General features: G+C 28.3%; 2 protein-coding genes across 2 annotated transcripts; both read right to left on the bottom strand.

Annotated features, from left to right (window-relative positions):
* Positions 1-9,561: 9,561 nt before the first annotated feature.
* Positions 9,562-40,955, bottom strand: LOC135931623 (geranylgeranyl transferase type-2 subunit beta-like). The gene is made up of 9 exons (XM_065468859.1): positions 40,935-40,955; positions 40,683-40,892; positions 38,382-38,487; positions 34,368-34,537; positions 26,331-26,442; positions 26,185-26,282; positions 21,324-21,328; positions 20,163-20,223; positions 9,562-9,720 (listed from the first exon to the last, which is right to left on the bottom strand). Exons 2-9 carry the CDS (start codon positions 40,881-40,883, stop codon positions 9,571-9,573), a joined length of 903 nt encoding a protein of 300 aa, XP_065324931.1. The 5' UTR covers positions 40,884-40,892; positions 40,935-40,955; the 3' UTR covers positions 9,562-9,570.
* A 12,896-nt stretch (positions 40,956-53,851) lies between these two features.
* On the bottom strand, positions 53,852-55,219 carry LOC135924938 (uncharacterized). Its single transcript, XM_065460080.1, has 6 exons — positions 55,117-55,219; positions 54,746-54,863; positions 54,601-54,700; positions 54,443-54,541; positions 54,164-54,268; positions 53,852-53,884 (listed from the first exon to the last, which is right to left on the bottom strand). Exons 1-6 carry the CDS (start codon positions 55,217-55,219, stop codon positions 53,852-53,854), a joined length of 558 nt encoding a protein of 185 aa, XP_065316152.1.
* Between the last annotated feature and the right edge of the window lie 16,870 nt (positions 55,220-72,089).

The raw sequence follows: 72,089 nt of genomic DNA on the forward strand, positions 1-72,089 counted from the left end.
AAAGAGTTGAAGTTAAACAGAATATAGAAGTGGGTTGAAAAATTATATTGTAATTTTATTAACGGATTTGATTTAATAGAAATTGTTGTTATTGGTGTTAAATAAAATTACAGGAGAAATTCGAAACGAATTTAACGAAGAAAAAGTTTGAGTTGAATATATGTATAAGTGTATATTTGGAGTATTTACGTTATTAATACTGTCTTATTTATTAACACTACAAATTATTAAAATATTTATTCTAAAGGTGATTGTCAATTTTTTGTGAGATGAAAAGTTTTAAATTTATAAAATACTGGGAAGTTCAATATAATATTATTGGAGCGTTGCTGGTGTTGGGTATATGGATGTGTAGTTTAATCCTAGGAAGGAGGACTAGGCGCAATCGAAGTGTTAGAATCAAAGGGCAGACTTTAACGATAGAAGGAAATAATGGAGAGGAGGATGTGATGGGAAAGGTAACATGGTTGCCAGTGCAAGAATTAATAAAGGGTTGGACTGATAGTGAGGTATTAGGTTTGTCAGAAAATAATTTAATAAATAGACGTGCTGAAGGTGATGTATTTGGAAAATATGGGTATAAAAGTCAAGTGTTGAGACCATATGGAGACAGAGAAAATCTGGTGAAAAATAGAACGGAGATGAGACCGAGATTTAATTCTCGAGGGAGAGGAGACATAACTTGTTATAATTGTGGTGGACAAGGACATATGGTTAGGGATTGTCAAGAAACAAAGTGTTTTGGATGCGGCAAACGTGGTCATATAGCACCCTTTTGTCCGCAGAAACAAGAAAGATTGAGATGCGCCGGGTGCGGGAGATTTGGTCATAATAAAGAGGATTGTAATGTAGATAGATATAATACAAGGGGTGGTTTCCCACAAAGGGGAATGGATCAACAAAATACTCCCATGGTACGAACTATAGAAAATAAGAGGAGCGAAGGAATAATGGTGTCGAAACATACTGAGGAAGGAAAGGCGTTGAATGCGATGTGTTTAAATGTCGGAAGGAAGGACATGTGGCTAGAGATTGTTTAAATTTTTGACTATATGATAGTGTGGATAATATAATTAAAAGAGGGCAGGAAAAAGAGGTGAGAAATATAAAATCCAAGGATGTAAGAAAAAAGGAAAGAAAAAGGGTTGAAAAATATGTATTACAATAGTAAAATAGAAGAAAAAAAAGATATAAATATGTTACAAGAAGGGAGGGCGTATGATATTTGTCCCAGAGTGTTGTTAAATTTTAATGGAAATTTTGTGCCAATGTTATTTGATACAGGGGCGGCGATTACAGTGATGGGATATGATACATATCAAAGTGTGTGGCCAGATGGTAGAATTAAAAGAGAGGAAATAAAGGTTCGACAATTCGATGGATCAGAGATGGCAATAATGGGAAGAGTCGAGATTGAGTTGATGATAGAGAGCAGAATAGTAGTGTTGGATTTATGGATCATTGATAAAAGAGTTGAAACGGTTTTGGGATGGGAATGGATTGTACGCATTGGTCCATGGTATAGTTTTTGGGGTGTATTTGCATGGTGTGGTATATTTTTGCCCATTGTAGGTGATGATGAAAATGAAAGTATAATATATTCGGGTAATCAAAGGTTGCCAGGGGTTGAGACTATATTTAATAAAAAGGAGATAGGAGAAAGGGAGGGAAGGTTTGAAATAAGGGAAAATTTTAAAGGGGAAATAGGTGAGAATTTTAGGGGGGAAATAAGAGAAAATTTTAAGGGGGAAATAAGGGAGACTTTTAGGGGGGAAATAGGTGATAATTTTAAGGGGGAAATAAGGGAAAATTTTAGGGAGGAAATAGGGGAGACTTTTAAGGGGGAAATAGGGGAGAATTTTAAAAGGGGGACTTGGGGAGAGGATCGCGAAATGTCATGCGATGGGTTGCAAAAAAGAGAAATTGAGTTGCGAGGAGAAGAGCTGGAGACGGAAAAATTGAGAAGTGGAAAAGATATGGAGTTAGGAATGGCGCGAGTGCGGGAAGGAGTTGAGAAATTAATTAACAAATATAAGGAGATTTTTGACGAAGGGTTGGGATGCTTAAGGGATTACGAAGTAGATATCAAATTAAAGGAAAATTGTGTACCAAAATTTTGTGCGTTGCGAAGAATACCGTTTGAATGGCGAAAGGAGGTGGAAATAGAGTTGAATCAATGGGTGAGAAGGGGCATCGTATGTCCAGTGGAATATAGTGAGTGGGCAACGCCCTTAGTGCCTGTGAAGAAAGCAAATGGGAAGCTTCGATTGTGCGCAGATTTCCGGGTAACTTTAAACCCGTGGGTTGTAGAAGTAAAATATCCGTTGCCACGGATTGAGGAGATATTGGCCAATTTAAAGGGGAGTTTATATTTTTCCAAAGTGGATTTTTCCAATGCGTATTTACAACTGCGAGTGAGGCCAGAGGTGAGAAATTTGTTAACAATTACTACTCCGCAAGGGTTGTATGCATTTTGTAGATTGCCGTTTGGACTTAGCGTATCGGCTCCAATTTTTCAGCGGACCATGGCGGCTATTTTTCAGGGGTTGGAGGGGGTTTACTATTATATGGATGATGTGCTGGTGACAGGAGTAACGCCTGAACAACATGAACAGAGGTTGGAAGAGGTGTTTAGGAGAATTCAGGAAAAGGGTTTGCGAGCAAGTGCTGGAAAAAGTGTGTTGGTGGTCACAGAAGTCGTGTATTTGGGACACAGAATTACAGGAAAGGAGGTGAGACCAATAGATAAAAATATGGTTGAAATAACAAATATGTGTAGGCCAAGTAATAAAGTGGAGATACAGTCATTTTTAGGGATGGTCAACTATTATCATCGATTTGTGGAGGATTTTGCGCAAATAGCGGCACCATTATATGAATTGTTGAAAAAAGGAGCACGTTTTGAGTGGAAGAACGAGCAGGAGGAGGCGTTTAAAGCGTTGAAATGTAAGATTGGAAAGGAACCAGTGCTTGTGTGTTATAACAATGATTTGGAGGTTGTGTTGGCAGTGGATGCATCCAATAAAGGGATTGGTGGAGCCTTATTACATTATATAGATGGGTTGGAAAGACCGGTGATATTTTTCTCCCGGATCTTTAAGTCAGCGGAGTCGAGGTACTCGGTTATTGAAAAAGAGGCGTTAGCGGTAATATTTGGGTTGACCAAGTGTAGGGAATATTTAATTGGGCGGAAGTTTGTTATATATACAGATCACAAACCTTTAGTGCATCTTTTTAAGAAGGATAATAAAGAGTTGATGTTATCGCCAAGATTACAGAGATGGTTATTATTGGTGGGTAGTTTTGATGTTCAAGTCAAATATCGGCGTGGGAGAGAGAATTATTTACCGGATATTTTATCCAGATGTGGAGCAGGAGAAATTTGTGATGAAAAAAAAAGGATGAGGAAGAGAATGAACAAGGGTTGATTCGAACGGTAGCGGCAATATCTAGAGGAGAACCTGTAACATGGGAAGGGCTGAAAAGTGCTACATTGAAGGATCGAGAGTTGACACGAATTAAGGCGTGTATAGCGGGTAGAAAACCATGCAGAATTGAGGACAAGAGGTTCAAAAATGTAGAAAAAGAGTTGACAATAATGGATGAATGTGTGGTGCGAGGAAATCGTGGAGTAGTTCCGAGGAAATTAAGGGAAGCCGTGTTGAACATGATTCATGCTGGGCATCAAGGGGTTGAACGAATGAAACAATGGGGAAGAGAATATGTGTGGTGGCCCGGAATGAATGAGGAGATTATAAATATAAGCCGGGGTTGCGTGATATGTAACTCTTGGGCCAGTATGCCTCGTAGAGATAAAGAAAGTGTTTGGCCGAAAGCTACTCAGGCGTGGGACAGGGTTCACATCGACTTTTTTGATTTTGAGAACAAGATTTATATACTGGTGGTGGATGCTTATTCAAAGTGGGTAGAATATGAGGAGGTGAGAGGTTTAACGACGCAAGTGGTGATAAAAACTTTAAAAAATCTGTGGGCCAGGTTTGGGGTTGCAAAAATGATTGTTTCGGATGGAGGGCCAGCGTTTGTAAGTAGGAATTTTGAAACCTTTTGTGCTGAAACGGGTGCGAAGCATATATTAGCTCCACCTTACCATCCGAGTTCCAATGGTCAGGCGGAACGAATGGTGGCGGTAGTAAAGAGTTGGTTAAGAAAATCTAAATATGGAGGGGGCGAGATTTGGATAGCGGTAGCGTATTACAATAATAACAAAAAAGGGGAGGAAAGGTCTCCAGCGGAAAAATTTTTGGGGCGTCGGACTCGTATGCTATTGGATTTATTGAAGCCCATGCCAGATGAGTTGCAAATGACAACGGTCAATGATGAGCAAGTGGTGAATAAGACCTGCGGATTTGTGATAGGTCAAAATGTGTGGATCAGAAATTATGGAGGTTCAAGGAAATGGGAGTTGAGAATAATAATGGAGAAATTGGGGAGCAGATTATATAAAGTCAAGTTTGGGGATGGAAGAGATGGTATAAGACATTTCGATCAAATACGGAGGGGAGTTGAACCGGGGCAGTTGAGATCGGGAGGTAAAGTGTTGAGAGAGAAGTGAAATATCAGGAATAAAGAGTTGTAATATATAAAAGAAAAAGGGTGAAACCAAGAGTTATGTCTTGGTGAATTTGTAATATATAAGGACAAGGAGATGCAAAACCTGATTGACCAAGTGAAATATCGGGACTAAAGAGTTGTAATATAAAGAAAGGGGGTGAAACAAGAGTTCTATCTTTGTGAATTTGTAATATCTAGGAACAAAGAGTTGCAAGCCTGGCTAAAAGGGGTAATATATTTTTTTTAAAAAAAAGGGGAGGTAAAACAAGTTATCTCTTGGGAAATTGTTAATGTCCAAACAAAGAGTTGGATAATCGTATTCGATATAGACATATATATCTTAATGCGTAAGGCTTTCTCATTTAGGAAAAAATATCAGGACTAAAGAGTTGTAATATATAAAAAGAGGGGGTGAAACTAGAGTTCTATCTTTGTGAATTTGTAATATCTAAGGACAAGGAGTTGCAAGCCTAGCTAAAAGGTGGTAGTATATATAAAAAAAAGGGAGGTGAAACAAGAGTTATCTCTTGGGAAATTTTTAATGTCCAAGGACAAAGAGTTAGATAATCTTATTCGATATAGATATATATATCTTAATGCGTAGGGTTTTCTTCTTAAGGGAGTTGACCAAAATATATTGCGTGGGTTGACAACAGTATTTATATATTATTACGGGGTGTCTAATTACCGGAGTTGATTTAAATATATCATTTGGATTAAATATAGAAGGGGTTAATTAAGATATATCACTGTGGTCAGTAACAGTATCTATATCTTATTAAGGGATGTTTTCTTATTACGAGTTGTCTAATTTATTTAATTATGGGATGTTTTCTTATTACGAGTTGTCTAATTTATTTAATTATGGGATGTTTTCTTATTACGGGTTGTTTAATTTATTTAAAATTTTTTTTTTAGGAAATTAATTTTTATAATTAATTAATCAATTTGTGGAGTAAAAAGAGTTGTGAACAAGGTCGTTGTAAAAAAAAAGGGGTTGTTTGTAATTGAACACAAGGAAAAAAATGTAAAATTTGGGATGTTTGTGGAGAAAAAATTACAAGAGATGTTAAAATTTACGAGCGTGGCAAGTGTTGGCAGAATAATTATGGGGTGTCACGATGTTTTGAATAGAAGAAATTGGCGTTTATATCATAATTTTTTTTATATAATTAAAGTATTTTTGAAAATTATTTTCTTTATAATTAAAATATTTTTTTTGAAAATTAACATTTTTTTTTTAAGAAGAATTTTTAAAATTTAAAAATGCTAGTACATAAGTTTATATATTTACCCGGAATGATCATCAGAATAAGTGTATTCACGCAAAATACTGAGGAGCGATTATCCGAATTCCCTACGCCGGCGGTTCAATCCAGCCCGATACGAAGAGGACGGAATCCTCCACGGACTTGTTATCTCTGCCAATCCCGAGACCACCTACAAGATCGGTGTCCACGGAAACCGAGGCGACAACTAGAAAGACGGCCAACTCGGGATATCCAGACGGGACCAGTAATACAGGAGGTACCTGTGTCAAGGGTGGCGCCTACGGTAGCGGAAGCAGTTGATAATACAAGCAATGGGGTGGAAGCACCCGATATAGTGGATTTAGAGATGACAGATTTAGAATTGGACGCCTTCCTGAGGGGGGAGTGAAGAGATGGTCTTCTGTTGATGGCGGCGTATTATAATTATCTTATATTACATTTTACATTTTATTGATTGCGTAAATGACATTTTATTGATTTTATTTAAAAAAAAATTATAATATTGAAATTATTATTATTATTATTATTGTTGTTGAAAAAAGAAAATTTTTGTTTTATTTTATTATATTTTTTTGATAAAATTTTTAGAAAATAAAATTAATTAAAGATAAAAAAAAAGGAAGTTGTAAAAAAAAAAGGAGTTAACGTAAGTTTTTTTTTTTAAATAAGAAAATTGCGTTGAAAGAGTTGATCGTTTCTTTTTATTATTAAAAAGTGTTAATAAGGGAGAGAAACACTACAAATATATCAATAACTAAATATTAATTTAGCATTAACAGTTGAAGCTTAATTGACTTTTATTATTTAAATTATTATATAACCTTAAATAAATATAATCATTTATTAATTGAAAATTAACAAATTTAATATTGTAATTAGCCGAGTTCAAAACACTAATCAACTACATTTAGATTTTTAATTATAATTTTCATTTCTCTTCCTAAAATTATTTTCAAGGTCTAAATCCAAATGAGTATAAGATATTTATTTATAAAAAGTAAGTAGATAAATAGTTTATAATCCTTTATAATATATAATTATTTATAAAATATTATGTAAAATGCCAATTTTTACAGACATTTTTGACAGTTATATAATATATTACAGTTAATAATTTTAAAATTTTAAAAATAATGCTTTTGATAATAAATATAAGTAACAATTTGCATTTAATTATTTAACATCTATTTATTAAATATATTATTAAAATTAAATTTCTTATTATTCATCCCACAATGGATGTAATAAATTCGATTTCTTTTCTTTTTTTTACGTGTTTTTAGGAAAGCTATTTTCTTCTTCTTTGAAAAACAGTTTTGAGCTAAATTTATATGAATATATTTTTGATATTATTACAATCTCATTTCTAATATGGCTTCCTTGCCGTGTAAATAACTCAAAACTTCAATATATTTGCATAATTTCTTCTAAAGATTTTTACTGTTTTTGTTTTATCAATTTATCTAACATAATAAATTCTGATATGGGTTACCATCGTGAGTGTCATGACCTTTTGTCAATGTAACTTGCTAGAATTATATAGCCTTATGTGGTTTTTAAAAACCATTATCAATTGAGGCATATGTATGAATTAATTAACCTTTTTTATCACTTGTAATTATTTACGCAAAATTTTTTTATATCAGCAATCAAAAATATTTTATACTGTAATAAATAGATTTTGTATTAAAAAATATTACTTTTAGAAATTTATTGTATTGTTTTAATTATTTATATGCTAGTTTATTTTGTATGCAAAATATCATAAATGACAAAATAATTCAGAATAATTGTCTAGAGTTAGCATATTTTAAAAATGTATAATATATTAATATAAAACCCGGCCGAAGGCCGGCAAAAGCGGGCCAAAGGCCAACAAATTTAGGGGGTAGGGGGCGAAGCCCCCATAAATTTTTTTTTAGCTGAGCACCCTGAGATTGTAAAGGCTAGCGACGCCCCTGATTAGTTTATTTTGTATGCATAATAAATAAATGACAAAATATGAAATTCAGAATAATTGTTTAGTTAGCAAATTTTAAAAAGTATAATATATTAATATAAAATCCGGCCGAAGGCCCGCAAATTAGGGGGGTGGGCGGGAAGGTATGGGAAGTGAAGTCTCATAAAAAATTTTTAGTTGAGCGCCCTAAGATTGTAAAGGCTAGCGACGCCCCTGATATAAAGCTCATGAGAAAATTATTTTTTTGATATTAACAGATTTTATTTTAAGCTTAATTGTTAAAATAAAGAAATATTCGCTTGATAAATTATATCCTTATTTTTAAATTGGGCTAAATCCCTACTAATTCCTCTCAATATCGATGTCTAATATTCTATTTTAGACAAGACTTTTCCCCGTGTCTTTACAAATAAATATAAGTTAAGATTATTTTTTATTCAAGGATGGCACAGGTGTGTAAATTTATCCAGAGTGCTCTTTAACAAAAGAATTCCACACACTAATTAGGAAAATATACAGGTACATAGTATCTTCGGAAACAAAGCCCAGCAAGGAAACAGACGAAAGAAGTTTACAGACAATAGAGATGAGAATGTTAATAACGATAACTAGGGTTTAAATAAGGATAGAACACGAAATACAAATATGATAGGAAGTTTAAAGGGAGTATCCAATAAAACAAAGATTTGTGAACAGAGTTAGGATATACGATAAAAACTATATAGGAAACAAGGTTACTTTTAGAAGTGATTGGTAAACGAAAAAGAAGATCAAAATTCCAATGGGCCCACAAGGTTTAAGCCAATATAGTAAAATTAAATAAAATGGATTCTATGAACATATAAAGTGGAAGGAGATATATTGAAGGGAATTACCATCCAAAAAAGTGAGAAGTTTTTATCTTAAAAATAAACAAGAGCAAATTTTTGATTAAAAGCTTTATATAACATGAGTCGTTTTAAAGTGGCTCTAAGCTGAGCCAATTAAAACGGCCACGGTTAATTACCCATTTTATCGACTAATTAGTAGACTAAGTAAGCCAATAAAAAATAAGCTAAATCTAGCCGATTCCCATTATATATTTCACCGAATATTTCCGGATATTATTCTGAACATAATAACGGGGAAAAATTTAATATTAATGAGGAAAGAAACTTTTAATTAATTAAATTTATCAATTTAAAATATATAATTGTGTATAAAAAAAAGTGAAATAATTTTCTTTAAATAATCAAGGGGAGGGGGGGGGTGGGTATACAAATTTTTATTCTAAAAAAGCACATGAGAAGAGAGGGAGGAGGCTAAATGGTCATACTATTGAGCCATAAATCTAACCCCATATGATTAGAATGACGTTCTTGGGTAAAAGACTCTGATGAATGATTAAATTTTTTTTAATAAGTAATAGTTTATTAAGCAATTTTGTCAATGACAATTAATAAATATACGGTTATTTGATAGAGGGTAACAATACTTAAAATCATAAGTATTATAGCGAACATATTATTTACAAATTTTAAAATGGAAAAAAGAAAAGAATTACATTTAAAAAACGAATTAAATTACAATTTCTAATTTTAACTTTTCATTTAGGTTTGATAAAAATATAATAGTTTAATTATTATCGTTTCTAAATTCGTGTTTAAAATATAAAAGAACAAGATTTTTAAAAAATAAACTATAAGGAGAAAATATTATACATGGTTAATTGTATTCCAAAAAGGAACCATAATTATATCGAAAATTTTTTATTTTTATAACGAGAATTTAAGTAGGCGGTAATATTTGATATTGAAGGTGAGAAGGCAATATATGCTGTGGCAAGCAAAATATCGGATTTATTGGTAATATATTGCGGGGATACGTGCCTAACAAAGATAATCCGGATATACCAAAAACGGTGTGGAAAGGGTCGGGCTGCAAATAAAGAAACATTTTTTAAAATTTTTATAAGTGAATTGATCAAATTTTAAATTTATATCTAAATCAATTATCAAAATCTAACTGTTAAAAATGACGTTCAAACTGTAAGATATCAAGTTATAATTTTATTAGTAGAAAGTATATTATAATTTATTTCCAAGGTATAAAAACGAATGATATCCAAAACAATAAAAAATATTTAAAAAATAGAATGAATTTAATATTCAATTAAAATGCATTACTGTTACTAGTTCTCCCCATTACAAATTGAATTCGTCTTAATAACGTAGTAAGCGTTTTGATATTACTTATTTAAATACGTCATTATTTTATATTTATCTATTAGTGATATGCAATATCGATTTTTATTTTGGTCTGAGCACGTCCGCGGGTCGGTAGAAAAAACATTTGTATCAGAGCCCGGCTCTGAGGCCCATTAAAAAAAGGAGTTTATAATCAAACTCAAAATATTTATTTTATTCTCTATTTTATATTTATTACAAAATATGATTTGAAAATGATTAGTAAATATTTTTCACCTGATTTTTTATTAAACTTTTCTTATATTTAAAAAATTAAAATAATGGTTATATTCAATTCAGTGTGAAAATGAAAGATTTCAAATTAAAATATCATTAAATTTTCAATTAAATGAAAGATTTCAAATTAAAATATCATTAAATTTTCAATTTAGGCTATGTCCAAAACATCAAAAAATTAAATTCACAAACTTTCGAAACTTTAATGAAAATGAATAAATAAGCTATCTTAAATATAAACATGCACAAAATATAATTCTAGAAAATTTTATAAATTAAACATACGATTTCATTAAAATTTGCAAAAGTTTTAAACTTTTTGGCATTATTTTAAAATAGGACATGGCCTTAAAATTATCAAAACATTACTTATAAATCACCTGACATTTTATTACAAATACCTTATGGATATTATTTAAACTGATTTTAAGTAATTTAATAAATGAAAATTTAGTGGCCTTCCCTAAAAATTTCCATTCAATTTATTTGATTTTATATTTTATAACGCAAATTTATAGATAAAGTATTTTATCATAATATTTAAAAAGAAAAACTAATTTTCCAGTTTTCTAGTTAGTCTGTTTCTAAATTTTAATTAACGTAGACGAAAGGAGGCAAACATTCTTTCCGTAGAATCTGTTACACTAAAGAATTGACTGGATATTATAATTATTTTTGTATTATCGACAGAAATCTTTTTATATTAGGATCTCCAAAAATTCGAGTTAATATGGAAGGGACCACTATTTGACTAAACGTTTATGATTTGGTTTAGTGTACAATATTAATACCAGTTGTGCCAGTCATTGTTTAACACTATGTTCAGTGATTATTTTGAAACAAATCCAAGGTTTTGTGATTCAAATTAGTTAAAGATCTTTGATAGTAATATTTATAACTTTTTGTTAAATTAATTTGCCAATTTGTCGGATTTCTATATATGGTATTTACCATTAGACTTCATATCTTGAAATAACTAGAGTATTCAATATAAACAAACATCTGAATTAACGTATTCTCTAAATGAGAATTCATACCAATAGTATTCCTCATTCTCAACATGTTTTAATCCGTAACTATGCAAGTAATTACAATTCCTGTATTTTATAATAAGACCTATCTTTTCAAAATGTAAATTTAATTTTTGTAATGAAATTTCCTTATTTAAGTATTTAAATAAAAATATGAAGGTATTCCTTTTTACTATGAATAAAGAAATCACATGAATAAGATGGTATAAAATTTTATTCCCCATTGTTTATAGCTTTGATCATATAAAATCCAACTGTAAAAAAATCTGCTTGCTTGATCTTTACTATGCTGTCTGATACTACATCAATTTTTTCTGTAATATAATTCCTGCATGCCAACCAGAGGTCTTACGTTTTCAACCCTTGCCCTTTGAGTCACAAATTCTTATTTTTATAATATTTTTGCTTCCAAAACGAATTTTTAATAAGTTCTCGCTTTGAAAGCTCCTCGTTGTTCAGAGTCCCATGGTTATGAAAAATCATCTAAAGAGGGCATTCATACGTCTTTGAATCTTGAGTGTTCATAGGAGTTATCAAAACATCTGCTAAATTTAACAGATCCGAAGTTCTGCTCTCTACATAAAAGTTCCATCGCTTTATACCGCTAATGCCTAATATTGTCAAAAGAAAAGTTTCAAATTCAGGTGAGGTAAATAGTGTACTATTATCTTAAACAATGTAACGTGGTAAACCAGATCTAGAAAATAGTTTCGAGATTATTGATTATACTCGCCGAATTAATGAGTAAAAATTGCAATTTTAATCGTGTGAATCAATTGCGTTTTGTACCGTGCCCCTATTGGGCGAATCCTGGCTATGCCACTGATTGTGGCCGCATATCTATGAATTGAGTCTTATTTGGCATTTTATAAAAAAATATATAGTAGTGTCCATGTCCATTTTCCTAAATTTATTTACATAATTTTCACAAATATTCATAATATATTAATTATCGCGGTTTTTAATAATAAATTATATAAATATTGAGTGTCTCTTGTATCTTTTAGATACAAGATTTTGAAAAGTATTTGTATTCAAAGATTTGCCAAACCCTGCTTATGAAGTAACAGCCAGCATGAAACAATTGAGAGATGCATACATGGATAAAATGTTTTAACTAACGACACTTTGTAAAAAAAGTATATCGAAACCACCACTAAGTTATGAATTAATTTTATTTGTAGTACAACTCTATTGTTTAATAAATATTGTTGTGTTTGAGAAGTAATAGAATTTGAATCAAATATTTTGAAATATAAAAATGACTTTTTATATGCTGGTTCTTTTATAGCCGAAACTTAATATGTTAATCTCTTAAACAAAGTGATAAAAAGTATATTCAAATTATAAAATAAAAACTTAAACAATGTTAAGATAATACTTAAGAAATATGATAAAAAAAACTATTCAAATTATGCTTATGTACAATAATAAATTATAGAACGTTAATATAATATATCATATTCAAATATAACACTATCCATCACCTGGCAAAAATTTTCCGGTGCTTTTCAGTTTCGTTAGGTAAGGTGAAGACTTTTCTTTTATTTCATATGTTCATTCGTTATTATTCCGTTGTAGAAAATTGATGGTTCAGAGCTCAATACACTTTCCCTTATATTTTCCTGGTTAGTCGTAATATCTTTATTTGTGATAAATCTATTCCGTAAGTGATTCAAATGTCTTTTCCCTATAGCTTAAGGCATTGTAAATATATGTCGTTGGACTAACTCGATCTCTTATTTCTCCAGGTAACCAACTGGGTTGATTCCATACCGTATCTTTATCTTGAAACGTTTTTAGTTCCTCATTATTAAGTTATATTTAAACCCTTCATGTATTAATTTCGAAAAGGGTCCTAAAAACTCCCGTCTTAATAATAATGATGCTGGAGTAACTTGCTGCATGTGGAGATTTGCGATACGGGAATAAAATACTGTTAATACATAAAAGTCATAGAAGATTAACTTATAATTTTTTTTTGATAAAAACAAAAAACTACTTCTAAAGATTTTTTACAAAAATAACTTGGAATTATAAGTAAAATTTGGTTGTAAATTCAGTTTGAGTATTCTCAAAAAATCTTCATTTTAAAAAATTTTCAGATATCATAATCTTTGAAGATTTTTTTTGAGCAATTATACTCTGCCTTTTTTAAACATGCTTTTGGATGATAATAGTGTAAAATCTAGCTACTAAATGTTTTCCTATATATTTTATATAAAAATATAATGGAAATAAACATTAAATGAATAATGATCTGTAATCTCAAACACTGCTCATGAAATTTATAACTCACCCCCAAATATAGATGATAAGAATATAGGAAATATCATTAAAATAATCTTTTATAAAGGTACTATATATTTTAATGAATTTTGATTCATAAAAATTCAAGTCTAAGATTATGATTTGTTGCTATAAGAAATTCCTACTGAGTACTGAGATATACCAAACGATGTTTATAATCTTGCATCTTTCTCAAATTTGGAAATATGTGATGCCTACTTTTATGGTAAAATTTTAAATATTATTTTCATTTTTTATATAGCCATAAACCAAAATTTTGATTCTTCAGCAATTAAATAGAGGACAAAATTATGATTCACCCGTCATTCTCGACGGGATTTATGCTTGTATATATATAATCAATATTTTTATTATCCTCATTAAAAATATCATCAAAAACCTAGAACACAAGATGTTCTCATTTTGTTAGGTAATTAAAATGTTCAGAATGAAGATGACAAAATACATAACTCCTAATTTACGGATTAGTTTATGTTTTATCATTGTGTTCCTCTCTTGTTTCAACCACATTTATTAGCAAAAAAATAGCAGACTGACAGAATATCAGTATCTTGATTTTTCATCTATGTAAAATACTCCTGATATAATTTAAACACTTCGGGAACTTGTTCTATAATTTCTATATCAAGCGTACCCTCTTAATTTCATTTCGATTTTAAAATTTAAATAAATAAGCACGAAGTGAAAGGAATAGAATAAATTTAATTTTCAAAATATATCCTTATCACAAAATAAATTTGTATTTTTTTTTTACAAAATGGATGTATCAAGCATACTTAATATTTGTTATAGAAATATAGCCCTAAACTAAAGCTATTTGTTTTTATAAACATGGGCTCAGATTAGAATCTTGTATAAACTCAGGTAAACCCATTATGAAATTTTGAACAATATTGTTGAAATTGAATAGTCCCATAAAATTTTACATCTTGCCTTGCTCGGTCAATAATTAATTTCTCATAACTTGTCTTTAATTGCTAACTGTAATGTATGAGCTGCACATCTAATGTTATAAACCTTTGGAGTTATATCTTATAATTGGCCCATATCCACCATTTCTTCATTTAATTTAGCAATAGTTAGAATCTTGAAATCACTGAAAAAACCTATGGCAATAATTGATTGTAAGATGCATATCGATTTACGATATGCTGGATCGATTGTTAAAATTGATAGCTTCTTATATGAACTCTGCTACAACATCGGTAGTTATCTAGAGGAAACAGAATGGGATTTAATAGCTAATATAATTGAAGTTTTGAAACCACTTAAGATGACAACCTTGAGACTATAATCGGAGCAAAAGGCCTCTCCAATTTTTATGGTATTTGGGTAAAATGCCGTTTAGAATTGTTAAAAATAGATAATAATTTTTCCAATGAGGTATTAGGGCATACGAGATTTAAAGAGGAAACTTATTTAAATATTAATAATCCATATACCTCACTACAGTAGCGTCATTGGGGGGGGGGAATCGCATAAAAAAGAGAATTTTGAAATTAGCTAAAAAAATTCATTTAAAAAAAATATTTTTGAGCCCACTGAGATTGTAAAGGCTAGTGACGCCCTTGCCTCACTATATTTAGATCCCAAGTATCAAATCTTAATAACAATTGATCAGGAAGAGGGTGTTAAGGTTAATTTAGCGAAATTGTGAGAAAAACATTAATCATTAAATTATTGAATGCATCAACATTAATTTCAGCTACAAATGATCTGAATGATTTTGAAAAATTGCTATTTGAAGAAGAAAATTAACATAGCATCTTTCATCTATCCATCCCAAATGGCGAAGTTTTTCCGGTTCATCTTTTGGAACAATATAACCTAACAAATGAAATGGAATTTTGATGTCTATAGATTCAAATATTCTTAACTCATTCCTTATCATGAATATAACTATTCAAGATTAATAAACAAATAAGATATATATGCCTTATATTATTATTTATTTAAATTACAATATCGGAAAGGGTAAGTTCCACCAGGGGCGGACTGGCCATAAGACCCGGTGGGCATTTTGCCCACGAGGCTGCGAGAAAATGTCGATTTTGAGGCCGATCGGAGGAAAATATAAAAAAAGAGGCCGATTAGAAAAAAAAAATATTATTATGTCCATAATATTTTCTCTTATCATTTATTTTTAATATCGCATTCCTTGAGAATTATCATGTAATTTACTATCGTCGCTTGACGCTATATTATCACGTGCTTTTCCTTGTTTTTTTTTCGAATGAAGTGAATCGCTTCCTTTTGAGCTTGACTACGATTAGAGTGTAAATTAAGTTTTAATTAATTTATTATATTATATTTTTATACATTAATTTATTGTAGAAATAATATAGCAAACTTTTGTTATTGTATTGTTCTTAATTCAAGAAAAGAAATCAAATAAAACCCAGGTAATAATAATTTTAATAAATAAATTTTTGATCAATTTGATTTTCTAAAGTTTCTTTTAATATTAATTTATTATTTTATTATATTATTACTAACTAAGCTTAACTCAACGAACACAGATTGTTAAAATCTCACCTAATATTTGGTTGCAACAATTTACTAATCATTTGCAATCAAATCTAATTTAATATTTATACAGCTATTTTTTGAAATGTATGTAAAAAGTCAAAAGTAAACAACTTATTTATATTTCATATTCATAGATAGTAATTAATGTTTTTTTATTTTTATAAAATTATTTGAATTTCCAGTTCACATCTTGTAATATTTTTTTTAGCCTTAAGTTATAAATTAATAATAATAAATTTTTTATATTATCATGCATAGAAATGCCAAAAGGAAATTTAAGGGTGGAGCTGAAAAATTAAGAGAAAAAGATGTTGCTTGTCTCAAAGCAGCTAGTGCTGATCCAAAACAACTTAAATTATCTTTCTTTGATAAATCAGTACCAAGTATTTATAATACTAGTACTTCATATTAAAAAATCTATTATTTTAGGAATATCAGCAACTACCTCCCATTCACATCTACCAGAAACAACTACATTATCTGCAACATCTTCTTTTATTATTGCATCAGTTCAATCATTGCCACACCCACCTATAACTATATTACCAACCATTACAGCAGATAAATCATTCACACACCCTGAAAATAGATTATCTACAATTACAGCAATTCCATCTTTATTATCCTCACACTTGTCAGAAGCAACTACATCAATACTGCCTTTAGATATTTCACAAAGTGATCAGAATTGGGTATGCATAAACATGAAAATTTTAAGCTGCAATTAACAGCTACTATACCACAAAAACTTGCATTCTTAATGCAACATCCTATACAACCAATAAATAGTAAATATGATAAATTATATTATCGAATGGTAATGAATGAAAAAATACCTAGAAAATGGATTACAATAGAACTAATGTGCAATAAAGCCAAAGCTGTGTACTGCTAAATCTGCCTGGCATTGAAAAATCATAATCAAAGGGAAGAGGTTCTCTCATAACCTTGTTGTCGATAACAACTGTTAACAAAGTTATAGATGTTGTTCTTGATCAGATCAGGAATTTAATAAAAAAGGAGATTGGTAACAAACGTTTTAGTTTGCAAATGGATAGTATTAAAGACATTAGTGTTTATGATCAAGCAACTATTTGCCTACGATACATATATAATGGCAAAATAACAGAAAGGCTCTTTGCACTTACAAAAGTTACAAACTCTTCTGGAAAAGGATTTTTTGATATCTTGAGTGAATGCTTTTTAAAACATGGAATTCAAATGAGAAATATAATTGGAGAATCATTTGATGGTGCGGCAAATATGCGGGGTGAATTAGTTGGGTTGCTAGCGGCTCCAAGTAGTTTGTATATTTGGTGTTATAGTCACATATTAAATCTATGTATATGTGATTCATGCCATAATGTTGAAGGCAAAAATTTATTTGGATTGTTGAACAGACTAGCAACTTTCTTTGGTGAATCATATAAAAGGATGGATGCTTGGGTGAAACAGAATAACTCATCTGGCCAAAATAAGTTGAGAAGACTGCAAAAAATAGGAGAGACAAGGTGGTGGCCACATGAAAAAGCCCTTAGATGGATATATGGCAAAGAGAGCCTACTTCCAATAACGATAAGTGCTTTACAATTTATAATTGATAATAAATCATTTGAGGCAAAGCCCTCACCAGAAGCACAGTCTTTGATTGATAATTTATGTAAATTTAAGACTCTAAATACTTCTATAATATATTTAGAAATTTTTGAAATAATGGGGCCATTGTCATTATATCTTCAAACTAAGAATTTAGATATTTTATCAGCGTGGAAAATGATAGAAGATGCCAAGTCTTCTGTGCCATCTATAACTATTACTTCAATTAAAAATAAAGCAACAAAATGGTTTATAATTTAAATGGAACACTTTCATATTTAAAGCTCCCAGAGAGTATCTGGGTACAAACTGCTCTGCCAAAAAATCGAATAGGACGAGTGAAGAGAATATATAGTGACGAAGGCCAAGATGAACGTCCTCAAGAATCGCTTGACCTTCATAGGGTCGAAGTATTTCGTCCTATAATTGATCAAATTATAAACAGCTTGTCGGAACGATTTTCTGCGAATAAAGAGCTTATTTTGAATGTGCAATATTTGCATCCAAGGCATTTTGAGGGTATAAATAGTAAAGATATTTCTGAAAAGGTTAGAAAAACTGGCACAATTGGCAAATATATCGAGTGTTAAATTACGTAATGAATTGTGTTCATTTGCCAGTGTATTCAAAGATTTAGTATAAGAATTAAATGAAACGGACAATGATATCGTATGTACAAGTGAGGATTCATATGAAGAAGATGAAATATTACAAAATGATAATAACTCAAGATGTGATAATAGATGTAATAAGTGTTTAATATGTGTGTACGAAATTATTAAAAGATACAATATGCATACAAGTGCTTACACTAATTTATTTTTAGCATATGAATACATTTTAACTTTATCATTTACGCAAGTCAATAGTGAGAGAACATTTAGTAAATTAAAAATTATAAAAAATAGGCTGAGACCAAATATAGGACAAGAAAAATTAGAAGCATTTTTAATGATGTCAGTTGAACGGGAACTTTTAGCGCAGATTGAACTAAAAGATATTCTTGTTTATTTGTGCAATGGTTCAAAGTTAATGAGAGATTTATTAACTTAAAAATTTATATTAATTCTTTTATTTAAATCATATTTATATCTATTTACAATATGATCGGCGGTAGCAATTTTATTTTCTGTGCAATATTGTATAATTGCAATAATTTTTTAAGTGAAATTAATTGATTTTATATATTGAGTATTATGTATTATTTTATAATTAACATGTGATGTATGATTTAATTTTATAGTGCATTATTGTTGTATATCTAATATAAAATATATGTGCAATAAATATGATTTTAGATGTGCAATTTTATGAAATAAAATATATATGAGTATCATGTCATTATTCTTTTTTTTTAAAATGTACATCGTTTGTACCTATTTTCAAAAATAAGAAGTTATAAAAATCATATAATTCAGAAGCCATTTAAGGGAACCCGGCCGAAGGCCGGGCTAAACAAAATTAGGGGTATGGGGGCGAAGCCCCCATAAAAATGAGGCCGCTATAAAAAAAATGCCCACGAGGCCGTAGCGTCGCCAGTCCGCCCCTGAGTTCCACTCATTTAGTTAAACTACAACTGGGTACAAGGTTTGTTGGTATCCTTGAGAAAAAAAATCGGCATAATTTTATGAAGGGTGGGCCTTCATAAAATTCACGTTCGCTCATTTTGGGCAGGTCTATGACCAACGTGCTAGATAAGATAAGATAAGATTTGCATATATCAAAAGAATTAAAAAAGATGCAAATATTTTAGACTTCTGGGAAGATAATAGTTTAATTTATCTATTATTCATAAATCAACAACCTGAAAGCCGACTCTAAGCCCGGGTACATTGACCGGAATGTATTTTAATTTTTTAAATAAACCCGGGTCGGGTCTAAAAATTTTTTTTTTAAATACCCGGGTTGGTAAAAATTTTTTTTAAAAACCGGGCCATGCCGGAAATTATTTTTTTAAAAAAATACGGGCGCGGTGGTGCAAATGGTATCTCTGTAGGTATCTGAAATAAATAAAAGAATTTAAATTAATTATATTCATAATTTTAAAATATTAATTGATTTTTTTAAAAAAGAATGGCTAAATAGAATTTTAGAAATACCTACATGAAAAGGTAGCGGAGATATTAAATAGCTACCTAATTTATATAAAAAATTAGGGTCCGTTACCTATCGTTACTTAAAAATGTAGCGTGATACTTCTAATAGTTACTCTAGCAGCATTGTAAATTACATATAATTATATCTTGATATTTTAAAGTGTCGCGAGGGCGAATAATTGGATATAAAAATTTTTTTTTTGTATATTCAAAAAATCGAAAGTTTTCGTTTCACTTTGAATTACCTTGCCCTAGTTATAACTATATTCTTTTTTTTTGCTAATCTTCTTTCTAATAATTTTTTACTATTTAAATCTAATTCATTTTTTTGTTACCATATCCCTAGGCCTGTCGGTGAAACCGCCGAGTTCGACATCTTGACAAGCCAGTATAAATCTTTCCAATATATAAAAAATACATGTTTTATCATAATAAATAATGAGAACATGATAACAACAAATCATCATATAAGTCAAATAAAAACTAATTTAAATGTTTTTTTATTTTTAAAATGGTCAAAGTTAATTATATCATGCTATTTATTAAGACGTAAGACTTAGGTCGTCATTATAATGGTCATAACATATATAAGGAATGGTTTTCTATTATACTTTTTTATTTTTAGCGCGTTCATCACTCTTCACGACTAACTTTTTTCAACTCCCTTATATCAGGAATGCCCCCAAATAAATTTACAAATTGATAAGGGCATAAGCATAATTTCCATGTTTAAAATCATAAATACTTTATATATAATCATTATTATTTTGTCCCCGAATTTCAGGAACATCTACTAAGGGGTGGGGGCGCAAGATCGTCTTTGAAATTGGAGCGGGGTAGGAGTTGTCAAGGCGCTATCGGCATTTGGATAAAATTAGAGGGGGAAGGGTATGGAGTAGTTTTGATTCGGATTTACTTTTTATGCTAATTTTAATTAAGTAGGAGGAAGTAGGGGGTAACATTATCATTGATTTTGGAGGGTGTAGAAATCCCGGCCGATTCCTGATATCTAAGCATCAAGTCAAGCATTCAGGAGCGTTTAGACTTTTTACAAAGGTGCTAAAAAAATATACATATAAATTTATCCTAAAGACGCATTAAAAAATATTACTCAGAATTTTGTATATCAATTAAATTACAGCTATAAAAATATATTGAGCATACGAATATAAATAGATACATTAATATAACTTAATTGCAGGGTAGATATAAAATAGTAATTTAGGCTTGAATAAAATAAAAAAAATACCACTTTATATAATATATTTTTTTAAATTGATATAAGTTGGCCGGTCAAATTCAAATAAATGTTTTTTTTAAGCCAATATTAACTTTATTTTGTATATAATAGTAAAAGTCTATAATATTAATCTTATAATATTTTTTAAATTCATTGACATTCAATAACTTATGTTTAGCTTTCCATGGCAGAGTGTTCTGATTCATATTCAATATTATCTTTTTCTTTAATACTTTTAATCAATTTTTCTGTTGACAAAGTCTTCATTCGATTTCTGCTGTAGTAAGAATATTAACTCAAATTGACTAATTTCTTTCTGAAGAAGAAGCAAAACTAGGAATTATTAGTTAATGTCACTTCTCTGGCATGGCGGGCAAAGTTCATACCACTAACTTGAAGTCTGAATTTAATTGTTTCTTATGGGAGTTACTTGCCCCATAATTTGCTATTAAACATGCAGCTTTTACTTCTGAAATTTATGATATCACTTAAAATATTTAGATTATAACCACCTTGTAAAATGGGTAATTCTTGTATATACATACTTAATCAAATTCACTAGTAAAATACTCCCCTTGATATTGGAGACCTAATAATAAGAAATATTGTGATCTGATGTATTTATATTGTTCTTATTTTTTCAAACACATTTTTAATTTTTTTTATACAGATTTTTTAGTCAAATAATCCTCCGCTCAATTGGTTGAATTTGACCGGTCAATTGACCGACTTGCCAACCCTTGATATAAGTAATAATTTAGGTAGTCCTGTGGGCCAACAGTCTTAACAGCCTTGTAAATACAAATGTGCATCAAATGAGCAATAAAATCAAGATTTTCGGCAGCCCCTTTCAATTTCGATAAAAAGTTGTAAGCTGGTTATATGTGTTTACATTAGATCATAAACAAAATGTTAGCGCATTAGCAATTATATTAACGGAGATAATCTGAGTTAAAGGTCCATCCTTTTTTACTTTTTACTTATGTTAAATAACTAGTTTATCGAATATTGAATATAATATTAATAGCTAAGTCAATAATTAAAAATTATGGTGAAAACCTAAAAATTATTTTTTTAAAAAAAAATATGGGTCATCTTATGGTCAGTAGAAAATTTGATATTAATATATCGAAATGACTATGATCTCCAATTTTAATTTTTTTTGGAAATATCATTCGTTTACTATTTTTTTGAATAATTTCTTCAACAATTAGCTTAGCTGGATATCTATGTTAAAAAATATTGCGATTTTTATATTTATAAAAATAGATCGCACTACATATAATAGTTTTAATATGTTAAAATTAAAAAATTTTTAATGTATATATATATATCATACTATGTCGATTAAATGTATTATATATTTATTTGTAATTCAGATCACAGAATTTTTGAAATCTTCATAAATTTTGCCTAAGGTAGTTTATAAATTAATTAAAAGCCTGGCTAGCTTGTGAGATTTCTTCAGGAGATAATATATATATGTTCGACCGGTGAGAGAAGAAGGATTGACCAGCGAGTGAATATGAGATCTGGGAAATCATCTATCAGAGGAAATTTAAATAAAGCTGAAGGTCCACAAGGGTGTAAAAATCAGATTTTTACTTCTTCATTTGTATCATTTTTATCGATTATATATCCTAACCACCATTTGTCATCATATACACATGTTATATACCCATTAATATTTTTAAATATAATTTTCTCATTTAAAAACGAAACTTGTTTTTATTATATTTTTTGGAATTTGAATATATTTTGGTTTTTAGCCTATTTTGATCAATGGAAATAACCCTGTCAATTTTTTGGGTCTCATGTATGGGCAGTGCAGAATTAAATCTTTTACGAAGACTAATTCCCCTCCAATGTATTCTAGATTTGATATATATGTATATTCAAATTGATTGGGGTTAGAATTTGATTTTTATTTGGCCTTTGAAGACGTTCTGGCAACTAATCTTGATAGTTCCTCGATACCATCACACGCATTTTTGCCGTGAAGAGTGGGGAAAAAATGCCATTCGGCTGAAATATTAAAATCGTATTAATGAAGGTATATGTTAAAAAAAATTTTGCAATTCTTGTATTGCGACTAGTGCTGTAAACATTTCTATAAAAATCGAACGCGTTTGCGTTCATTGACAAAAATCGAACCTGTTCACGTTCCCTTTCAATAAAAAGGAACGCGTTCACGTTCATGAACGCATGATAATTTTTTTTAAGATTTAATTTAATATAAATAAATGTCTTATATGTTTTAACACAATATATTAACCATGTTAAAAAATAATAAGGTTTAATTTTGATAATATAATTATAAATATAATATAATATAGCGAATAAATAATATCTTTATTTATAAAAGATTTTTCTTGTTAATCTTTAATAACAATTGTTTTTCAAAATTTTTATCTGATAGACAGGAACACTTGGCAGTTAATACGGGATTAGCTATACTTAAAACGCGTACAGGGGCATTTGAGGGGATTGCGGTATTATACTTAATAAACAACTCTTTTAACATAGGGAATTTATTGAAAACATTTATTGTTCTGTCCTTTGCTTCAAAAAATTGAGATAAGTTATCCTCCTCCAATCATCCTCGTCATAAAAGAGAGTCATTTCTAGCGTTTTCAATGCATTTTTTCAATAACGCTATAAGTTTATTTTTTATAGGTTCGTTCTGTGGAAGTTTTATCCATGACCAGCTTGAATACTGGATGTATAATCGCAGAAAGAACATATTGATATTCTATGTTCAAATCTTTAAAAAAAATAAAATATATGTAATTAATTTGATAGTGATAGGTTTAATACCTTTTATTAATCACATTATTTAATACTACGTTTTAATTAAAATAATTATCGTTATTGTTGGGTCAAATAGCCCAGATGCATTTTTTATTCAAATTTAATGATTTTACAGTTATATTATATAAAATAGAATAATTAATATGACAATCAAATGTCGTTTTAAACTGGAACTTGAAGATTTTGAAACTGATATAAAACTTTTTGGGCACATTTTACATTTGGTTGAATTAGTTCCTTCAATATAGGATGTTACTGTAAAATATTTATCATATTTGGGCCATGGTAATGTTAATTTATCTGATTTTGAATTTTCAGAATCAGATGATTATGATGAAAAATTAATATCCATGCTTATCCTAGTCAAATTAAAATATAAACAATAATATTTAAATTGATAAACTATAAGTGTTAAAAAAATTCAAATGTGAAAAAGGAAACGGACTAATATTAAATTTTTCAAATAAATAAAAATAAAAGTGTTTTTAAAATTGAACGTTAAATTCGAACGCGTTCGTCATAAAAAAGGAACGCGTTCACGTTCAAAATTCGTCAAAAATAAAAGGAACGCCGTTCATTATTTTTTTCAAAAAAACGAACTTCGTTCACGAACGCGTTCGTTTACAACACAAATTGTGAAGCGAATCCACCTGAAAAGTGTATTATATTTTCTGGTTTAGAATCAAATTTAGCTGTTAAGAAATTAATAAATTTTTTTGATAAAGGTGGACTACACTAATATTAAGGTGAATATTTATAATAGGCTACAAATGGATGTATATTAGCTTGCGCGTTGTCCCAATGAAATCCTTACATTTTATCTTGTAAAATAAATGAATAATTTTCAGAATAATCTAGAATTGTTAAAAATTCCCCATCTTTTAAATTTTCTTTGGAATTCTTAAAAATAAAGTTTGTTGTTTAGCTATAAACGAGTGACGCAGTAAAATTTGAACTTTTTTAATAGATAATCGATGAAATCATCAACGGACTTTATAAAAGTTTCAAGATTTGCTCTATCCACCGTGATCCATTGTTTAAACGTGACATATTCTATATGATTTCTCTGAAACAATTGGTATAATTGGCCCTTAAGAGATACTTTACCAGGATATTGATACAATTTGTTAAATAACATTTTGGCTGAAAGGGATTACAAATAATTTGGGCCAAAAGATAGTTATAAGAATTTATACCGTATTCTTCTCCTGCTATTATTCAGCTAATACATTTGTATTAATTTCATTCTGATGAATAGTGCAAACATAAACAGTGTGTGTTACTAGCTCCAACTAAAATACAGTTTATTGGCCTTAGTTCGGCAAATTTATTGATATATCCGGGCATTCTTCTTGCATCTTGAATATTTCTTCATGATCAATATGTCTTTTTTGAACTGTTCTTTCTCGCCTTTAACAGACGCATAATCTTTTATTCCAGGCATGAGTTGGCTTATTTCACCGGAACTATAAAATCCGTGACGAGCTTAAATGTTTGTTCGTTTAGTGTCTTTACTGCCTTATGTTTTGGGAATGAGAGAATTCCAAATTCTTTTATCATTATTTTAGATTTTCTTGCCATATATGATGTAAGGTTGACTTCCTTTTGAATTTTATAATGATAACTTCAATTTAAAGATTTTATTAGTTTAAAATTATTTTGTACAAAAATTCTTTTATAAAGATTTGAAGTAGAGGTCTGCAATGTGGGGCTTAACCCGAAATGTTAAAATTTTTTAACCAGCTCGCCTATGTTTTTTTTGAAAAAATCACCCGCCAGCTCATTCATAAAAATTTGTTTAACCCATTTGTCCGCGCAATTTTTCCAAAAATGTTTGCTTGGTTGGTTTGCCTCTTTTTTATTTTATGTTAAAATATTTTAACTTAAACTTATTAAATATTCAAAATTATCGCCCAATAATTTTTCAACCCGCCAGCCCACACGCCCATTGAAGGATCTTCTATGAGCCCAGCTGTGGAAAATACAGGCTTCCTGTAACACGCCACAATGAATGTTTTAGATAGAGAATATATTTTTTTATTAATGAAAGCCACATTTAAAAAAAAATCCAACTAATTAAAATAATAATACATTTTTCTAAAAGGATGCTAATTTTTGAAAAATAGGGTACCTGTCAATTTTACAAAACACCCAAAGTAGATAGCTAACGCGCCTGCAAATATGGTATAAAAATTATAAATACTAGGAACCTTCATTACATTTCATAAAACAATTTCAAAGGAGTTTTAATATTTAATAATATTAAGCGAGATTATATTTTTGCCAGGTAATTTTAATTAAGCTACTAAATTTACTTTATTAATCCAAGACAGTTTTCCTATGATAGCTAAAGAAGCTAACACCCACCAAGAATAACAGACATCCGGAAATTTTTCGGGCCTTCCTTAAAAAATTTAAAAAAGTATTGGGTGATATAGAAAAAGTATTATACCGTTTAATCCACCAGAAGGCAATTGTCTTTCACTTAACCACCAACCTAATCTTTCGGTGTCTATAGAATGAAGATTTCCCGTCAAGGCCAAAACACCGAGACAGCAATAAATCTTGGAATATTATTTTTATATAAAATTTATCATTCTTATATAAATTTTAAAACAAAAATAAAGAAACTTATAAAACTAAACTATATTATAAATTTTGACTTCACGAAGAAGATATAAATATACATTATAAATGAATTTATAAATAAAAATTTTTCAATACTGGGTGTTTTAATGTTTTTTTAAAATATGATAAAAATAGAGGGATGGCGAAATTAATGATTTTAAAATCGGAGGAAAACCGCGACGCAAAAAAATAAGCAAAACCAGTGGCTCCTATATCCACCTAAGCTATGAATCCCTAAAAAAGGAGCGACATTTATAAAATTTGTTCACCCATTCCTCTTAAATTACATATTCAAAAATATAATTAAAAAGAGTCGTGAAAATAAAATATAACTAAAAATTCTGACATTTATTTCTTTCTTCAAAGTTGTATATTTTTTAAAAAGTGAAGGTGATAATTTCTACTAAAAAATAGATTTAACCGGCTTAAAATAAAGCAATTATTTTTATATTTAAAGTGATAATAACAATATTTGAGAATGTATATTTTAAAAGCCGAAATCCAAACTCCGTCACTAAATTTTCAGAATGTTAAATTTAAAATAGAAATGCTGATCAAAAACTAAATGAAATAAGAATGATCGATAGATCAAAAAAGAGGCATTTTCATGAAATCTTTTAAATCAAGTGAAACTTTGAATGATCAATTACATATGTTGTGAGGACCTATGCAAATTGGAAAAAATTGATAATTACCCCAAAATATAAATGATAGATATTTTGTGTTCTTTCCTTTCCGAAAAAGCTGGGATGTGAACCCGAACCGTATTTTGGCTTCAACTTTTTTGGATATCTCATCTGCTATTTCAAAAGTTATAGATTTTTCTCTTGTATCTTTTCAAAGCACTTATAACATTAATATTTAATTCCTCTTCTTCAATATATTCTAAACTATTGATTAATGGCTCTATATCTTTGTCTTCAATGTCTTTATTAAACAATCTCGATAATATATCTGGTAAACAATTTTGTTTACCCGCTTAAATTTTATCTCAAAATCGAATTACCAACTAAAACTAACCATTTTTGCAATCTCGGTGAAATCAAAAGTTCTTTATTGTCCTTTTTAAACAAATCTACCAAAGGCTTATGATCCGCATATAATAAAAACTTTCGGCCTAATAAATACTCTCTACACTTGGTCAAACCAAACTTAACCGCTAATGCTTCCTTTTCTATTGTTGAATAATTTTTTTCAGTATTGTTAAACTGTCTTAACAAAAATAAAATCGGCTTTTCTACCTTATCAACCATCTGTAACAAAGCTCTTTCTATATCTTCATTAATGCATCCACTGCTAAAATTATATAGTTTCTCATTAAAACAATATCGGTTTCTCTACCATCTTTATTTTCAATTTTTGAAACTTTCCTTCTGTGATACTTCCAATTTTCAAGCTTTTTATTTTTCTTCAATAATTCATACAACCATGTAGCAATTTGCGCAATATTTGGATAAACCTATGATAATAATTAATAGCTCCTAAAAACGCTTGTACTTCAGTTTTATTATTCGAAGCTCTCATGTTCACTATCTTATCTATATTCTTTGCAATCGAACTGAAGATTTTATTGCTCATAGAAGGAACAAAGGTCCGACTCGAGGCTTAGGATTATATTTTCATCTCCTTTTATTATATGTCCTAAATACTTTATTTCTCTTACTCCAAAAACACTCTTCTTTATGTTAGCTCTTAAACCATTTTCTAATATTATGTCTAACACTTTAATTAGCAGCCATAGTTCTTTAAAATATCGGAGCAGATACTTTCAACCCAAATGGCAAACGAAAAAATGCAAACAACCCTCTATGTGTTGTAATTGTCAACATTCTACTTGTATTCTCATTAACCTTAATCTGTAAATATGCATTAGAAAAATCTATCTTCGAAAAATATGTCACTCCTTTTAGATTTGCCAATAGTTATTCTAATCTCGGTAAAGGATACCTTACTGTGATAATCCAAGGATTTAATGAAATTCTATAATCTATGCATAACCTTAAGCTATTATCTGGTTTTCTTATGGGGACTAGTCCCCATTCGCTATGCACTATTGGTCGTATTATACTTTCTTTTAACCATTTATTTAATTCCTTATCATTTCTTTTATCTAAGAAAACGGTAATCTTCTTAATCCACAAAATTTAGCCTGGTAGTTTCTAATAACTTTATATCTACTTCAACATTTTTTAGAGTACCTAATTCTTCTTTAAAAACTTCCTTGTACTGATCTAAAATATTCCTGGTTGAATTTCCTTTGAACAGTCTCTTCCGTAACTTTATTCTCAATTATCTGTTTGTTGATTTCGACTGGAGTTACCTCTAATAACTTTATATCTCTTAATGTATTATTCTCTTCTATCTTGTTTCTATATCTATCAAAATTTCTGGAGTTCGATTTCTAAGTTTATTGAGAACTAAATCTTGTTATCTTCTATCCTAGGTAACTTAACTTTATCAAAATCATTCTTTATTATTCGCTATTTACCTCATTAATTTCAGAAACTGTTTCAAAAAAATTCCATCAATTATAAACAGGACCTATTGTCTTTATGTCACACCAACCTAAAATTGGCTCAATCTTTAACGTAGTTATCCATAAAGTTATATTTTTATTACTTCCAGGCAACCTGATCCTATAATAACCTAAAATTTTACAATGCTATTATCTTTGTCTGACTCTCATTTTTTTTAGAACAAATTCTTATTCTGGCCATAATCTATCAAAATCTTTTACACTCATCAGGCTAATTTCAGCTCCTGTATATAATTAAAAACATATTTCTGCTCCCTCTTTTTTTCTTAATTCTCGGGTATCTATTCTAATTCAATCTTTCGCACATCTTCACACATCGAATTATTTGTTCTAAATATTTCAAAATTTTTACTTTCTATCTTTATATCTCTCGTTTTATCAATATTTCTATTATTCACATGATTTATAATTAAAAAAAATCAAAAATTTATTATCAAAAAAATTATCATTAAAATCAAACTTTCTTTCTCCTAGTCAGTTCTTATACCTTTCTTGTTTGTGTGTCCTTCTTGACCACATATATTAAACCTCACTACAAAATTGTTAACTCAACATTTTATCGCTACATGGCCATTCTTGCCACTTCTCGCGCACTTTAAATCTTTGGTATATTCACTCTGTCGCGACATGTGACCCGACTGACCATAACTATAGCAACTTATCTATCGGTAATTATCTATAGGTCTTAGCTTATCTTTCTCTCTTATTAAAATTTTCAATTCTCGACTTGCTATCTTAATATATCCCGTTCTTCCTACTGTTATACCTAATATAAAAACTAAAATCATAAACACAAGAACTATTAACAATATGTTTTCTATTAACAAATTCCACATATTTATCTGTGTAATATACATTAAAACGTACTTAACAAAAATTTAATTAAAAAAAGTTTAAATATTCTAACGAAATTAATCGAATAAAGAAATATTACTAAAATTATTAATAATATATAGAATAAATATATCGAATTAATTTTACCTTAAATTTCCTCGTGAAATCTTCCTTTCCTGGTTTAATTTTATTTTAAATTTTCCTCACTTCGACACCGCTTTTGAGAGTTGTGTATATCAGAGTAGAATAATTTAAACAATTAATAGACAATTAAGATAAAATAACTTTATTTAATAGACAATTAAAATATAAAATACAGATATAAAAATTACAATTACGATATAAAATTTTACAAAATTAAAAAATGTTATTTCTTTACATTTTCTTTTCTTTTATGAACATATCCTTAAAATAAATTGAGCACCCAAATCCATTTTTATAAGTTGCAGCGTGTTAATGAATGGTTTTTAAATTGCATAAGTTAATTGTAGAATCAAATATTCACGTATATATATATGAAATCAGGGGCGGACTGGCGACGCTACGGCCTCGTGGGCATTTTTTTTATAGCGGCCTCATTTATATGGGGGCTTCGCCCCCATACCTCTAATTTTGTTTAGCCCGGCCTTCGGCCGGGTTCCCTTAAATGGCTTCTGAATTATATGATTTTTATAACTTCTTATTTTTGAAAATAGGTACAAACGATGTACATTTAAAAAAAAAGAATAATGACATGATACTCATATATATTTTATTTCATAAAATTGCACATCTAAAATCATATTTATTGCACATATATTTTATATTAGATATACAACAATAATGCCCTATAAAATTAAATCATACATCACATGTTAATTATAAAATAATACATAATACTCAATATATAAAATCAATTAATTTCACATAAAAAATTATTGCAATTATACAATATTGCACAGAAAATAAAATTGCTTCCGCCGATCATATTGTAAATAGATATAAATATGATTTAAATAAAAGAATTAATATAAATTTTTAAGTTAATAAATCTCTCATTAACTTTGAACCTTTGCACAAATAAACAAGAATATCTTTTAGTTCAATCTGCGCTAAAAGTTCCCGTTCAACTGACATCATTAAAAATGCTTCTAATTTTTCTTGTCCTATATTTGGTCTCAGCCTATTTTTTATAATTTTGAATTTACTAAATGTTCTCTCACTATTGACTTGCGTAAATGATAAAGTTAAAATGTATTCATATGCTAAAAATAAATTAGTGTAAGCACTTGTATGCATATTGTATCTTTTAATAATTTCGTACACACATATTAAACACTTATTACATCTATTATCACATCTTGAGTTATTATCATTTTGTAATATTTCATCTTCTTCATATGAATCCTCACTTGTACATACGATATCATTGTCCGTTTCATTTAATTCTTATACTAAATCTTTGAATACACTGGCAAATGAACACAATTCGTTACGTAATTTAACACTCGATATATTTGCCAATTGTGCCAGTTTTTCTAAGGCCTTTTCAGAAATATCTTTACTATTACCCTCAAAATGCCTTGGATGCAAATATTGCACATTCAAAATAAGCTCTTTATTCGCAGAAAACCGTTCCGACAAGCTGTTTATAATTTGATCAATTATAGGACGAAATACTTCGACCCTATGAAGGTCGATTCTTGAGGACGTTCATCTTGGCCTTCGTCACTATATATTCTCTTCACTCGTCCTATTCGATTTTTTGGCAGAGCAGTTTGTACCCAGATACTCTCTGGGAGCTTTAAATATGAAAGTGTTCCATTTAAATTATAAACCATTTTGTTGCTTTATTTTTAATTGAAGTAATAGTTATAGATGGCATAGAAGACTTGGCATCTTCTATCATTTTCCACGCTGATAAAATATCTAAATTCTTAGTTTGAAGATATAATGACAATGGCCCCATTATTTCAAAAATTTCTAAATATATTATAGAAGTACTTAGAGTCTTAAATTTACATAAATTATCAATCAAAGACTGTGCTTCTGGTGAGGGTTTTGCCTCAAATGATTTATTATCAATTATAAATTGTAAGGCACTTATCGTTATTGGAAGTAGGCTCTCTTTGCCATATATCCATCTAAGGGCTTTTTCATGTGGCCACCACCTTGTCTCTCCTATTTTTTGCAGTCTTCTCAACTTATTTTGGCCAGATGAGTTATTCTGTTTCACCCAAGCATCCATCCTTTTATATGATTCACCAAAGAAAGTTGCTAGTCTGTTCAACAATCCAAATAAATTTTTGCCTTCAACATTATGGCATGAATCACATATACATAGATTTAATATGTGACTATAACACCAAATATACAAACTACTTGGAGCCACTAGCAACCTAACTAATTCACCCCGCATATTTGCCGCACCATCAAATGATTCTCCAATTATATTTCTCATTTGAATTCCATGTTTTAAAAAGCATTCACTCAAGATATCAAAAAATCCTTTTCCAGAAGAGTTTGTAACTTTTGTAAGTGCAAAGAGCCTTTCTGTTATTTTGCCATTATATATGTATTGTAGGCAAATAGTTGCTTGATCATAAACACTAATGTCTTTAATACTATCCATTTGCAAACTAAAACGTTTGTTACCAATCTCCTTTTTTATTAAATTCCTGATCTGATCAAGAACAACATCTATAACTTTGTTAACAGTTGTTATCGACAACAAGGTTATGAGAGAACCTCTTCCCTTTGATTATGATTTTTCAATGCCAGGCAGATTTAGCAGTACACATCTTTGGCTTTATTGCACATTAGTTCTATTGTAATCCATTTTCTAGGTATTTTTTCATTCATTACCATTCGATAATATAATTTATCATATTTACTATTTATTGGTTGTATAGGATTTGCATTAAGAATGCAAGTTTTTGTGGTATAGTAGCTGTTAATTGCAGCTTAAAATTTTCATGTTTATGCATACCCAATTCTGATCACTTTGTGAAATATCTAAAGGCAGTATTGATGTAGTTGCTTCTGACAAGTGTGAGGATAATAAAGATGGAATTGCTGTAATTGTAGATAATCTATTTTCAGGGTGTGTGAATGATTTATCTGCTGTAATGGTTGGTAATATAGTTATAGGTGGGTGTGGCAATGATTGAACTGATGCAATAATAAAAGAAGATGTTGCAGATAATGTAGTTGTTTCTGGTAGATGTGAATGGGAGGTAGTTGCTGATATTCCTAAAATAATAGATTTTTTAATATGAAGTACTAGTATTATAAATACTTGGTACTGATTTATCAAAGAAAGATAATTTAAGTTGTTTTGGATCAGCACTAGCTGCTTTGAGACAAGCAACATCTTTTTCTCTTAATTTTTCAGCTCCACCCTTAAATTTCCTTTTGGCATTTCTATGCATGATAATATAAAAAATTTATTATTATTAATTTATAACTTAAGGCTAAAAAAAATATTACAAGATGTGAACTGGAAATTCAAATAATTTTATAAAAATAAAAAAACATTAATTACTATCTATGAATATGAAATATAAATAAGTTGTTTACTTTTGACTTTTTACATACATTTCAAAAAATAGCTGTATAAATATTAAATTAGATTTGATTGCAAATGATTAGTAAATTGTTGCAACCAAATATTAGGTGAGATTTTAACAATCTGTGTTCGTTGAGTTAAGCTTAGTTAGTAATAGTATAATAAAATAACAATAAATTAATATTAAAAGAAACTTTAGAAAATCAAATTGATCAAAAATTTATTTATTAAAATTATTATTACCTGGGTTTTATTTGATTTCTTTTCTTGAATTAAGAACAATACAATAACAAAAGTTTGCTATATTATTTCTACAATAAATTAATGTATAAAAATATAATATAATAAATTAATTAAAACTTAATTTACACTCTAATCGTAGTCAAGCTCAAAAGGAAGCGATTCACTTCATTCGAAAAAAAAACAAGGAAAAGCACGTGATAATATAGCGTCAAGCGACGATAGTAAATTACATGATAATTCTCAAGGAATGCGATATTAAAAATAAATGATAAGAGAAAATATTATGGACATAATAATATTATTTTTTTTCTAATCGGCCTCTTTTTTTATATTTTCCTCCGATCGGCCTCAAAATCGACATTTTCTCGCAGCCTCGTGGGCAAAATGCCCACCGGGTCTTATGGCCAGTCCGCCCCTGTATGAAATGTGTATAGTGCTGTTTGTTTACAAACAAAATGTTAGTTTCTTTTTCAAGCGTGTATTAAAATGTGCCTGCAGCATGTAATTCAGGGTTATGATTTATATATAAATGCAATAAAAATAAATAACTGCTCAAAATTCTTTGAGCAGGATCTGGTAAACCTAGTACAATCCTATTCCTATTTGTGTAATTTAATGAAAAAAATAAATATCTTTTAATTTTTTTCTTTTTAGTTTGATAATATTAGAAAAAATATTCTAAGGATCTTTTTTATTTTTACCTGGCCAGCATGAGATTCCGAACCAGGCTTGCTACCAAAACCTTGGTCAATATTATGACCTTTTAATACGAAATTCACAATCTTATCAATGTCTTCTTTTATGCAGTCCAATTTATCTAGAAGAGCTAAAGCAGCCAATGCACAGAAGGAAAATCTGGTATCAACTTCACCTAAAGAGATATATATCAAAGAATTAATTATGTTAATTGAAAAATAAATGTTATAAAAAAATTAATAGTATCAAAATTTAAAAAAAAACATTTAATCAGATATAATAATATCAAATCAGCCATATATGAAGATTAAATAAGACTTATCTAAATTTAAATGAATAACTTCAATTTACCGATCAGGGATGATACTTAACGTTTATAAATAAATTGGATTGGTCCAATTTAAAAAAAAAATTGATCCAATATTATATTGGTTTTATTGTTATTTTATTATGATTTGTTTATGTCGTATTGGGATATGTTATTCATTGGGATTCGGAATCTCATAATTTTAACATTTATTGAGGGCGATTTTTAACCATCGGATTTGATGGAAAATTTATTCCAGCTGTAAAGAGTACACACACTCTGAATTTCAGGCATTTTTTCAGAGATCTAAACCGTAATGAACTAAGTTCGGTTCAATGCTCAGTTCGTAAAAAATAACTATATACTTGAACCTTTAAAAAACCGGTTCGAACCCTTTTGCATAATTCTTTATCCAAATACGACATATTATAATATTTGTATTTTACATAATATCCTAATAATAAATAAATGGAAAATTTAATTATTTAAAATACTTTTAAAAAATAAGAATTATTTTAAAAGAGACAGGAACTCTTACATATCCTAAGCCAATGATAAGTTATCACCCTCATGCCATTTTTTTAACGTCTCTCTACTCCTAAATCAAAATTAGTAACAAATAAAAGAAAAATCCAAATTAAAACTATGGGATAGGTGTGTTCAAATATATCATCCATCAATTTCAATGATAAACTTGCATTAGAATTCTACAAGGGTTCTCCAAAGCCCGACCCCAGATTCGGGTTGTAAGAGGTGTCCGACCCAAAGCCCGACCCGATAAATAAATATAAATATCCTAAATAATCATTTTAATTCATAATGTCAATTAAAATAGCATGTCATTTTCAAATTACTTTACATAACATCCGATTACCAAGCTATTTTGTTATTATATTTTTGTGTTATTATTACATACTTACATCATATTTTATCAGGTTAATTAAAATATATTTATCTAATACCTATTTAATTAAATAGCCTCAAATTTTCAATATTTAAAATCGTTTACCAAATCTTAATTTGGTGGAAGACTTATCAAAGCGTTCCCAATTTAAGTGTTTTGGTTCTTAAATTCCAGGCCATCTCTGCTTCCTCGGCTAGCAGTGAAAGCGCGGTTTCAGTGGCTGGTAGGGCCTTTGAAGATAGGAGGACTTGTTTAAAGCCCGACAAACTCGACTCCTCATTATTTGTATATCATAATTATTCACTATGTGATACTATTTATAATTATATGATATTGATATATCTTTATATCATGTTCATTATATCACGCACATTATCTATTATAGTAATCCTCAAAAAACGTCAATCAAATTTAACCAATAGTGTTCTATTAAAAATATTTGTACAATGATAATCATCATAGCAATTTTAAGCCAATAGTGATTCCCATGTGATTTATAATATAGCGAATTTACTCAAATGCATAACTCCCATCATTCTAGAGGTATGTGATGCTATGTGGAAAACTTTAAAAGATATCCAGTTCCAACTTGAGAACATTGTGAAAAGGTATTAAATTTAGATATTAATATATATTTATAGAAAATCAAACATTTTAGATTGCACAAAAATACTTTGAGAAACATGATTTCCAAACTGCCTTGGCTTATTAGATGGTAAGCACATAAAAATAAAAAGTCCTGCAAAATCTGGAACCCTTTTTTACATTTATAGATATTTTAAATCAAATGCTTGGTTTAGCTGATAGCAATTGCAAAGATAAAAAATTTCTGATAATTGCTGGATTCAAGAAATGGTTGGACACAATGAAATAAAGAGAGCCACTATGAAGTTATATTTAAAGGAAATAATAATCCATTTTTTTAGAATAAATAATATATATATTAATCAGCCTGAGCCAGGACTGGTTTTTTGATAAAAACCCCAAAAATTTTTTATTTAAATTTAGCCTACTAAACTGTGACACTTAATAATATATTGCATTTTTTTTCTTCTAATGATAAAAAAATTTCAGCATGGCAAACATAGTGATTGCCTAAAAAAACTTATTGTTTATTTTCATTTAAAGCAATAAATTAAATTTTTGGATATGGGCTTGGGCAAAATTTTTGAAACTTATGATTGGCTTGGATTTGAATTTTTTTTTATTAAATCTGGAATGAGCCTGCAAATTATTTTTACTGCTGACCTGGGCTGGAGACTGATGAATAAATCAAGGCCCGTGAAGGTCTCTAATTTTAATAACTGAATTATTTCATTTCTCATATAACTTTATAACTTAAAGGAATGGGCAAACCATAGACAAAAAAATTTCTGAAAATTGCTGGATTCAAGAAATTGTTGGACACAAGGAAATAAGGAAAGCCATTGTGAAGTTATATATGGATGAAATATTAATCCATTTTTTAGCATCAATAACAAATAAAAATAATGCCTGTTGTGACCTTGCCTTAAACTTACATATATTGAGATTTTTTAAGAACCCGTTATCAAAAATATATGTTACTAGCTGATATCCCGTCAAGAATGACGGGGAAGAATTTTCTTCTTTATTGAATGATGGATGAATAATAAATTTTACCTTTATTTGATGATGAATTAATCAGAAATTTTCTTATCTTATGAGATGTGATAATTTATATCTATTTAGATGAGGGGTTATTCTAAAATTTTTCATTATATTTTGTAAAATATGTTTATGAAGTATATGGTTAATAATTTTAAATTTTAATTAATGTGCACAATAAAAAATCTTTTATACTAAATTTTTATTCATTTGTATTTGTAATTTATAATATAAAATATATATTCTTGCTAGAACCTCATAAGATAGGAAATTTTAATTCATTCATCATCAAATAAAGAAAATTTATTATTAATCCATCATTGAATAAAGAAGAAAATTCTTATTTCCCGCCATTCTTGACGGGCTATCAAAAATCTGTAAAAATTATATTTATGTGCTCAATCCATCTATTATAATAATCCTCAAAACCCTTATGAAAGCAATTCTTGAATCTGCCATCTGAGGGTTTTCCCAAAAAAATCATTGAGTATAGAAGAAAATTCTGATTCCCCGTCATTCTTGACGGGTTATCATCTGGTTTTTGTATAATCGCAATAATTTTTAAATTCGATTGTATTTCAAATTTTTTAATATTTAAACTAAATAAAAGGTATGTTTCCTATTTAAATAAAATGCAACTTAATATAAAAATTGATATATTAGGGCGGTCAAATAATTGAATAATTTATTTACGGTAATACGCATAATTTTTAATTGTTTTTGGATATTATAATATTCACACTAGTCGGGTCGGGCAAATTTTTTTTATAATTTTACAGACTCTAGTTTGCATCACCCCCTCCCTCTCATGATAAAAGTTCCTAGAAACAAGATTTTTAAATATTCAGCCATAAACATTGCCTATATATAAATGAGATTATTAGCTTTTGGGAAATAAAATCAAGATATACTTAATTAGTGATATGGACCTATTTGAGCCGATTTTTAAAAACGGTTAACTTAATATTTTAGCCAGAAAAATATTGCCTAAGCCACGAGATTTCGCTAATAGAAGTCCAATATTGATTTTTTCTATTACATATGAACATAAATATTGAATCGGTATTGGTTATGTATGAATATCGAAAAATATTAAATTGAATCAGTGAAAAGTGGATTATAATAGCCTTAAGAACAAAATAATATATTTAAATATGGAAATATTTTATAATAGAATGTTACCCCATTTATCTCCACAAAAACTACCATCATCATTTTGCAAATTTTTAATATAAGCAACAACTTTATCAGAATCGATCACTTCTAATGAATTGTAAAGTAATAAGATCTATAATTAATATGAATAGAAATATATACGTGAATAAACAACATGATAAATTTAATATACACCAGAGATCTGCAGGTCCAGCAGTGGCGCCCGTCCTTAATTTTATTCCACTATTCAAAAAAGTGTGTAAAAAAACTTTATTTATGAATAAACAATAGACGTATTTCATTTATAATAAAATTTTCAGAGTTATAAATTATATTTTAAAAAATGGATGTTTCCCAGAGACGCTATAATTCGTATGGGATCGGCGTTTGACCCCATCTATTTTCAATAGTATAAAAGCAAATTTAGCAATGGTATTATTTTGTTAAATAATCGCTTAACTTGAGGCTTGAGCGAAGGTAAAAACATAAGCATTATAATTGTTTTAAATTTCAATGTAACCAATCCATAGTATTTTGGTATCTAATATTCCAGATACCACAAGTTTATTTATCTACCTTTTTATGCTATCGCGACTAAATTATAAGAGTGTCAGAGCTATAGAGGCATAGTATTTTTAGAGATTTCGTTTTTTTTCAATTTTTTTTATTACAATTGATTTCTAGATACATTCGTTCTATCTCAATTCTTTTTATAATTTTAGAAATTTTCGTATTTTGCTAATAATTTTTTTATTTATACCAATTGGATTGATGATTAAATTAAAATGTGGTGATTGATGTTTTATTTTTAATTAATAATATTTTAATTAATATTAGTATATTTCATTTTTCATATAATATTATAACGAGTAAATAGGAAAAAATCAATATTCGTTGTTTTTGATTATTTTTATCATTATATGTTTTGGTGTTGATTTTTTAAAAAATTTTATTTTCTTTATTTGAAACAAATAATTCTTTAAAAATATTAAAAACTCATTAAAAATGGAGGTGGGAATACAAGTTCCCAAAAAACATGAATAATTATATTTTAAAATGGTAATTAATTTGTATTTTGTTTTAAAAAATAAAATTCTTTGGGTTCTGATGTAAAGGCTCTTATTTGGCCGCCTATATTTTTTAAAAATAAAAATTTAAAGTTCATGATCTTAATTGTATATAGTCAAGGCAGACATGCAAGACACGCAGCTAATTCAGTTATTATCGATTCTCTTACGAGGGCCCGAATACCAAACATGCTGGAGCCTAATTTTTTAGATGATCGCCTAACTTCTGTGCCTTGGTGATTAGGTAGATCCTTAATTTTCTATCACATGCGTCTATTCATTTCCAAAAACTTTAAATTCTGACCCAGTTGATATAGCCGAGGTAAAAAATAGATATTTAGTTTTTATATATTTCTAACAAGCATGATACTATTAAAAAATTTTTCAAAAATTTTCGGAATAAATGCTTTTAGTTGCTTTTAAATGGTAAGGTTAGTCAAAAATATGTTACTAATAATTTTTCTTTATACTGGCTAATAGTGTTGCTAAACGGCCCAGTTTGGGTCAATTTTTTAAAAATGGCCCTATTAAGACTTTAGCCAAAATAATTATGTAAACCTCAATATTTGACATATAAAGGTTCAAACCTTTCTATCATCTATGAGCAAAATCTCCAGGCTAATAAAATATTTTTTTTACTGAAATCTTTCAGGCCATAATAAAATAAAATCAAACCAAATTGGACTGTTTAACAACACTACTAGATATTATATTGGTTATAGCATCATAGAAACTAATAAAGTACAAAACATTGGTATATTTTAGAATTAGTATTCCAATTGTTCAGCCAACGTTAACAGATGATTTAAAGATATAATATATTTAAAAATACAAATAATTATGGGGAAATCAATAATCTAAATTTTTAATCGCAGTGACAGCTGAAGGCTGAGCAAATAAACATTTGTGGGCAAAGTATCAAATTTTTTTTAACCCTTGAAATCTTGGCCATGCCACTGAAACCCATGCAATCCAGCCTAGAATGAGATATGGCATATTGTTAAAAATCTGAGCTAGGTATAAATTTAAAAAAATAAGTCTAGGTCTGGTCAATTTAAAAAAAAATTATATCAGTTAAGTTTAGGTCAAAAAACCTATGCTGGAATTGGAAATGATTTTTTAAAATCCATGCTGGGCTTAGAATTTTAACCATTGCAGTTTATATACTTATGTAAAATCATAAGTTAAATCCAAAATTCATGTTTTATAATTGTTCATTTCTAACATTACACAAGAATTAAATACAACTTAAAACTAGTACTTGTATAGCACTAAGAGTATATAGAAGATGTGGATCGTGGTTCTGACTAGATGCAAAACCACCATTAGAACATTCACATGATTTGATAAATGATATAACATCTTGCTTTCTAATTGAGGAATGATTGTTATCTAATTTGCCTAAAAGTGCTAATGAGTTACAACACCAATATATGCCACTCATTCTCAAATATTCAGTCATAGCATTTATCTAAATTAGTTATATATATTAGCTAATTGGTACATATTATACATAATCCTCTTTATGACTATCCATAGACTCTATAAAACCAACATGTTTAACTTCATCAAAGTCTTTAGAATAACTTTCATTTAATTCAACATCGTTTATTAAAAAAACCTTAAAAATAATGTATAAATAAATTTTAAAATAAATTGACCATATGTTAAAATATCGTAGTGGAATATTCTATATTGTCATATAAATAATCGAATTGCACCAAAATATAAAATTTGATATTAAACGTTTTATATATTTTTTTTATCATTCATTCATTCAATTCACTAATATACTATGTTATGTAGTACGCTAGCATAGCAAGGAAGAGAGGGGTAAGTAAGAGGTGATCTATTAGTTCCGTTTCCGAGAGAATTATGTTAGAGTAGTGAGGTCATATATAAAGCCATAACAAAGAAATAATGTACCTGACGTCCGGATTAGAATATTTATGAGAAGAAAAAATTTTTTTTTTAAATATTTTGGTAACATATTCCTTTAGAAATTAACGTTATGTCTGTACGGTTTGTCATGTTTCAGAGGTTCCTAATATCCCTATAAATGTAAAATAGTTGGTTCTTCTTTGGTAAGTCGATATCGTGTGTCTCTATAAATTAGTGTTGTTAAATAGTCGAGTTCTCCTGACTTCAACTCCGAGTCGAAGTCGCAATAATCGACTCATTTTTACAACTCAAGTTTTGAACTTGAGTCGTGAACTCAAGTCGCGACTCGAGTTATGAACTTGGGTCGTGAACTCAAGTCGCGACTAGAGTTATGAACTTGAGTCGTGAACTTATGAACTTGAGTTATGAACTTGAGTCCTGAACTCAAGTCGCGACTTAAATTATGAACTTAAGTCGTGAATTAAAGTCGACTCAAGTTGTGAATTCATATCTATATACTTGAGTCGACTAGAGGACGAATAGTTTTATGAACTTGAGTCGACTAGAGGACGAATAGTTTTATGAACTTGAGTAGACGACTAGAGGACGAATATTTCAAATTAATTATTAAATAAGATATAATTTTTTTATTTTAGACTTCCTACTTGAGTCGTAAATAGATATACTTGAGTCAATTAGAGGACGACTAGTTATATAAATTTGATCGACTAGACTCTAATATATTTCAAATTAGTTATTTTTAATTACGATATTTTTGTTTTCTAAATTTAAAATTAGATAGTCGAGTAATCATGACTCCGTGTCAAAGTATAAATAACTCGAATAATTTTTACTACTTGAGTTCTGAACTTGAGTCGTGAACTCAATAAATAGGATAGGTTAATTTAAATTTTACGAAACTCTATTACTTATCATATAATTGTTATTTATTGGTTGGTTTTGTTGGGGCTTGGATCTTAAAATCGACTTAACTAGCTATGCACGAACCCCTAGCACAGATCAATATATCTTAAGTTGATTTTTCTTGACCTTATTAATATATATAAATATATGGTTATTAGAGGTATCAATCGCTAGCTAATTAGATCTATTGAATAAGTAGCAAACCATGTCTAGATGAGTGAAGCTATTTCTACGTAGGTCAGGAATTATTTTATCAGCACCAAATATTGATATGATAATGGATGGGTATCAAATAAGTATAGTTCTACCTTTATATGGTGTATATAATTTTGACCTGTGAGCGGGGGTAAAAAATATGGTCTCAAATTTGTTCGTGAAAAAAATTGACATGTCTATATCTTAACATTTAATTATTAAAAGATAAAAATATCTGCTAGATTACCAAAAATTAGGGTTTAATTTAGGTTCAGGATTTTTAAATTCCATATAACGGAAAATTTGATAACATAAACTTAATCTAAAAAATCAATTGCTATAAAATTATTGGAAATAAAAAAAAGGTTGCCGTAACATCAAAAACCGTTTGAAAAAACGTTATGTATGTAAATTGTCGTATTTATTATTACCTCTGATTGAAATTGAAATATAAAAGATTATAATCTTCAAGGATGAGGTAATAAGAGGCAAATTTTGAGGATTAAGATGTTTAATTGATATGTATTTTTTTAAAAAACTCATAGAATTTATGAACCCCAAACTATCTTCTTTTTTTTCCTGAAATAATGACCTGAATTTTAGTAATTTATTGATTTCTTCAACAGTAAGGGCTTGTCTATTAAAAAAAATTATAACTCAAATTTAATCGAGTACGCTTTGAAATTTTTTCATTTTATGAAATTAACAGGTTAACTTAAATTTTATGAAACTAAATTACTAGTGTTGTTAATTGGTTGATAATGTTATATCCAGACCTCGCGCTTGGCTTTAAAAATCCACTAAATCTGCTATGAGCACGAACCCCGAGCATAGATCTATGGTTCAAACCCATATATTTTAAGTAATTTTTTATTGAACTTATTATAGATATAAATATATGGTTATTATAGGTATCAATCGATAATTAAAAGACCTATTGAATTGGCAACAATTTATTTATTGTTTAACTCTATCCCTCAAAAAATTTCTAAAAAATTTAATTTAAATTGTTTTTTAGAAATTCTATCAAAATTTATTTTTTGTTATTTAATATATTTTTTTTCATTTATAATTTTCTCATTTTAAATACTTTTTTTATTTATAAAAAAACTTTGGCGCCAGCTATAAATAATATAAGAAAGGAAGAAAAAAAAATTATTACTAAAGTAAAGAGGGAGAGGGTTTATATTTAATAGAAAAGGAAAGAAAGTACTATATTTATATCGTTTTTCCCTCTTTAAACATATTTTATTTTTATTTCTTCAAATTTTTTTAGAGTATTTTACCAGGTCAAATACTCCTCCGGTCAATTGACTGATTTTGACTGGTCAATTGACCGATTAAAAAATATTCAAAAATCATCTTAAAAACCTAGGTTTTTAATTAATTTATGACGATTTACAAAGTTAGGAATTTATTGAATCCTTTGGATGTGCAGCACATGGCTAGAATCTGTTTATTAAAAATTTAAGCCAAATACGTTTTATTGAAAGAAGATCATCAAAAGAGCCAAACATATAATTAAATTATAAAATTTAATGATATTTTATTGGTAACTTTAAAAAAAGGCAAATATTGAAAGGATATAAGTCTTCCTTAAAAATTCAATATCAAGTGATAATATTACAATTACATCCCATGAGAATGTTGATGTTGATGCTTATCAATAACATGCCATGAATTTTAAATGTAATTTATAAATACATCTTGTAAGTTATTTTTAAAAAAATGAAATATTTAAAGTGTATTTTTGTTAAATTATTTTCCCTTAATTCCCCGAATTTAATTTATTCAATAAAAATATTATTGAAAGGTTTAAAGTGTATTTTTGTGGTTATTTTTTGATTTTCCGTTATTTCCTCTCATTTTTACTTTTTCCCCTGAACCAATTTTCTCGAGTAATTTGCAACTATCTATACGTTTAATTTATTCAATAAAAATATTATTGAAAGGTTTAAAGTGTATTTTTGTGGTTATTTTTTGATTTTCCGTTATTTCCTCTCATTTTTACTTTTTTCCCCTGAACCAATTTTCTCGAGTAATTTGCAACTATCTATACGTTACCCAAAAACCGTTTGAAAAAAACGATATGTATTGAAATTATTTCCTGATAATATGGAAAATTATTGTCTTGATTTTTTTTATTATAAATTTTACATTTTTACAAAATTTTAAATAAAAATATGGGTATTGTATTATATATATATTCTAAATAAAAATTAATGTCTTTTCTTTCCTTAGGTGGTCTGGTATATTCTAAAAATTAATAACTTTTCCTTTCCTTCATCATTATGTTGGAACGAAGTAAAATAAAAATACACAGCCTCCCCCCCCCACCCCACCTTCCCCCTTTGTTAACTAAAATAAATTTATATTTAACAAAAAACCTCTGGGGCTGGGTGTATAAAAAATAATTTTAATAATAAACATTTTGATCCAAAAAAATAAAATTATTCCCCCCCCCCCCCTAAATGATTAGGTGCCAGCAAGGCGTTAATGATTTTAAATTTATTATTTCAGAGAATTATTTAGTATATAATAATTTTTTATAATTATATAAAAAAATATATTTACTAAGAATTAAGTTAAATATATAAAAATAAAGTTTTTTAACATCGTCGTACTTATAGTTTTTTTTGATTAAAATTTTTATTTTTTCTTCAATATGATGATAATGGAAACAGAAACAGATATAGAACAAGTAATAACAAAACCATATTTTTTTATCAAAAAGTTTTATTTAAATTAAATGATCTATCAAAATATTTATAATCTTTTATTAGCTTTTAAAAGTAATAAATTTGTTAGGCCCGGCCTGGCCCGGATCTATTAAAAATTTTTATAGGCCCGGTCCCATATATTTAAAAAAATTGAAATACGGTCCGGCCCTAAGCCCGGCAGGTCTATCATATTTTATTTATTACTAAAAACATAATTTTTATTAGATCAAGAGGACAATGACTTGAGTCAAACTCAAAGCTCTTTTTCAGAAGCAAATACGTCTTCTTCTTCAATAATACCAAATAATAATTTCAATATCGGCGGTTTTATTCGTCGCTTCGATGGGGAATTTTTTAGAAGAAACATCTAATTCACATGATAATGAGGATATCAAAAAATCAGCTAAATTGATGCTGACTAAATGTGAGGCCTACGAAGGCTTTTTTTGTACCCTAACAAATTACATATCTAGCTTTCTAGATCCGAAAACAAAATAAAAATATATGCCAAAATGCATATTAAATAAAAAATATGACAAAGAATTCAAAGAAATTTACAAAGTTTATGCCTGGCCAACATACCAAGCAACGGCTTATGAGTTTACTGATGATATTCGTTGTAATTGAAAAGGAAGAAATAAATTTAATATAATACATAAAATGTCAGTTATTTTCTGACAGGGGAATTAAGTTTTCCTTGGGGGAAGAAGAAGAGATGATGATCACATGGGGTTTCATTGTTAGGAAAAACCCCTAGTTGGAGATATTGGATTAATGGTAGAAGATGTCAGCGGTGGACCTTTGGGAGATGAAGAATTGGATAATTATGATTTATTATATTATATTTTTCTTAATAGATTAGATTGTTGTTTTATTATGGATAAATATAATTTTGAATAAATGGGTTATGTTAAATATGGATCGTCGTTAATGGTCAATGGTATTTATTTAATATTAGAATTATTTTGGATTGTTAAGTTATATAATTGAGAGTTATGGTAAATATGGATCTTCTTTAATGGTCAATGGTATTTATTTAATATTATTAGAAAGAATTATGTTGGATTGTTAAGTTATAATTGAGAGTAAAATGCATTTTTATTATATCTAAGTTAACTTGTAAAAGTGTGTTTTCGCGATTATATATTGAAAGGTATCGGCGATATTATATTATAAATCATCATAAGGGAAGACGATTCGACAAATTCCCTGAACGTCTTCAAGGCGTCTCGATACAATTCAAAAAGGTGAGTCGATACAATTCAAAGGGGTGATTCGATACAATTCAAAGAGGTGATTCGATACAACACCACCACAGAGAGAGGGACGCTGGGCTTGTGAAGGGTGGGCATGCTGTAATTGTTGAAAAAGGAAGAAATAAATTTAATATAATACATAAAATGTCAGTTATTTTCTGACAGGGGAATTATGTTTTTCTTGGGGGAAGAAGAAGAGATGATGATCACATGGGGTTTCATTGTTAGGAAAAACCCCTAGTTGGAGATATTGGATTAATGGTAGAAGATGCCAGCGGTGGACCTTTGGGAGATGAAGAATTGGATAATTGTGATATATTATATTATATTATTTTTAATGGATAGATTGTAGTTGTTTTATTATGGATAAATATAATTTTGAATAAATGGGTTATGTTAAATATGGATCGTCGTTAATGGTCAATGGTATTTATTTAATATTATTAGAAAGAATTATTTTGGATTGTTAAGTTATATAATTGAGAGTAAAAGGCATTTTTATTATATCTAAGTTAACTTGTAAAAATGACTCGCAACCTTACTCAGTTATTACTCATAATAAGCTGCGAAAGTAAATATATATACTTAGAAATATAATTAACCTTGTATTTTTATATTTATTTTCAGAGAGGCTATTGATAGCCCAAATCCCACGAGAGATGAAATCGTGGAACATCTCAAGGAGTCAACAAATATATTGGATTGGTGGGCAAAGAACGCCGAAACATATCCCACTTTGTCGTTAATGGCTAGAGATTATTTAGCTCAACAAAGTACAAGTGTTGCAAGTGATCAGCAGGGAGGTTGATTGTATGACAAAAAAAAGAAATAGGATGGCTTCACAAACCCTAAAACAATGCCTGTGCCTGAGTTATTGGGACGTAGATCTTTTGGAATAAATGTAAATATTAATGTATACTTTGTTGTGATTGTGTTTTTAGACCATTTTAACATATATTTATTTAGTCCGAATAATATTTTTTTAAACTTTAAACAAGAATTTTACCTTCCCTCCCCTCTCCCAAAAACTTAGTAAAATTTAATGATTATTTAATTCTTCCAATATATCTTTATATTTATTTTGAAGCTTTCCGGAAGAAAAAGATTTGGCAAATAAAGATGAACAAGACAATATTTTTATATATTTTATTCAATTTTTTAATATATTTTATTCGATTTTTTTATTGTAATTTTATAATTTTATTTACCATGATTTATAAAGATTTATATAAATAAAATGAAAAAATTTCAAAGCGTAGTCGACTAAATTTGAGTTATAATTTTTTTTAATAGACAAGCCCTTATTGTTTTGAAGAAATCAATAAATTACTAAAATTCAGGTCATTATTTCAGGAAAAAAAAGAAGATAGTTTGGGGTTCATAAATTCTATGAGTTTTTTAAAAAAAAATATATCAATTAAACATCTTAATCCTCAAAATTTGCCTCTTATTACCTCATCCTTGAAGATTATAATCTTTTATATTTCAATTTCAATCAGAGGTAATAATAAATACGACTTCATAACTCGAGTCGCGACTTGAGTTCACGATTCAAGTTCATAACTTGAGTCGTAGAAACAAATCGACTTATCGACTCAAAACTTGACTTGAGTTTTGAGTCGATTTAAACTCGACTTGAGTCGTAGTTAAGTCGACGCGGCTGAGTCGTTTAACAACACTACTATAAATCCTTGTTTGCACTAGGCTAAATAATGTGTCTCTATAAGTCCTTGCTTGTATTAAGCTAAAATCATGCTCGCAATCCACAGTATTATCGTATAATTATGGTGAATGGTATTAGTTATCATTATTGTCATTATTCACCCTTTAATAATTACTCCGGGGAAAAAAAACTTGAATGTAGTCCACTTCCTTCCAATGATTACTGTTCTAGTTTAGGTGTACTTTTAGGTGTATTTTGTTTTTTTATTTTTAGCTTTTCAGTCAAAATATATAAAGTGTAAAATAAGTGTAAAAAAATAAAATTTTATGATAAAAACTTCTAGTATTTGAGCAATAACTAAATTGAGCATCTTTAATTAATTAATAAATATATATTTCAGAATCATCATTAAATTTGGAGTCTATTAATGTATATATATATATCTAAATTTTATATTTACTAGAAAAAGGTAAATTAATTCATTTTAAAAATATCTTCAAGCTTTCCCTATTCATTAACCTCTTTCTCAAAAACTTTATTATAATCCTAAAAATTTATACCCTCTTAGACGTACCTCAATTTTCAAATTTTCTAATTCATTAAAATAATTTAAATCTTAATCTCTCTTTAATCATAACTCATGATTAAAAGTTTCACTTCCATTTCCATGCAAGCTTGGTAGATTCATCGCTTCCCGTCTTAGCTAATTTTTATTTCGTCAGCTTTCACCCTATGCTTAAATCTTGTTAGCCAAAGCCCTGACCATTTTGAACAATTCTGTAGTCCCAAACACACGAGTACCCTCTTCGTGTTTATAGAAAGATTGGAATATTCTATTCACTTAAGGCTTCGTCTCTTATCTAAAGTCGAGCCTTCACGATGAGGGAGATGATAGACTTACGCCAAATGGCGTATTAGCAAGAAATAAAAGCTATATTTTTTTCTTATTTATACGCATTCGAATCGATAAAAAGTTACGTAGTGGTCAAGAAAATGGTGTATAAATAATATCGTAAACGAAATTCAATTACCTCAGAATTTAAAATTAGTATTTAGAGTATTATATTCACAAAAAAGTACAGACCTTATTGTTAATAGTAAATTATATATTCTAAGGTATGATTATATCTATTGCCAGCTATTCAGTAATATGTTATATATCATTTTTTAAATTTTGGCCTTGGAGTTGTTAATTTTTAAGGATATTTTTTGATATATAAAATAAAAATAAGATGACAATGAATTAGGAAATTTAGAATGATTGAGAAAAGAATATATATAAAGAAATATATTTTTAATTATATTGTATGTCTTATTTAAAGGTTACTTTGAAACATTAAAGTTTTTACCTTGTGATGACTTATTCTATTAAATTGACACACAACAATCCTTAGCAAGCTTCAAATACAAACTTAGGATTTACAGTATTGAATTCCCAAAAAAATAAATTGACTTTATTTATTGTTAATAGTAGATTATATATTCTAAGGTATGATATCTATTGCCATCTTTTCAGTAAAGTTATATATCATTTTTTTAAATTTTGGTCACTGCCCCCGAAAACTACGCGCCCCTATGCCCCTATTAAAAAAGCTTAATTTAAATTATTTTATTTTAGAATCGTATTAAGCTTCATAAGATAAGGCAGAAAATGTTTTATTTTATTTTTTTTTAAAATGGTAACATAGTAAAATTTTTAAAAAATTATTTTTTTAAATGACTAATAATTTATAAAAAATGAACATAGATTCACGTAGAGCTTATTAAAAGGTATTAAAATGGTTAATGTTCTCTTTTTAAACTTTTTATAACCTAGTGGGCTTTTAAAAAAACAAAAATTTTTTTTTGACTAGACTACGCGCCCCTACGCGCCTCCTTTCAAACAAGCTTAATTCATAAAAATTTAAGCGTAATCGTATTAAGCTCATAAAAGGAATCAAAAAATCTTAATATTAAGTTTAGAAATTATTTATAACTTATTGAGATTTGGAAAAAACACTTAATTTCTTCTTTTTTTGACTAAACTACACCCCTTACGCGCCTTCGTTGAATATACATTATTTTTTAAAAAATGAATACAGAATCATGTATAACTTTTCAAGGAGATTCAGAAAATGGTATTATTTATTTTTTTTTAAAAAATATTTATATTATCAAAAGAAATTTTTTTTAACTACGCGCCCCCTATCAAAGAAGTTTATTTCATAAAAAATTAGAGCATAATCGTATTATGCTCATTAAAAGGAATCAATAAATGTTAATATTAGTTTATAAATGATTTATAACTTATTGAGATTTGGAAAAAACACTTAATTTCTCATTTTTTTTGACTAAACTAATACATTATTTTTAAAAAATGAATACAGAATCATTTATAACTTTTCAAGGAGATTCAGAAAATGGTATTATTTATTTTTTTTAAAAAAAATATTTATATTATCAAAAGAAATTTTTTTTGACTAAACTACGCGCCCCCTATCAAAGAAGCTTATTTCATAAAAAATTAGAGCATAATCGTATTATGCTCATTAAAAGGAATCACTAATTGTTAATATTAGTTTATAAATGATTTATAACTTATTGAGATTTGGAAAAAACACTTAATTTCTCATTTTTTTTGACTAAACTAATACATTATTTTTAAAAAATGAATACAGAATCATGTATAACTTTTTAAGGAGATTCAGAAAATGGTATTATAAATAATTTTTTATTATCAAAAAATACTTTTGACTAAACTACGCGCCCCCTATCAAAGAAGCTTATTTCATAAAAAAATTAAAGCATAATCGTATTAAGCTCATTAAAAGGAATCAAAAAATGTTAATATTTAGTTTATAAATTATTTATAACTTATTGAGATTTGGAAAAAACACTTAATTTCTTCTTTTTTTGACTAAACGCGCCCCTGTTAAATATACATTATTTTTAAAAAATGAATACAGAATCTTGTATAACTTTTCAAGGAGATTCAGAAAATGGTATTATTTAATTTTTTTTAAAAAATATTTTTATTATCAAAAAAATTTATTTTTGACTAAACTATGCGCCCTAGGGGCCTGGCGACGCTACGGCCTCGTGGGCATTTTTTTATAGCGGCCTCATTTTTATGGGGGCTTCGCCCTCATATCCTTCTATTTTGCTGGCCTTTGGCCTGCTTTTATCCGGCCTTCGCCCGGGTTACCTTAAATGGCTTCTTCTAATTACATGATTTTTATTACCTCTTATTTTTGAAAATAAGTTCAAACGATTTACATTTTTAATAAAAATAGAATCGTGTGAGACGATAAGCATATAAAATGCTTCTAATTTTTCTTGGCCTATATTAGCTAACAACCTTTTTTTTTATAATTTTTAATTTACTGAATGTTCTCTCGCAATTAACCTGCGTAAATGACAAAGTTAAAATGTATTCATATGCCAAAATAAATTAGTTTATGCACTTGTGTGCATATTGTATCTTTTAAGAATTTTATACACGCATATTATACACTTCATTTATTATCACACTCTGAGTTATCATATTGTAATATTCCATCAACTACATTTGACTTCTCACTGGTACATACGATATAATAGTCCGTTTCATTTAATTCTACTATTAAAACACTGGCAAATGAACACAATTCGTTACATAATTTAACACTCAATATATTTGCCAATTGTGCCAGTTTTTCTAAGGCCTTTTCAGAAATACCTTTACAATTTATTTCATCAAAATGCATTGGACCCCCCCCCCCCCCCAAGTCAAAAAATGCAGATGCCGGATATATTTTTCAAAAATATTATTGTTTATATTAATTTATATGTTAATATTTATTCGTTTCTCATATTAAATATATATTATATTACATTTATTATCATATTCATAAGTTATTTTATCAATTAATTTCGATTTCAAGTTTTCTGGGGTAATATTTACTTATTATTTTCAAATTTTTAGTGGCGTAATATTTATCTACCATTTTCAAATTTCTAGTCAAATAATAATTATTTCTGAAACTTCTGGTCCAACAGGGAAAAAGAAATTGCAACCTTGTCCAACGAGATAGAGTATCGGCCATCCAGCAGTAACAGCTTTTAAGGAGTTAGAAGAGCCGATTATTTGCTATTACTGAAATATCACAATGGCCTGAAAGAAATATTCCTCAGAAGCAAGAAAATTATTGGATTCAATGCTTATTCCAAATTTTATTTCTCATTAGAATGTATTATTTAATTATACAATTATTTTAAGTATTACTTTTCAAAAACATGACATTAACTTGATTAAGAAGATGAGAATAGCGGAGAGCATTTGATCAGAACTCAAGGAAATTATGGCTAATGTTGATGAAGAATTTCATATTTTATATTTTATTGTTGAGTCAAAAGCAGATATACGTGTTTAATATTTGTCTCCCTCGACTTGTAGCAAGGCAAGCTCATCGTTAAAACATTAATATTGGATCAGTAGAAGAGTATATCTTAGATACAGATACATTTATAATATAACCCAAATAAATGAATGATAGAAAAAAAAATATTTGTTAGATTTTTATTATGAAGATGTTAAAGTATCTTATGATGCCTTACTAGCTGGATACTATGTTTATAAGATTAACTATGGTTGATATAGTCCCAAAAAATGCTATGGATGCTCTGCATTATTTCAAACACATTTTAGATTAAATTCCCAAGGGTTTATAAACTCTTCCCATTAGTAAACTAATGAGATAACATTCTCTTTTTTAAGAAGAATAACAGAGACCTGCAGAAGTACCATTTGCAGGGCACAGCCCGGATTTTTTTAAAGATTTCTTACGGCCCGGCCTGGGCTTTTTTAAAAAAATTTTTAGGACCGGCTCGGCTTTTTTTGAAATATTTACAGGCCCTGGCCCGGCTTTTTTTTAAATAAAATTTTCAGGCCCGCCCGGGTTTTTTAAAAATAAATTATATTTATTTTTGATTTTTATAGCTAATAATAATGATTTCAAATATAGGCTGTTTTAAAAAATACAGCCCGGCCTGGGTGTTTTTTTAAAAATAATTCAGGCCCTGCTTGGGTGTTTTTTTTTTAAAAATTCAGGCCTGGCAGGGGTGTTTTTTAAAAAAAATTGGGCCCAGCCCGGGTATAATTAAAAAAATTAAAATACTGTCCGGCCCAGGGGCCGGGCCTGCAGATCTCTGAAAAACACCAAGAAGTACAACATCTGAAAGTAGATTGAAAGGTTTGGATCTTTTGAATATACATAGGCATTTGACGACCAGCAAGGATGAGATAATTGAAAAATTAGCTCAATCCCAACGAAGATTGGATTTTACATTGTAAATATATAACACACAAAATACAATTATTCCTAAGAAACTTTTTGTGTAAAGGCTCAAAAAATTCAAATTTCTATTTTGGGTCATTTAAGTGATTCTTTACATATAATTTTTTTATAATTCACATTAATTTAAAATTGTGTATTAGGAATAGTTATTAGTCCTAATAAATTTATGCTTGATATTTTTAAAAAACATATTTCTCAAAAAATTTATTATCCCCCCTCCCCCCCAGACCAAATTCCTGCGTACGCGCCTGACCAAACTTAATTTGATCTTTTCTAAAAAAAATCCTTTTTGTCTAATTTTGTTCTTTCTTTTTTCTCTCTATCTTTATAGATACAGAACCCCTTCCCCCGCTTCCAAAAAAATAATATTGACCCCTAAATATAATTTGCACCCCCCGTCCCAATTCTCAACTGAAACTTCCTAGCTACAGGCCAAGTTGGTTTTTAAATTTTAATACAAGTAGTGGGAGGGGCATTTACGGTAACTGACTATAGCACGATAACAGGAGCTAAATATTTATTTGATTATATATTGTTTTGTGTGATTGAAAATTTAGAAAATAAATAATAACACAAAATTAAATATTTTTATACAAATGCATTAAGATTATAAGTGGTAAACAAGATAAAAAAAGGTATACTATATAATAAAAATTTTCTAAAAAAGGAATCATTAATAAAATAATTTTTTCAGATTATTTTTCACTCGAGACATATCATCTTGATGCTTTTTAATAGAAGCCCATAAAATAAATTATATATTGAAAATGATTTTAAAAAGTTCTTACCGTTTTATTCATAATTTTTTCGTAAATTTTATCCATTTCTTGTTTCATTTCGTTCATAAGATTCGCCCTTTGGCTATTATGAGTATTTTCTAATTCATGAAAATCCTAACAAAATAATTAATTTAAAAATTCACAAAAGAAACCTCTAGGCAGGGCGTATTTATTAAAATGGTAAAAAATAAATAAAGCTTATTAGTTTATGTTTCGAATTATATAAGCTGTGCTTATTTATTTCCGTTTTGAGAAAAACGCCATGTTTAGAAAAGGCCATATATTTACTTTAAGAAATGCTTGACTAGTATCTTTTAGAACTTTTAAATTTTTAATTTGACAAGATCTTTGTTGATGAATTAACTGAATTTGTTGCAATAAATATTTCTATAAAAAAATTTCAATTTGTAATATAAAAAAATAATTAAGCTTGAGAATATATGAACTTCAGTCTTCTCTAAATGCTCTTTAAGATTGTTATTATCCTTTTCCCATCCCATAAAGGTATTGTCCATTCTTTCCTTAAAACCATCAAGTATTTTATTTCTGATATAAAGGTCTGTTCATAAAATAAAATTTTGCAATTTATACCTTTCCTCGCTCTGAACTTTCGAATTTTGTTGAGCCTTTTGTTCAAAATTATTATATAATGTTTGAGTCCAATTTTCAATTCTTTTCTGTTTGGTGCCAATTTGTTTCGATATATTTTCTAGTATAATAAGATTAAATTTGAAGACTTTTTAAGAAATATCTAAAATTATACCTTTAAATATATCCAAAACTTCGGCTAAATCAGTTCTTTTAAGCAATAATTTATTAATATCATATTAATATATATAACTTCTCTTCATCATTTTTATGAGATAATATTTTTCTCTTCCTAATTTTATTATGATTCTCTTTTACAACTTTCTCTTTTTCTGCCAAACCATATAAAAATGAAAGATTTAAAAAATAAAAACCTGGAGAAATATCTTCAAAACTAATTGATAGAGAGTCATCTAGACCTAGAGCATCATCATTCACTTTAGTAAAATTATTTTTCAAGTTTCTTTTAGCAGACATTTTATAAAAATTTTCTTGAAATAAATAACAATTATAAGCAGACGATAATCAACCCAAATTTAACTTTATTCTAAAAAAATTGATTAAATTAATAAATTATCATTTTTTAAAAATAATGAAATATGAAAAATTATACACTTGAGGTGAGTTTACTTATATTTAAAAAATTTATATAGCATGGATGTGCTAGTATTGCTTATCATTTTCAAAAAAATCGGTTCCCACATTTTCAATATTTTTTTTGTTATCTTATGATTTTATGGAAACTCACTAAATCACGGGGAAATTTTTAACATTATTTTTATTTTATTTTTTTAATTAAAAAATTTTTTTTTTATTGTTTGGTCTGGTAGAATGAAGTCATATTTTAATTATAACAATTTGATTTAATAGTCCTAAGCCTAACTATTTTATTGTTTGTAATTTTACAATTTTAATAAAATTATAATAACTGAAAACAATATTATATATATATGAGTATCAATTAAATCATATTTAATTTTATGGGTCATTCAATTTCAAAGATTTAAAACCCAACAATGCCCCAAATTAAACAAGTGCTTATTTAATTAACAAATCTAAAAATAACTATTTCTTCTCTGAAATATCAACCTTTTTCACAAAATAAAATTTATTTTAAAAAATTGATTAATAAATAATTTAGTATTTGATTTAATAGTCCTAACTTAATAGCTTCATAAAACACGTCTTGTATTTATTGTGAAATTAATGAATTATGAAAATTTTCACAAGTTTTTTTAAATACTCCCTTTTATTGTAAAATAATGAATTATGATAAAAATTTCCACCAAAATGCAGATGATCATTTATTTATTATTTTATGTAAAAAAAAAATTTTTTAAAAAAAAATAAAAAAAATAATATTAAAAAAAAATAAATAAATAAAAAATAATATCAAAAATTTCGCCGTGATTCAGTGAGTAACCCCCTCATCATATCTCTCATCCTCGGGGTATTTGACATAAAAAATTTAAGCCGGGCAGGACATGTTTAAATAAAAAAATAAGTCAAGACCTTGTAAATCTCTGATTTTTCTTAAAATTTTAATAGGTTACCACTTGCATTAAAATTTTATAAAATTGTTTTGAATTTCAAGCTAATATTTCAATTTTTTTTAATACTATTTGTAAAACAATTGTAATATGATTTGTATTTTAAGAGCTGTTAACTAAAAATAAAATTCCAAATCTATAAATGATAAGTAAATTTACAAAAAATTAGTTATTTCTGATATGATCCAATTACAAATACACAATATAGATATCAAGCACAATGGATTTATAAAACGGATATTGAAAAATAGATATAGAGGAGAGTTATAAGAGTATGTTTGTTGCGGAAAAATTAGACAATATATATTGAAGGGCCGAAAAAATCATAAAAATATTTAACTGGTTGGGCTAGACTTTTTTAAAGATTTTAAAGTGCCGGGCCGAGAAAATAATTTAATTGCCCGGGCATTCGTACAAAAAATTTCGGGCTGGGCCGGGCAATTTGTACAAAAGTTATGAACAGGTCGGGCTTTGTCTATCTCTAGGGAGACCAGGGCTAGTCGGCGCAAGGGGTTTGTCGATTCAAAGGATTTTATTTTAAAACAAGTAGCGTTTAAAAATTGAAATTTAGTTCTAAAATAAAATTCTATAATATCTAATAAACACAAGGAAGGCAGGTATTAAAATAGTAGAAAAAGTATAATTTATTTTATTATTTCATTTTTATAAAAATTACAACTGATAAACTTACAATTTTTACAGCTATATATACACATTAATATTTACATGTTAACATTAATATAATTTAAAAGGTTCTTAAAAAAAGAAAAGATTTTTACAAAAGGTAAAAGTAAAACTATTCAAATTACAGGTTATCAAAAAAGAAATGTTTTTTACAAAAGGTCATAAGTTACAAAGTAAAAAGTATTTAAATTATATATTAACAACAATATCCATATTTGGAGATGAAAATAATTTATAATATTTAATTATTTAAATTTTTATCTGTTGTGACTTGTTTTTGACGTGAAATTACAATATTTTCAAAACATGACAAAATGGACATTATATTTATATGAAAGTTAAATATCTATTTTAATATTTGGAAAAGTTTCAGATTGATATATAATGCTTAAATATATGTTAAGTTCAAATTAGTAATATTACCACCATTGAGGTTAGTAGAATCGTGGCTAATCGGCGCAATCAATCAATTTTTATTATATTATTATCAGGCTTGTTAATCGATCCTTTTAAAAAGATCGAATCCCGATCACAATCTTTTCAAAAAAGGAGGACCGAAATCCAGGATCGACCTTATTTTTTAAAAAAAGATCAAGATCACGATCCTTTTCTTATTTAAATTTCTGAAGAAAATTACTGAGCTCTGCAAAATTAATTAATATAAAAATAATAAATAATAAATTATTGTAAATGAATAATATAATATAAGTATAACAATAGTTATTATCATTTAAACATCCACTTCTTTCATATGTTTAGCTTTACTAAACAAACGCTCCACAGTGTTTGATGGTAAAGGTGTGTTATATTCAGTAAATATTTTTTTTAATTAACATAAGTATTAAAAATATTTATTGAATCATCATTTGAATAAAAAAAATTATTAATGGAACGAGCATTTTGTGAAGATTTTTTCAAAAAGGGTATTTATTTCATCCATAGATTCATTTGAAGCATCGTGTGGTTGACCATGTATATTTTCCAAATGGGCAATTAACCTCTATTTTATCAACAGATTTTAAGGCATATTAATATAAGGCCAATTTAGCTTAAATTTTGGGTGAATTATTGCTGCCAATATGTTACTGTCATTATACAGTGAAGGAAATTTATATAAGAAATGATAATTAAATTATTATACATCAATAGTAGATGTATTATCTCCTAAATCTATAATAAAAGACATTATTTAAACCTAGAATTTATTTATATTATATATAATATAATTAAATAAATAAAACTTGTAGGCTCTAAATTTCGTTCTTGATAAAATTTAGGAAATTATTGAAATATTAAATATGGTGAAATGGAAGTTGATAAAATATGATTAGTGTTGTTAAACGGCTCCTTTTGAGCCCATTTCTTGGAACGGCTAACTCAATTTTTCAGACAAAAAATTTTTACCTAAGCCTCGAGATTTCGATAATATATGTCTAGACCTTTATTCCTTCTATGAGAAAAATCTTCAAAGCTTGCCTAAAATTTTTCTGGGTGAAATATTGAGTTAGCCGTTTTTAAAAATAGGTTCAAAACGAGCCGTTTAAGAAAAGATGTAGATAGATATTTTATTTTTAAATAATATTTTGATTTAATTTTCAAAATTTTTATTTTATTTATTGCTATTTATAAAAATTAATTTCTAAAAGGATCGGGATCGAATATTTAAAAAAATGATCTCGATCACGATCCTTAATTTAGGTCAGAATCATAAATCCGGGGAAATAGACAAATTTAGGATCGAATCCAGGATCGGCGATAATTTGACTCGATCCTTTAACAACCCTGATTATTATGGTACCCAAATATGTATGCAAAATTCAAAATAGGAAAATTTTTACTAAAAAGATTATGAAGAAGTTATAAAACTGTATAAAAATGATATCTCATTAAGAAAAATACCATTTATTACAGGTTAAAATATAAAATAATACATTTCAATTTTAATATAATTAACAGACCTAAATATTTTGCAACTAAAATCTTCATATATATATATTGTGATATATTTATATATGGTGTATTATATATATTGTCACAGATATAATATATGTTGCATATATAAATTTTAACCTGATAATAAGATCAATCATTTAAAATGAATTATATCCAGCAAACATATATATATATCTATTTTAATTGACAATATAATATGATTCAAATTAATACATTTTATTGGATATAAACATTTTAATTATCAGATTATAATTTTGGCCTGATAATAAAATCAAATCATGTTATATATTTAAATGTAGAATTGGATATATTTTGAGTAAATTTATTATTAATAAAAAATAAATAAAAACATAATAAAAAATTAATAGATGTGTGTATTATATGTTAACAGAATTATAAAAATTTTCATAATTTAGAAGATTGATTTCAATGTAGAGTATGTAAAGATTGGGCGCAGGGTTCTCTGCCAGTTATTTTATTTATTATAATTGTAAATAGAATATTATATAAATAAAGCATCTATATATTAAAATCTGAAATTTTTTTTAAGCCTAATTAACCACATCCGACTAACCACGGGTTCGGGGATACTGGGTTCAAAAAATGACTTTTACTAAAACTTTTGTAGAGAGAAAATTATTAAATATTTAAAAAATATAACAATATATATTTATAAGTAGATATTTAAGGTATAGATTGTATACGATCTTATACGATCATTAATTTCGGAGCTATGATAATTTTGACAAAAATTGCGCCGACTAGCACTGGTCTCCCCTACTCAGAATGACATTTGTTATATTATATAAAAAACAGTTATATGTAATAATCAATTTAGAGCGACATTTTATCACGCGACACTTTATCATGCGACACTTTAGCGACACTTTGTCATGCGACACTTTAGCGACACTTTATCATGCGACACTTTATCATGCGACACTTTATCATGCGACACTTTATCATGCGACACTTTATCATGCGACACTTTATCATGCGACACTTTATCATGCGACACTTTATCATGCGACACTTTATCATGCCGATACTATGTCACGATAACATTTTGTCACGACACTTAATCACGATCACACTTTATCATGGCCACACTTTATCACGACCACACTTTATCACGACGACACTTTATTATGATATACTTAAAACTTAATTTAATATATTTTAAATTTAAATTTTAATAATATCTGATTTTTTGGCCTTTCCGTTTAAATTTAATATTTAAAAAATTTCATTTAATTTTCATAAATCATAAGTATAATTTTTTTTAACTTAATTATTATCTTATAGGAAACGGGAGACATAAGGAATAAGAATGATTTCAATTCATACTTTTTATTAGTAAGTAACTCAACACGTCACGAGTAAAAAATATAAATTATTTATAAAATATTTAATTCCATGAAATGGGCAATAGCTTTTTAAAAATGTTAAAGAATCCTATAGTGCATAATTTGAAACACATATCTGAAATCGTTTTTTTGTATCTTCATCTTTCTTTGAGAGTGCGGTGTTTGGTTATTTATGCCGTTGTAATGATTTATAAAGGGCTGACTTATTTGGCATAACCATCAATGTATTATTATCATTAATGTAGTTGCGCGGATCAATGAAGGACTAGAATACCCACTTAATTTTGATTTCATCTCTGATATATGTTTTCTATCATTGGAAATGTCATCTTCATGAGTATGATCAAGGGGACTTCTAAAAATATTATAAAATTTTGTTGTTATAAAAGAATTGCATTTTTGAGATTTATTTTTGGCGCACCTCCAGCATATTGAATTATTTTTATTTGTTCTAAATTTCGTATATTCATAATTTTGATAAGGGTAGGTTTATTTTTTGATGTAAATCCAAATTCTAACATTAAAATTAATAAAAATATATTTTTTAATATAAATATAGAAAATTGAGCTATTAAAGAAAAAAATATTATTATATTTATGGATAAATACAAAACCTTAATTTTTAAAAATTATAAATCTTTGTGAAAAAACGATTGATTTAAAAAATATCAATAGATAAATACATTTTTTCAAGAATTTTGAGATAAGAATTTTTTTTATTGTTAATAATAAACATAACAAAATACCACACTTAAATTTTCTTATTTATAATTTTTAAGTGTCGCGTTATAAACTGTCGCATGATAAAATATTGTCATGATAAAGTGTCGCAAGATAAAATGAAGCGTGAAAAAATGCCGTCGTGTCCTCATGATTAAGTGTTGCCGTGATAAAATGTCGCCATGATAAATAGTTGCATGATAAAGTGACGCGTGATAAAGTGATTCCAAATCTTAATTTAGAGTTAAAAGGAATTTTAAATTTGAAGAGATTTTATTCCCATAGATAATCTTATTTTTAACGCATAAAAGACATTTTGCCTGTTTAGTTTATAAATCGAAATTGATAATTAACAACTAAAGTTTTTATTTTATTCCTCTAATAAATATATATATAAATGAGATGTGGTATCGATTTCTGAATCGGAATAATTTTTCGCTGCAAAACAAATCGCCTGCCTTTCTAAATCAAATAATATTTTATTGTCTAATTTGTAAATTTTCATCCTCTTTTACTAATTTCATTCTTTATAGCTTATAGAAATTATCAGATGTAATGCTAGATAAATTGACTTTAGAAATCAAAATTATCTACGCGGAATAAGAGCCTTGCAAATCAACCATAAGTCATTTTTGGACTTGAAAAAAATATTAAAAATCTTAAAATATTGGGGCACTCAGAAATATGCAATTTTTTTGAAGTCATTTTTTTTATAAAACATATGACAACAAATTTAACTTTTATAATTTATTACCGTTTTAGTATCAAATTCTTAAAAAATGAATAAATATAATTTTCTATACTCGTTGAATTTTTTGAAATTTCTCTCTATTTATTGTTACCAAGAATTTTATTTAATTTTAAAGAAATTCAATCATATGCTTTTACTTATTTTATAACTCTAATTTCTTTTAAATTTGGGGGAAACATTCAATACCAAAAATGAATGTAAAATCTTTAAACCCGTCCTTTATAATATTTTGCCCCTGAAGTGTGACCTTTATAATTTTTTCCTTTATAACATAATCAAAATATATTACGGTTTGGGTTCTTAATTTTAAGGCAAAAAAATTCAGGCAATTGTATTTTATTAAGTAAAATATTCCCACCAAAGTTATATAAATTCATTCATATAATTTCGGGTTTGAGTAAACTGCAAATGCATTTAAGGAAAGTTCCTGGTTAATAAAGATGTAGATTTCAATGGTTTCCATAGTGTAAATAATCGTGTAATCAAGAAGCCATCATTGTTCATGTAAAGAGTTTTGAAATCAAGAAGTAACCACTGCCCACGAACACCGTCCAACGTAAAAGAGGAACGACACAATGTTAGGATGACAACAAAAGTTATCCTCTTTTTCATATAAAAATAAATTACATCCTTGACATTATCTCTTTTTCATATAAAAATACAATATATCCTTGACATTATTGTAATAATAATCTACTAACATAATAATAAATATAATACTACAACGCCCCTTTAATAAAAATCCTGGGCAAAAATATATATATTTTTATATCACTATATTATATATATTTTTTTATATCACTATGCAAAAAAAATTAATCAGCATAAAAGATTCACATATTTTTTTTAAACATTATTTTTATGTCTTTATTTTCTTTATCGCTTCATACACACCATCAGATCTTCAATGATACTCATCTCAGTATTGTTTTAAAGGGTCGATTCTAACGTTGTCATCCTTCTTTCTTTTAAGCGATTTTCGTAGTATCCGTCATAAATTTGTTGTCATCCTAACATTGTGTCGTTCCTCTTTTACGTTGGACGGTGTTCCTGGGCAGTGGTTACTTCTTGATTTCAAGACTGTTTTACATGAACAATGATGGCTTCTTGATTACACGATTATTTATACCATGGAAACCATTGAAATCTACGTCTATATTAACCAGGAACTTTCCTTAAATATTTTCCTTTTTTACAATTTTCTCTTTCAACCATTTCTATGCACTCTCTTCCGCAATTGATCCCTGTGCCTGACACCTTCACTATTATCATCAAACTTTACCCTATTTAATTTGTTTCCCAAATTTTCTATTACTACCTGACACCTTCACTATTATCATCAAACTTTACCCTATTTAATTTGTTTCCCAAATTTTCTATTACTACACCTTTCTCCCATTTTTTTGTACTTCCATATAATCTAATCCCTACTAACTATCCCACAGTGTATTCTAATTCCCTTCCATCAATATCCTCTACAATTACCGCAGTTTTACTGGGTACTAACATATCCAAAAACATCCTTACCTTCCGACCTATCATTTTTTAGGCCGGAGACAAACCATTATTACCCATCGCATTATTATAATACAAATGCTTCACCCACATTTCTCCTTTTCCACTTTTGGTTTTCTTCACCATCCTTTAACCATCGCTACCATCCGTTCCGCCTGTCTATTGGAACTGGGATGATACGGTGGCGTTAACACATGATCTACACCCTTTTTTTCACTGAATCTCTTGAATTCTTCCCCGATAAAAGCTGGTCCACCATCCGATACTACAGTTTTCGGAATACCAAACTTCGACCATACTTTTTTAAAATGTTTAATCACAATATTTGCGGTTAACCCCATGAATTTCTTCAAATTCTATCCATTTGAGAACGCATCTACACTTAATATATACTTCTTTCCTTCATATTCGAAAAAATCAATATGAACCCTCTCTCCTGGTTCTACAACTTTTGTCCATGTACTATTATTATCCCTACGGGGCATGTCAGACCATGCATTACAAATCTCACATTATATTCCCAATTTATCAAAATCCTCGTTCATTTTCGGCCACCATACTTATTCTCTTCCCCATTGTTTCATACGAGTAACTCCTTGATGACCCGCATGTATAACATTCAAAATTTTCTCCCTCAATTTTCGGGGTATAACAGCTCGGGGTCCCCTCATAATACAATCGTCCACTATAGTTAATTCTGTTTCAATATTTTAAAAAACTTTATCATCATCTTTCCATGATCTCTTTCCCATTAGACATAATTTAACTACCGCTAATTCTCTATCTTTCCTTGTAAACCTTTGTATATCTTCCCATGTCGTTGGGCTACCTTTTATACTTCGCATTACCGTACGTACAAGACATTCTTCCCGATTATCAATTTTCAAAACCATCAATTTATCCAAACTTCACCCGCACCTAACCTCGACAAAATTCAGGTAAATGGTTCTCTCTTCCCCTTCGATATTTTAAATCTAAATCAAAACTTTTAACTAACAATAACCATCGCTGAAGTCGAGGCGATAACATCAACTCTTTGTTGTCTTTTTTAAATAAATATATCAAGGGCTTATGATCTGTAAAAACAACAAACTTCCTACCTATAAGGTATTCGCGACATTTCGTTAATCCAAAAATCACAGCCAAAACCTCCTGTTCTATCACTGAATACCGCTTTTCTACCTCTCAAAACACTCTTGAGAAAAAAAAACAGGTCTTTCTGTTCCATCTATCAAATGTTTATTACATGCATTTACAGCCAAAACTACTTCCAGATCACTATTAAAACATACTAGAATGGGTTATTTCCCAATTCTCTCCTTTAACGTCCTGAACGCAATCTCTTGTTCCTCTTTCCATTCAAAATGTATCCCTTTCCTTAATAATTCATAACTTCCACAAAACTCGATATAAACCGATGGTAATAATTTACCATTCCCATAAACGACTGGACCTCTATTGGTCGCCTATTCAAATTCGCAATACTCAACAAATTCTTATCTAACGGTTTAACCTCCATTCCATTAATTCTATGACCCAAATATGTCACTTCAGTTACTCCCAACACACTCTTTTCACGACTGGCCTTTATCCTTTATTTCGAATTCTAATAAATACTTCTCGTTATTCCTACAACCAAAACATCATCCATATAATAAAAAACCCCTCTAAACCTTGGAAAACAGCAGCCATTGTCTGAAAAATAGGGGCTGATGCACTTAACCCAAATGGTAATCGACAAAACATAAACAATCCCTTGAATGTCTTAATCGTCAACAACTTCCTAGTCGTTTTTGCCATCGGTAATTGCAAATATGCACACGAAAAATCAATCTTAGAAAAATATTTTCCCCCTTTCAAACTGGCCAAAATTTCTTCTATTCGAGGTAACGGATATTTCACCTCTACAACCCAAGGATTCAATGTCACCCTAAAATTGGCACATAACATCAATTTTCAATTAGCCCTTCTCACAGGAACCAACGGAGTTGCCCATTCACTGTACCCAATAAGACAAATAATTCCATCTTTCACCCAGTTGTCCAACTCTTTTTCCATTTCCGCCCTCCATTCAAATGGAACTCTTCGCACCGGACAATACTGTGGTACAAAACTATTTAAACGGAGATCAACTTCTTAATCCACTAAACACCCTAATTTCTCCTCAAAAATTTCATTATAACTATTCATTAAAACTGCCACTGCAAGCCTCCAATTTTCCAAACTCGACAGTTGTTCCTTTACTTCCCCCACATTAATCTCTTTTTCCTTTTTTTTCTTACAAATTTCGCCGGGAAATTCTGTAACACTGGCATATCTTTCTTTTCATTATCCAGTTCCTTACACTTCTTGACTAAAATTTTCTCCTCTATTCCTTCTGTTTTCGTGACTATTTTTATTTCATCATTATTTCTCTCATTAATACATTTTTTACAAGGTATTTCTTTCTTTACCTCTCTAAGCTTGTCATTTTCCATAATATTAACACTATGCGACAACTCAGTATTACCTTTCTTTTTTTAACTGGAACTATCCGCGTTTGAGACATATTTTCTTTTACAAACTCACTTTTCTGATTACCCATCATACTATTTCCAATGAATCTTTAATTTGATACAATTCTTGATTTTCTATTTCATCGTTCTGAATTTCAACCATTTCATCTCGTTTAATTTCATTTGAAAAGATACCCCAAAAACTATTTAATGGACCAATCTTAACAATCCATTCCCACCCCATAATCGTGTCCACTTTTTTATCAACAATCCACAAATTTAAATAATTAACTATACCATTTATCACAAACGGGACTTCAATTTTTCCTAAATTCTTTATTTCCGATACTTCAAACTGTTTAACCCTCATCTCTTTTTTAATTATATTCTCCTCTGCCCAATATTAACAAAGATTTTCATAACCTACAATCGATATGGCCGCACCTGTATCCAATAGCATGGATATTTTTCTACTTCTCACAACTATTTCCACACGAGGACATTTATCCTTCTCACTTTTGTCCTCTAATTTTAAAATAGGGATTCTATAATCTTTTATAATTTTACCATTTACCAAATCTACATTTCTTTATTTACTAAATCTCTCTTAACTTCTACATTTCCACTCACACGAAATTTCCTTTCATTCTTTAATGTAATAACCTCCATTTTATTACTTTCGCTATCATTTAGTCACCTCTCTCGACATTCTATAGCACTATGTCCTTCCTTTCTGCATTCAAAACACATAACTTCAACTTTACCTTCTCAACATATCATTATTTTGTAGCACTCTTACATTAGACGCCGGTGCTTTATATTTCACTGCCGGAAATGCTTCCCTATTTATCGGTTCTCTTACATAACAATTATCTTTAGCATGCCCCATTTTTCCACATCTTTCACATTGAAATGTTCTTTGATTATTTCCCATAATACGATACGTCGGAACATAACATTTTTCATTACTATGTCCAACTCCTCCACATCTATTACATTTAATCGGTTGCTTGTTAAACATTGCACCGTTCTCAACACAATTTCTACTTATATGCCCAATTCTCTACATGAATAACATTTTACATTTTGCATATTAATCTTTGGACGATTAAATCTATTTGGGAAAAACTTTTTCCCAATTTTCCCTTTCATTTCTCTGCAAGTTCATTGACGTATTATACTCTTTAAAATGATCGTATTCCTTATCATTTCTTCGATCATCTCTTTTGAAAACCCTTTCATTATACCTTTTCTCACAATTTTCTCCATGACTATAATTATTTCGTTTATCATATCTCATTCCATGTTCATCTTTAATCTCTATTTCTTTTTTACTATTAATATCTTTTCGTTCTTCTCCCGATCTAATAATATTAATACTTTTCCTCATTCCTTCTATCATATTTTTATTTAACATTTTCCATATTTCATCTTTTAAATTTAATATCTCTTCCGTCATTCTTTCATTTTCATTAACGTTTTTTAAATCCCTTTCATTTTTCCTTTTTCAAGTTCAATATTTTTCATTTCAACTTCTTCCGTGATTTTTATTCTATCTCTTTCTATAACTCTTTTTATTTTTTCCGATGTAACATGATACCAATTATCCATAAACATATCACTACTACAGCTATAATACAATTATTTCTCTGTGGAACCATTTCCGCATACTTATATATGTTTATACTTCTTTTAGAATTAAACATTTTTTCTTTATTCACAAATTTATAAAAAAATTTTTAAAACTTTTATTATAAATATTTTAACACTGCTAAACGTTAGAAAATATATTAAACTTAATATAATTAATACAATCAAATTATAAAAATACACATCATTTAATATATTCAAAAAAAATTTCTTACCTTTTATTTCTAAGAATCTTATTTATTTTTAATATATTCTTACTGTTGCCTTGTGTCCCAGTTTATGTTCAAGGCTCATGCACCACTTTTTGTAGACTTCTTTACTCTTATTAAAAGATAAAACACTTGTAGATTTTTTTACTCTTATTTTTTTTTTCTTGAAAAGATAAAAGACAATTATTTTATAAGAAAAATTATTATTCTAAAAATAGGGTTTGACTAAACTGCGAATGCTAAAGTAAACTGCGAATGCTTAAGTAAAATTTTTTATATATTATCTTTTATTTGTAGTGAGATCTGTTAAGGGAGCAAGCTATTAAGCCTAGCACTAAAGGAAGATAATGGCAAAGTATACGAATAATAAGGAGTTGAATATATAAATTTAAAAAAAGGTTGATTGACTTTTGATAAATAAAATAATAAATAAACGGGATGTTTTTGTAAAAATATAAATATATGAGCGCGAAAAAAAAAAGAAACGATTATTATTATTTTTATGTACGATTTCATATTTTAAGGAAAGAAAAATAAAGAAATAAAATTATCGATTTTCGTGTTTCAAGAGAAAAGAAATATTGAAGTAAAAAAAAGTTATTTTGATATATTGTTTTGATATTGGTGACCCCGACGTATTACGGGAAAAGAGTATTTTTAAAATTGGACATAGTAGAAGGTTTTAAAAGAATCAGAAAATCAGTATTTTTAAAATTGGAAAACGTAGTAGAAGGTTTTAAAAGAATCAGAAAACCAGTATTTTTAAAATTGGAAAACATAGTAGGAGGCAGTGGCGTAGCTAGGAATTTTCCTTAGAGGGAATCCATACATATAAAATCTGGGGGGCTTCGCCCCCAGACCCCCATTAACGGGTCTTCGGCCATTTTGCCCGGCCTTCGACCAGGTTTATCTTACAAATCATAACCATATCTTCGATAATATATAATAAATATATTTTTTAAATGCATCAATAATATGTTATTATAATTTAGTAGATTATTCTCAATGAATTTATTATAATACTATCCAGAATAATTTCAATAGTAATATAATATCCTTCCACAAACATCAAAACCAGAAAAATATAATTCATATAAAATCACTTTTAAGTCTTTTGAACGTATAATCTAAAAAAATATTTTGCTCTGGGAGGGGTCCAAACCCGAAAACCACCCCCATAGCTACGCCACTGGTAGGAGGTTTTAAAAGAAACAGAAAACCAGTATTTTTAAAATTGAAAAACATAGTAGAAGGGTTTAAAAGAATCAGAAAACCATTATTTTTAAAATTAGAAAACATAGTAGAAGGTTTTAAAAGAATCAGAAAACCAGTATTTTTAAAATTAGAAAACATAGTAGAAGGTTTTAAAAGAATCAGAAAACCAGTATTTTTAAAATTGGAAAACATATAAGAAGGTTTTAAAAGAATCAGAAAACCAGTATTGTTAAAATTAGAAAACATAAGAAGGTTTTAAAAGAATTGGAAAACCAGATTTTTTAAAAATAAAGAAAACGTTTGTAGTAGAAAGTAATAGATAAAAGATAGAAAACCAGTGAAAAAAAAAGTAAAAAAAGGTTTTAAAAAAAAGGAAAACCGGATTAATAAACTTCTTGTACGGCATACAAGATATATGTATAGTTGCATCTTTAGTTTGTTTACAATTCTAATAGTATTTTATTTATTAACGTTGCAAATAGTTAAACTCTTTATATTAAAAGTATTAGTTAATTTTTTGTAGAGAAAAAATGAAAACTTTAATTTATAAAGTGTTGGGAATTACAGTATAATATTGTGGGAGCATTAGTCATATTAGTGATTTGGATGTGTAGTTTGATTTGGGGAAGAAGAGTTAAAAAGACTCGTAGCGTGAGAATAAAGGGCCAGAAATTAACAATAGAGGGGCATAATGGAGATGAGGATGTTATGGGAAAGGTAACATGGTTGCCGGTTCAAGAATTAATTAATGGATGGACTGATAATAAGGTAGATAAATTAATAAGGCCTGCAGGGATAGATGCATATAATGATAACAGATTGGGACCTTATAGGGGACCAAGGGAGAATTCTCAGGGACAGAAAGGGGAAATAAGACCCAGTTTTGATTCGAGAGTGAGGGGAAGAATGAATTGTTATAATTGTGGAAGACAAGGACATATGGTCAGAGATTGTAGGGAGGCAAAGTGTTTCGAATGTGGTAGATTTGGTCATATAGCCCCTTATTGTCCAGGAAAACAAGAGAAATTACTATGTGCGGGTTGCGGAAGATTTGATCACAATAAGGAAGAATGTAATACGGGTGTTATGTTCATCATTTTTTTTAATTTTTTTATTTTTTTTTCTCGGAATTATCAATATTATTTTTGATTATCGATTTTTGAAATTTATCAATACTTTTCATGGAATTTATTTTTTCTCGGAATTATATATATTATTTTTTGATTATCGATTTTTCAGAAGAAAATTTATTATGATGTAAAAAGAAAAAGAATTTGAAAAAAATATAATAAAAATATAAGACATAATAGGAATCGGAAAATATTATAATAGCGACTATGTATACGGAAGAACCCGCGCGGAAATATATATAAAAAAAAAAGAGAAAATTTAAATTTGATATAAAATTGACTAAAATGCCAGCAGCAATTCCTGTTAAAGAAAACAACGACTTATTTACGACTTTTCGAATAAAACTAGAAGCCTACTTTATACTAAATGATATATCGGACAACGAGAAAAAGAGAGCAGCATTGATATCGGCACTATCAACCTATGACTTAAATAAGGTTATTTTAAAATTCGCTTCGAAGTCAATTAATAAAATAAAATACGACGATATGCTAGATTCGCTAATAGACAACGATAAAAAAATTGCACCATTCGAAAGTTTTCAATTTTATAAACGTACCCAAAGGGAAGGGGAAACCAATTTAGAATTTCTAAATTCACTAAAATCTTTGGCACTTAAATGCAACTTCAAAGAAAAATATGAAGAGAACTTAAAAATGCAAATAATTAATGGTTTAGAAAGCAAAGATATCACGACAAAGTTATTACTCGAAGAAGATATGGGTATAGAGGAAATTGAAAAACTCCTTCGAACCATGGACTTGATAGACGAAAAGGAAAAAACAAAAGGTATATTTTATTGTCAAGCCGGAAAGGAACAAGAGGAAGACAAAATAGAAAATAAGGAAATAAACTATATACAAGACAATAAAAGGTATAATAGTAATAATAATAATAACAGAGTTCAGGAACGCTACAGTGACAATTATCCCCACCAAACGAGATTCGATAACAGATTTACTAGATATAATAAATATGACAACTCGAATTATGGAAGATATAATAAAGTTAATCCGCGGTACAAATATGATAATGATAACAAATATTATAATAATGATAACAAATATAATAATAATGACAACAAATATAATAACAATGATAACTACCGACATAAAAATTGGTACGACAACAATAATTATTATCATAAAAATAAGTATCAATATTCTTACGATAAGACAAGGGGAAATTACAACACCAACAATAATAACTTTAAATACAACGACAATCAATATTACAGTCAGACAAAAAAAACTTGCTTCAAATGCGGTAGCGATAAACATCTGATTAAATATTGCGATCAAAGAGACAAAGAGGAAGATATATCGTGTATATACTCGATGGATATCAAATCTTGTAAAGAAAAATTCAAAATCAATTTAAATATAGAAGGTAAGAAAACAAACATGATCCTAGATACAGGAGCATCAGTATCAATCATTTCATTAAAGACATGGAATAAAATCAACTCCAATAAAACAATTCATGATTCGGACACAAAATTAAAGACGTACGAAGGTATGATTAAATATTGCGATCAAAGAGACAAAGAGGAAGATATATCGTATATATACTCGATGGATATCAAATCTTGTAAAGAAAAATTCAAAATCAATTTAAATATAGAAGGTAAGAAAACAAACATGATCTTAGATACAGGAGCATCAGTATCAATCATTTCATTAAAGACATGGAATAAAATCAACTCCAATAAAACAATTCATGATTCGGACACAAAATTAAAGACGTACGAAGGTAACGAAATCGCCATCATAGGCAGCGTGGACGTAAAAGTTCAAATAAAAGAAACCATAAAATATCTACCCTTAATAATAGTGAAAGCTGATGGACCCTCATTGGTAGGTATAAACTGGATAAAGGAATTCAGAGAATTGGTATGGAAAGAATCAATATTAGCAGGAACAGAAAACACATACGATAATAATAACAAAATATATTATGTGGAACAAGAATTAAAAGCCCTAACGGAGAAGTACGTAACAATATTCGATAAAAAATTCCGGGAAAAAGCACCCCACTCAAAAAAATTACCAGATTTTATGCCTTGTCATATGACTTCCATTAACGATTCTGTAAATTCTTACAGTTT

This window comes from Gordionus sp. m RMFG-2023, chromosome 1 (genome assembly GCF_954871325.1).
Source record: "Gordionus sp. m RMFG-2023 chromosome 1, tfGorSpeb1-WG-v2, whole genome shotgun sequence".
NCBI classification, from domain to species: domain Eukaryota; kingdom Metazoa; phylum Nematomorpha; class Gordioida; order Chordodea; family Parachordodidae; genus Gordionus; species Gordionus sp. m RMFG-2023.

Coding starts and splice junctions, on each gene's coding strand:
- LOC135931623 (XM_065468859.1), bottom strand. CDS start 40,883: ATGACTGAATATTTGAGAATGAGTGGCATATATTGGTGTTGTAACTCA. Junction 26,283..26,330: donor GCCTTCTGGTGGATTAAACG/GTATAATACTTT, acceptor AAATTTTTTAAG/GAAGGCCCGAAAAATTTCCG. Junction 9,721..20,162: donor CCGACAGGCCTAGGGATATG/GTAACAAAAAAA, acceptor CTTTATTTGCAG/CCCGACCCTTTCCACACCGT.
- LOC135924938 (XM_065460080.1), bottom strand. CDS start 55,219: ATGTCTGCTAAAAGAAACTTGAAAAATAATTTTACTAAAGTGAATGAT. Junction 54,269..54,442: donor CTAGTCAAGCATTTCTTAAA/GTAAATATATGG, acceptor TTATTTTGTTAG/GATTTTCATGAATTAGAAAA. Junction 53,885..54,163: donor AAAAAATTATGAATAAAACG/GTAAGAACTTTT, acceptor ATAAATATTTAG/CTCCTGTTATCGTGCTATAG.